The 72,089-nt window shown below is 37.9% G+C and overlaps 2 protein-coding genes and 1 long non-coding RNA gene across 3 annotated transcripts; 2 read left to right on the top strand and 1 right to left on the bottom strand.

Moving 5' to 3' along the window:
• Positions 1-40,456: 40,456 nt before the first annotated feature.
• LOC139125787 (uncharacterized) lies at positions 40,457-45,145 on the top strand. Its single transcript, XM_070691882.1, has 9 exons — positions 40,457-41,290; positions 41,491-41,800; positions 42,087-42,371; positions 42,542-42,785; positions 42,989-43,178; positions 43,499-43,720; positions 44,009-44,180; positions 44,445-44,593; positions 44,875-45,145. Exons 1-9 carry the CDS (start codon positions 40,990-40,992, stop codon positions 45,048-45,050), a joined length of 2,049 nt encoding a protein of 682 aa, XP_070547983.1. The 5' UTR covers positions 40,457-40,989; the 3' UTR covers positions 45,051-45,145.
• Positions 45,070-46,981, bottom strand: LOC139125788 (uncharacterized). Its single transcript, XM_070691883.1, has 2 exons — positions 46,523-46,981; positions 45,070-45,794 (listed from the first exon to the last, which is right to left on the bottom strand). Exons 1-2 carry the CDS (start codon positions 46,771-46,773, stop codon positions 45,362-45,364), a joined length of 684 nt encoding a protein of 227 aa, XP_070547984.1. The 5' UTR covers positions 46,774-46,981; the 3' UTR covers positions 45,070-45,361.
• A 3,205-nt stretch (positions 46,982-50,186) lies between these two features.
• On the top strand, positions 50,187-53,741 carry LOC139126083 (uncharacterized). The gene is made up of 4 exons (XR_011550459.1): positions 50,187-50,365; positions 51,741-51,797; positions 52,433-52,492; positions 53,479-53,741. It is a non-coding gene; the product is annotated as an uncharacterized lncRNA (long non-coding RNA).
• The last annotated feature ends 18,348 nt before the right edge of the window (positions 53,742-72,089 follow it).

The raw sequence follows: 72,089 nt of genomic DNA, 5'->3' as shown, positions 1-72,089 counted from the left end.
GTCAACTATACCAGTATGGCCACTTTCACATAAATTCAACAAGGGGAATGACCGAGGCAATCGACCATGCTTATCGATGGCAGGTTGCTCGAGTTTTGGCAACCAACATAAATGGTATAAACGGTCTAAAAGAGGAAATAGAGTTTACAGTTGAGCAGGGGAGAAAAATTTAATGAATATGGTTTATGGTGAGTGAATTATTGTAATATCAAACATCAAGAGTCTATGTACTGTACTGTACTGTGCTGTACTGAAAACAAGAGCAGTACTGACAGCTGAAGTCAAATCTACTGAGCATAATAGTTATCATTTCTGTTACACTAACTCAAATCTTTTCTCTGATTATATAAGCCTACAAAAGATCTCTGATTAAACGAAGAGGAGAGTATGTCTCTTATCTGAACGGGTCAATACAGCTACTGTGACACACCAGCAAACTTGTATCTTTCGTAAATGATGTAAAAAATCCAGTGAGAGACACTGCAGACACAAGGCTAAAAGACTCACACTATTTTTTGACTTACCTTCAAGTTGGTGCATGGCATAAATCAGAACAGCTAAACACTTCATTTCAAGCAAGCTTTATTTGATTTACAATCACACATTGTTAGCTTTGAACAACTGTGTAAGTATAAACTTGGTCTGCTCCCAGGTTCAACAATAATGCTTGGCATTGTAAACCAAGACATTGTAGAAAATATATTTTTGTCAAGCTAGATCACACCATGGTCAAAACAACAACCCTATCTATGACAAGTACTGTAAATCTCAAAACACTATTATCTTTGGACAAAACTCTATCAGTAGAAAGGGTAATGCCAGCGTAACCTTTTAATTTATGAATTGCTGACACAGATTCCCTTCAATTTTCACAAGGACTGTATTACACATTCATGTTGGACATTATGTAAACTTGACGACTTGAAATTTTTTCATCTGCATACCGGTACTTTTCATGAGTTACTTGAGGGATTGATTTGCAAGTCAATTAATTCATTACACTCGAAGCTTTACAATCATTGTCAATTATGGTGAATTATATTGTATCAGGCTGAGCAATTTTAACCCTTTCACCACCATGGTTTGTCCTAAATCCATTGTTTTCTATGGTAAAGTTGGACCTGTATACAGGGAACTGAGGGTGAAAGGGTTAAAGCAAAATAACTCTTTTAAGTCTGTTAGATGTTTTAGTCATAGTTTCATTTTATGGATAGGTCTAAGTCATTTTTTCCTTGTATTACGTTTCATATGAAGAGTGTGGTAAACTCGAGTTTTACTTTACATTATACATGTACCACAGACACACGCTATACTGTCAATCTGTGACTTAAATTTGGTGATATATTCATAAGGAGAATTTGAAATTTGAAATAAAATGACTTTTTTTGATTAATTGATTAGGGGTCTGGTTTATTTTTTGCTTTCTAAGTTCAAATTCAAACAAGGTATGTATGATTTTTGGTGCGCCACTTACATTGTATTCACACAGAGAACGTACACAAAAGATATAAATGGAAATGCTACAGCCAAAGCGTCTGATATCTTAAATATTGTGATTGCAATACTTTCTATTTGTAGTCTAATGGTAGATTTAGATTATGGAAAATGCAACAAGCCGTCGTCAAGAACTGTTGCAAAAACAACTTAATCCTGTAGCTATCCCCTGCCATGATGTCATTTAGCAGTAATTTTCAAAGCCATCGCAGCAATCCCTGTACCTTACAATTTAGTTTGGTGTAAAATGAAGGACAGACATTTACTATGTCTTGATCTTCTACTTTCAAAAGGGATGCTGAAATTATTTCAAAGTACAAATTTAAAGTTTTTCACTTGTATACTGAGATCTTATGTTTGGAAAAAGTACATGAATAGATGACTCAATGCAACAGAGAAAATTAAAAAGATGTTTTGTTATAAGTACTTACCATACTAGGATCTCTGTAGTCTCATAACTATCCGGCCAGAGGTCTCGCTGTCCTTGTCCATTGGCTGCACATTGAATCTATCAAACCCCACGCATTAGGGATAAAGTGAACTTCATCAATCTTCTCTTTCAAGAGCCATGATAACTCTTGCTTGACGATCTTGCTAGGCACAATAAGTACGCCTCAGCTTACTGCATCAGTTCTTTTTTTGTATTAGGGTGTTGCGAAGATATCAGCATGATGCAAAATCATAATATGGAGCTGGTGGTGTGATTTGATCCTGCCTGGTGTTCTGTTCTGTATGATTTCATCAAGGGGAATCTTGGCTTCAGCTTTTCTTTTTTTTCCTGTCCTTATTGCGATTTTTTTCCTGGGTGCCTCTGTCTTCTTTATTTGCCACTCTCTTCTGAAGTCCTTCAAAAACGCCCAGCACCCATACACACGTATCGTGTGATAAGTCTTGCAAACACTTGCTGGATGGTTTCTTCACTGAAGGTGTTATCCTGACTTGCAATATATGTAGTTTCAAACTGATATACAGGTCACTGTTCTGGAGTAATTGTTCTTGCACATTTTGCACCAGAAACTCTGCCTCAGTTGCTGGAAGTTGTGAATCTTCATGATTTTAATTTGCTGTTGCTCCAGGTTAAGAAAAATAAATATTTATTGTCAGTAACGTGTATTAAACCGTGTTTGGCGTATTGACGGCAATCAATAACCTTCAGGGTTTCTGGGTATAGTTACTGTCTCTATGAATTACACTTTCGGGTATGGTGAGGTAATCCAGTGCTTGCTTACACTGGTATTCACCTCTAGTGTTGTTGCACACTTTTCTGTCTGCAGATGATATACAGTCCGTATATACTTCCTACTTTTCTCTAACTTCTTCTTCACTGTCCATCCTGCAACATATCTTATCTTCCCTTTTCCATCACTTCCCATACTAACAACGTTGAGGATCTCTGGTGCTTCCTTTGGTGTTGTGCTTGCGATTCTTGTAGCAAGATTATGCATTTGTATATCGTGTATTTTTATCATCATGTTTGTGAGAAGTGTGCAGTGACCATTTCTGATTCAGAAATTTTGAACAGCAAGGCAGCTTCCTTCCTCAGACTCTCTTCATTCAGCAATGTGTGCAGATTGCCTGCCATATTTGTAAATTCAGTCCTCTTCATTCTGAGCTTGTCACAATTGTTTCAATGTTTTTCTTGGTTTCAACATACATTTTTAACCACTGAATTCTTATGAACAATGAGAGTGATTCCTGATTTCTTCCAGATGTACCGGTAGTTCATCAATAAGTGAATTGATTTCCCAGGAGAGTGTGTTCATTTCTTCTGCATATGGTGAGTTATCTTTACTGTTTAAAAGTCTGATGTACTGAAATCACATGGTAAGTCTTCTAATTCTTTTCCTCTTCTTTCCATGTTTGCAAAGAAGTCTCGAAGATCTACCACTGTAGTTTGCTCATCTTCATCCTCCCCTCCATACAGGTCTCATACTAATGTATCCTCGTCACGATCATCAACTTCATTTGTTTCTCCCATTATTACTCTGACAATGTCAGACTGATCTTCTTTGCAACATGAAAACTGTATGGGAATATTTTCATCTGTGGTGAGATAGCTGTAAAACAAAGTCACAGTTTCATTTACTGGCAGCATTCTCTCTGGTGAGAAACTAGTTAGCTGTACATTATCTGGTGATTTTGCTCTTTACAGAGCAACATATAACTGGCCGCTCACAAACTCACTGCCAGCATGAATTATCACAGCAGGTAGAGTCGCCCTGGGATTTGTGTGCAGTCACCGCCCAGCAGAGCTTAAGGGGATATTGCTTGCGTCTTCCTATTTCAAGTCCATCCTCATTTTTAATGGTCCAAATTCTGTGTTGTACACTGCATTCCATTCCCCTGCTTTGAAATGATACAAGTGGATTCCCATTTTCATCAGTCCCTTAGGTAGGTGCTATTATTTGGAAGTGTTGACTGCAAAAGGGTAGTAAACCAGTGTTTCCGTAAATGCAAAATCATGAGTATTTTATGCAAAATTGTTCTGAAATATGCAACAAAATCACGTCGGCGTAAACTAATATGCAATAATAATTGCCACCCCATGACATGGATGTACTTGGCCCACACTACACGGTCTGAATGTGGTTCAATAGAGGAAAAAAATAGAATTTATGCCAGTGCTTGCGAGTAAAGTTGTACGTAAGCAGACCTAAACGCTTCATGCAACATTGTATTATCTCATCACAAAACGTCATTTCAATCAGTTCTGTACAGACAATAACTCTACAGAGGCGAAAAATTCACAAATTGATCCTGTTTCCATTGTTGTTAACACCGTTATTTGGATAGTTTGTACGGGTGATGATTAGACTCTGTCGGGTGGCATTCTTGAGGGCCACTGGACTGCATTTTGTTGAAACTTTGAATACACTAAGTAGTCAGAAAGCATTTTCTTTGAACATGAAGTCATTAGGCTGCTAAATGAATATGTATGAGTCTTTTCATCATGGCATGGAAAGTGTCTACATTGTATGTTATGGCAGGTACTGTTGAAGCCCCCAAGGCTATTATTTTTAGTCAATAGAGCATGTGCATTAGAGGAAATACAACCCCCGCCCTGAAAAAAAAAAGTTTTACAGAAAAGTCCACCCATCTCACTTCCGAGGTACTTCATAGCAACGTATGAATGTTTGTTACATTTTACGTGAATAAAAACCCACTTGCATACAATCTTACGTAAGTTTTCAAATTGTAACAGAAATGCTGGTAAAGCCCTAAAATCCATGTGGTGTAGACTATGAAATGGTACATGGTACTTAAGACCTCTTTCTCAAAACTTTCAACAAGATTTCGTAAACCATCTTTTATTTTCAAAACCCAGAGGAACCCAGTTTGCCTGTGTGAAATTATGAGTAGTCTACCTTTGTTTTCATGTCCTGTGCACTACAAAGACAGGTCCTACACTTCATCTCTGCAAATGATACTGATTCTTTGAAACCAGCAATGAAGTTGCTACTCAAAGTATCTCCCATGAGTGTCAAGAATGCTCCATTAATCATCTTTTCTTCTCTACGTAGATTCATCATGTGACCCTGAATGAAGAATAGATACACAAAAAGAGTAATAAATATTGAAAAATAGCGTCAATGACACTGTCGCTCCCATATAATTATGGAAACAATTTGACAAATGCAAGAAACATAGTGGAATGACATTTCGCCCTCATTTATTGTCTGGTTTTTTACTAACTTGTGTATTGTAATTGTAAACCTCTGTGCAATAGGATATACCCCAGGGTGAATTTTCCTTATATAGAGATTTCAGTTTGAAGTAGAGATCTATAAAAATAAAAATACCGTCAAGGACACTATGTGCTCACATTCGGTTTGAATTGGTCCATTCAAGAAATATTTAAACCAGGAAACAAGAATGACAAAAGCAAATAAGGTCTCCAACTTAGGTACTGGAGGTCATCTTTAGGAACATGCATATCAACTTCTATAGCAATGGGAGAAGCAGATCCTAAATAAGCAAATGTCAACAACAAAAAACAGAGAAGGCTTGATAAAAAGAAAAGGTGGGAGTGGGCAAAATATGCACAAGGGATCTGGTAAAAAAGTAATGCTGCATCATGATCTTCTAGACCCCACCCCCTCCTGAATACCAATGTTCCATCCCTTGGTATTACATAAGACCAAATGACAGGAAGTACATTTACAACCTTCGGGATTTTTAATTAATGACATGAGTGTTATCATTCTAATGTAAACAGCACTTAGTTAAGTTAGTTAGTTACGGATAGTGAAATGCCTTCCACTGTGGGCGGTGATTACAAGATCTGGAATTATCCTGGATCCAAATTTCTCATCAGTTCTTGTATGTCTTACATAGAAAAGTTGCAAAATTCGTCCAAAATGAAAAAAAAATCACCTCAGCTTTGTTTTCTGGATCAAATTTTCCTACCAATTGGTACCAAATATGACAAAGTTATGTTCACAGCCTTCAAAATTGTCTCACAACATATCCTGGGTTAGTATAGGTCATTTAAGGTCACAAACTGAGAAAAGTACCTAAAATATACAAATTTTGGGGTTTCCCAACACTTTGAGCAGAAAATTTATCTAATAACATCTTCCGGACTTTATACCAAATTACAAAGCTATCAAACAAGTGACTTTATACCAAATTACAAAGCTATCAAACAAGTAATGTTGAGATAAAGTTTTCTTGACCAAAAATGACAATATTGTCTTAAAAATACAATTTTTACCTTCTCGTGTCTATTTATAGACAGAGAAGGTATTAGAGTTGAAAACCAATATGCTGCTGTCAAGAACTTCCGTCTGTCAAGACTTCCGTCTGTCAAGATCCGTTGACGTCATGCCATTGTGATGGGTCATATCATAAACTGGTGGGGGTGTTCGTCGCTCAGGTTGAGGTGTGGGAGAACGATTTTGAGCTGTGACAAAAATCAAAAGGGACTTAGCGGCATAGCCACAGTGTTAAGCCTTTCTCCAAGGTTTCTTAGTTGACTACAATCTATTACAGACTACTGAGCTGACGTTAGGGGTACTCACTTTGTGTTTGCTCACTCTGTGAGCGCTAGTGTTTGGTACTGAGTTGCGTGGATATCCCCTCATGGCCTCACGTGATCTGGGCCTGTTGCATAATCTGCAGAGGTGATCATATGCCAGCTCCGAGTCTGAAAACTGTCATTGTGTAAGCCTGTCGGCATTTTCCTTGCATTTTTTCTCATTTAATTTTGCAAAATATCGGCGAGTACCTCAATATTTCAAGATACCCTTTCTTCCCAATCGTTTCCTGGAGTTTCAGAGTCATATGAACGAAAATGAGTGAAAGTTTTATACAGGAAAATCGGACGTCGGCCATGTTCAATGTTTACAGTACAATCAGAAGTTTACGTGGAGGAATTAACCAACAAACACAGGAGTGTTCATGATGCCCGCCCTCTAGAGGCAGACCCTCCTATATGAAGTACCACATTTGATGCTTGTAGAAAGCTTGACCACACAATGGAGCATTTAAACTTTTAGAAAATGACAAACTGAATAAGAAGGTATTCAGAAAATGTCAAATACTGAGGAAAATGCGCAAATATTCAAAATAAACAGGTTAACTGATTGGATAGCTATAAAAAACAATGAAAATGTTTATGATCAAAAGTTTTTGAGATGCGCACATTTTAACAAATACAGAAATTATTAACATTATAAATATAAGACCAAACTATTTTTTCAGGGATGGGACAGGTTGGAAATGAGGGTGAGAGACAAAGGCACTCCTATTGCTGCATGTGGATGCAGCCACACCATTTCATTTACAGCATACTTATTCACTGTGTTGTGTTCAAGTTCCATATTGTACTGACTGTCATACAGGGATAACATAAGCAAATCAAATCAAATTAGAAAAGGATCAATGCTGTTGTGTGGATTTTGCTGAACATGGCTGATATTTCGCCCTATATATTTGGTATCCAGCAAAGGCATATTTTGATGTAAAGTCAAAATTAACACTACATTGCTGACAATATATTTTACCGTTTCTGCATGAATTTTTTTTTTAAATTATAGTATATTAGTACTTCAAACACATTAACAGTTATCGTGATGTCAACCCATAATTTTACATCACAAAGACTGTAATTCTGCCAATTTTTTTTGTTTTTCAGTCATTTTATAAATTTTGCACTGCACAAGATGATTGAACAAATTGCAATATTTGAATTTGTAAACTCAAAGAATAAAAATCCTTTGGTCACAAATTAAATTATTTTTTGAAAAGAAATTTACTCTTAAACACTTTTAGCATATGTTCTTTACACGGTCATGTATTTCTAGGAACATATGCCTATTAAAAACAGTAATTTCTTAACTTTCAATTTTTTCAATACTATGACAATTATCAGCCATGAGGTTATACAAACACAAGACCAGATAAGCGTTTTTCATCATTTCCACAGGACTCTTTGGAAAATCCATTAAAAACAGTTAAAAGTGACTGGAAATGATCACTTGGTATACATTTAATTTACAGATGCCAGGTTGTGTATTTCACTGCACTCAGGTCAGTAAGGAAGTGCGTCATTACTATTTTGGACTGTTAATTCTTATTTCTGAATTGTTTAACTTTTTTCCACATTGAACTATCTTTAGGCAGTTTATACTGTAGCTTAGAATTTTTTTGATTGATGTATTTAATCATCTTTTGGGTTCTTTGGTCCATATCCCACCTCATGCCCCTACATAATCAACTATTTACCAACAACTCCATGCCAACAACCAATTACCTGACCTGGCCACACATTAGAGAAGTACAGTGTCATTGACGGTATTTTTTATATTTCAGGACAATTTCCACATATCTAACTATTGTCATCTCTGTACGTCTGTGTACCAAATATGAAAGCTGTTTGTCCAGGGGTTTTAAAAGGAAATACTGTCTAAGATTTTTTGACCAAAAATGACAAAATTGCACAAAAATAGTAATTTTCCCAATTTTATCATAATTTCAACAAATTAGCAAATTAGAAGAGTAACACCCTTGCAAAGAGACAACCCAAATTTGAGAGCGATTGGGCCAGCGGTTTCAAAAAAGAAGAATTTTTACTGAAAATGAGAAAAAATCACAAAAAAATTCAGCAAAAATACAAAATAGAGGATATCTTCACAATATTCATAAAACTGTATAAGGTTCACCTAAGGTACTTGCACACAAATTTTCAAAGCAATCAAAAAAGCGGTTCTTGAGTTATTAATTCTTAACCATTTTCACATTTTGTAAGCTCATTTGCATAATTTTGGCAATGCAGACTTCATTTGAACAAAATAATATCTATAGCCCAGGATGCATCCACACACCAAATACCAAGCTGAAACGTGCAGCGGTTTGCGTGTTTTTGATGTTGACGGACATACATACATACATACATACATACATACATACATACATACACACATACATACAGACGCCATCGACTTCAGCCTATACGATAAACTCACATTGGTAAAACCAAATGTGAGCTAATAAAAAAATAGTGACAACATCACTGTTCGCTCCCATATAGTTATCAAAACAAGTCAACAATTGTATGAAACATGGACATACATACAGACAGACTGACATACACAGACTGGCACAGAGTGATGTTATTGACCCCAAGTGTGCCTTGGCCCATGGAGACTGATAAAGATATAACAAACAGCTGAATGTAATGATAAAATAGTTAAGTATAGGCCTATACAGGCACTGAGAGTGAATACGTTACAGCAATTTGATTAGTTTCTTTTCCTTATCTACTTCTGTGATAATCTTTAAGACAATCAATCTGCAAGGCAGTTTATGTATTGACAAATACGTTATCTTTTACAAGCACACAGCAAACTGTTCTTGATTTTTCATTTACAATATTTGACATAGACTGAAATACATAACATGCAACCAATGTTTACACTTTGCCCATACACCAATACATGGAGAAATTTCAACATGCAATCATCAACTCAGAAACCCTACAGGAAAAGTAAACATTGTTTTCTTCCAGAACAGCTGGTGCATCCACATCTGGAACAACTTACAAACTTAACCAATTACACAAGGATGATGACACAAGAGATAAAGTTAAACTGTGGTGAACTTGACTATTCCTTTCAAATCCTTACTGAACTTGACATCTTAAACTAAAATACACTGCATGGTTAATTGCGTGCAAAAATACATCGGGGTGGACCATTTGATAAGGGATGGTGTCTGGAAGATCGATGAGGTACATTATATTTATTCAATCCATTGTACATTCTTTTTTCCCCACTTTCCCACCTTTTCTTTTTTGTCAAACCTTCTCTGGCTGAATTTTTTATTGGCATTTGTTTGGAATTTTTTCAAAATCTGCCAGGATTTTTTTACCGCATTTCAACACCAAATACAGTTTAACACCTCAAATGCTTACTTAATCACCACATTATATTCTCTTAGTTCCAGGAGGTATAAAATTACCAAAAAAAATCTTAAAAATACAGAATGAAATATATCCCAGTAAAACTGACAGTTTCACAAAGTTGCCCCCAAAATTCAAAATTCCGGATTTCAACTTAATTTCATATATCTTATTAACAAAAACCCTAAGAACCAGTTTACTAAATACCAAAGCAATCAGACTGGTAATTTTGAGAACAAATTTTTTGACCAAAAATGAGAAAAATTGCCCCTAAATTACAAAATTGCAGAGTTCATCCTAATTTTAAATATATCTAATTAACATAAACCTAGGAACCTGTACACTAGATATCAAAGCTACAAGATCAGAAATTTTAGGAGAAAAAAAATCTTGACCAAAAAAGGCAAAAATTGCCCTCAAAATAAAAAAGAAATTGCCAGTTTCAACATACCTTCAATAAATTATATTGAGATTAATCTTAAATACCTGTATACCAAATATCAAAGCTATCAAATCGGTAGTTTTTGGATAAAAATTTTTTTATCAAAAATTGGGAAAATTGCCCTAAAATTACAAATAATATGACAATATAAATACAATTTGTACAACCATAACTGAGTTCAACCTGAGGGACATGAATATCAAGTTTCATAGCAATCAGACAAGTGATTTCAGAGAACAGAGATTTTTGACTAAAAAACGGAAAAAATACCCTAAAAATACAAACATGCAAATTTCATCCCAATTTTTGCACACATAATTAAGCGTACCTAAAGAAATCTGCATACCAAGTTTCAACCAAATCTGATCAATGCTTACTGAGTTTTAGCCATTTGCAGGATTATTCCTTTTTTCCCCTCATTTGCATATTTTTGGCACTGACATGTTCATTTGAACAAATTCACATCTCCACCCCTAGGTTCACCTGTACACCAAATACTAAGACAGCAGGTGCTACGGTTTAAGAGTTTTTGACGTGGACGGACACATACATACATACATACAGACGACATTTTTCCACCTTATAAGAATATATACCTCCCATTTGCATATATACATATGCATATATGGGAGCTAATAAAAAAACAAATAGCGTCAACGACACTGCAAGTTGTGTTTGCAGGAAATTGAAGGACTTGGGAAGATGGCCGCCACTCTAAGAACTTGTAGTATAAGCTACTGATGTGAAGATTGTGATAGTAGGGTTATGAATTGCGTTTAATAAATCAGGGAAACACTCACACAGTCATGACTATATAGACATACATAAAAACACATGGCCATGGATAATATGTTGAAATTAACATATTTTATTTAAAATAATGTTTAACAAAATACAAGAATATATCTTAAACTTTAAGATCCAAGACAGGAAAAGATCAAATCAAACTAAGAATTCTTAAATTAGTACTAAGATGGGTACCCCTATCAACTAAATACTGTTGGGACTCTAAGTAGTAATAAAGCGTCCTGAGAGTGCTTACAAAGGAATGCTTACTTAAGAGAAAAAAGAAATTACAACTTTGTACCGTACAGTTAACAAGGAATACTTTTGCCTTTTTGCATTGTTTAAGAAACCATCGCAAACTACAAGCTTACAATAGTCACAATAACAAAAACGTCGTTCAATTCATGATTTTATATTTTTTATGTCAGAAAATAATGATGATTTTTCAGTCTTTTCAAAGAAGAATATCATACATGTGGTGTCGAGGAAACAAAAAAGACAGTTTTCTTTAACTGAATGATGAGGGTCTTTTTGAAAAAAAATGAAAGAGGAGAAAAGAAAGATCTTTGTAACATAATAATTGTTTGTCATTGTAGAAAAATTTGAATGTACTGGGTTTGTTTTCAGGTTTACAAGTCAGGTTACACCTTGCACGTTGACTGCTGATGTTAAGCTGAATGGAAGTGACGCAATGATTACAAGTTAAATTGCACATATTATCAGCAACACAGCTTGTTATACAGGTACAACGTCGTCAGGAAATTGTCCGCTATCTCTACAAATAACTTAAAAGAAAACATGAAGAATATAGTCTTTGTTAGCTCTTTTCAAATCAACTAAAATCTTATTAATGAACAGGAAAAAAAAACACAATTTTTGAAAGATATGCATGAAAAAGAACAATAAAAAGTATTGGAATATTTACTATCACAAATGTTTGTCTACTTTCATTGTGTAAAATCATGTCTGTCAGATAAGTTTTTTGCGGTTGAATTATTTTTGTTATTAGGCACTTGAGAAATCTGAATGTACCGGGTTTTCAGTTTTACAAGTCAAGTTTCATCTTGAATGTTGGCTGGTGATGTTAAGCTTAATGAAAGTGACTCAATGATTACAAGTTAAATTGCACATATTATCAGCAACACAACTTGTTACACATGTACAAAGTCGTCAGGAAATTGTCCGCTATCTCTACAAATAATTTAAAATAACACATGAAGAATATAGTCTTTGTTAGCTTTTTTCAAATCAACTAAAATCTTATTAATGAACATGGGAAAAATTTTTTTGAAATATATGCATGAAAAAGAACAATAAAAAGTATTGGAAGATTTAATACCTCAAATGTTTGTCTACTTTCATTGTGTAAAGTCATGTCTGTCAGACAACTTTTTTGTGGTCGAATTATTTTTGGGTTATTAGGCACGCAAGGGATTTCTTTGGCGTATGTATTTACAGAACACTTTTTATGGCTGTAATTGTGTTGCCTGGCTTAGTTTTAAAGGTAATGCGTCTTTTGTCACACACGTTGGCCATTTCCGCTTGGAGTTGTGCCTCTATATTAGTTAGGACATCTATGTTGCATTTGTTCAGGAGTGTTTTTGCTTCTTTAGGGAACAGCTTGTAAGCTGTGGTTGTTTTATCTTGCTCAATCTTAATGGTCATGATGACTCCAACTCGTGTTGCTGGCCCTTGTGCCTTTTTGCAGAAGTGGCATCTGAAAGAAGTGAAGAAATGTCAAAAATACCATCAAGGATATTGTGTTTACATTTGGTTTGAATGGATCCATTCAAGAGATATTCAACAAGATAAGATTGACAAATGCAAATATCTTAAAGGCACAGTATCTGTAACTGTTGGTAACATTTTCAGTATTTTTGTTCTGTGTGTGATTTACAATTTGTTACACTTTACATCTTGTTGACAGCCAAATATTTAGCTTGTCACCAGTACATTGAAATTTGCTTAGTAAGAAGGCCCTATGGACCAGAAAAATTGTTCCTTACAGAGGGGCGTCCTTACTGACCCTAATTCTAAACAGTACTAAGTTAAGTTATAGATAGTGAACTGCTTGCACTGTGGGGGTAATTATGACCTGTGGAATTATTCTGCATCCAACTGTTTACTAGTTCCCATGTACATAATATCATGCAGCGGTCAAGCTTGATCGCTGGTGGAGAGCTTAAAGTATACTGCCAGTATAGCTAAAACAGCACTTTCTCTTGATGTTTCTGTGTATATTTCTATTGACACCACTTATCACTTGTAAATATGATTCAGCCTGTTTAATTATGGGACAGTAAATCACATAAAGGAGACAATACAACTTGTTGAATTGTTTTATCATGAAGACAGTGGATACATATGAGGTGAATATTCACCATGCTGTGTAATAACATACTAAAAGTGGAACTTCTAGAGTAACTTGGCATTTGAATTGTTCCTATTAATGTCATTGTTGTATGTAAAGCCGTTCATAATAAAACATTACTATTTGTTATTTACATCCATGATATACTTTACCATCATTTTGTTACAATGGAAACCAAATTATCAGGCATCCATTTAAAGCTATTGAACCATTCATTAAGACAGGCTGTGATTGCTACTACCTACAAAATTTACATGGTGACCCCTTAATTTTTGAAATTGAACTACGTAATTTTGCACTGAAAAGGACACAGAATGATGATGTAATGCAAACAAATATCAATTTCGTTATTGGAACGTTTATGACAGGTCTTTTTGATAATTATAGGAAAACATGATTAGACAGCCAAAATAATTATTTTAAAAGCCGTTTCCAAAAGGTATTTGGAAATATGTCCCCACTGCAAATAATGGTCAATAGAGGGCACTATATCTCAAAAAATTTGATGGATGACCCCATATTTTTATTATATAAACAATATCTGTGGGTTATATTCTATCAGTATCATCAATTTAAAGTGATCCGAAAACCTTTAATTTCAAGGTCTGACTACCTTAATAAGGAATTCTTACGTTTTTTGGTCATTAAAGTACCCATCACAACCTTCGGCTGGACAAAGGTGCACACGTTTCAATTTCGAGACGGCCATCAGAGATCCAGTGGACCAACTTAATTCCGAGTCAGAATCTTCAGATAGGTAGTCCACAGTGTGTACTGGGTCTTCATCAGTCAGAAATAGGACATAAAATAGAGATAGTGTACATCTGATTTGTTCATCAAATGTAAATATTTTTAGTCTTTGAACATCTGTGCTTTGGTAGGCAGTTGATGTGTATTCAATGTACACATTGAAAACATCTTTCTGGCTTTAACGTTGCATGACATTGATGTACATTTGATGTACACATCAAACATACATAATATTACTATGCTTGTCCGTCACATTTTAATTGGCCACGCCGCATGATGTGACTGACTGCAAATACACAGTAATGGTTGGTTTACATGCCTGTGAATATGAATAAAAATATTAACAACTCACTGCAGTATTGTAAACACCATAACTTTACATCTAAAGTGTAAATTTTGATTTATACAAAGATAACAATCAATCACAAAAACTGGAGCACTTGTGGGCGGATGTTAGATACTCTTTTCAATAAATCCCAGATTTTGCAGCTTTACTCCATGCCTGACAGTGCGACGCATATTGCACTACTCACAGACATACAACGCAGCACGTCCTTGTTCAGTGAATACAACATTTGTGTAATACAAGTGTTGGGGCCCCAATGTATTTCCTGTTTCAATTTTTAAAACTTTTGATGGTTTCCTTAGATTTGTTGATAATGTAATGAATATAACAGACTGCCCTGACCATTAACGTTTATGTATGGGTGCAGGTGAGAGAAAATGCTTTTCTCTTATCCTTGCCAATACATACACATTAAAGGTCAGGCCGTAGCCCTTTATTTTTATGTTGTTTTGACTGAAACTTTATATGAGTTTTGCAGATTTGATGCTGTATATAAACATCATATATACAAACTTGGATTTCAAGTTTATGTTATCAAACAACTGATGTAGATATATTAAATACATGTATCCAGTATGTATTTTCAATAATTTACAAAGATGCAGAAAGAAACTCTCCTCAGAGTGTAACTTTTGTGGTGATACCCAAACCTTTGATCATCTTTTGAATGGCTGCAAGACTATATAATGCTTAATACACTGAGAAAAAATATTTCTTTGAAATATATCTTTGAAACTTGACAATATGCTTTTTACATCGTCTATTTATGTCGATTTGCTAAGTGTGTTATATGTTTTTGAAGCAGCCTGATTGAGCCAAGATTTCACTCTGTAGCTATATTACTCTATGTACTGGTTATCATCATGGTTGTCCGTTAGGCAAACGTTTGATAGAATCACCTTCTGTGGCTCTGTACATGAACAAATCTTAACAAAATGGCCGCCTAGCGGCCATATTGAATCGTATCGCAAAAAATGTATGATATTGGTCAATGTCCTTGTACCAAGTTTGAATAACATCGGTTGAGATATGCCTGAGTTATGGCTCTGTACATGAAAAAATCGTAATAAAAATCGTAATAATCCATATTGGATTGTATCAGAAAACAAATCAACGTGCATCTGTATGACATATGAAGTAATCCTTGTACCAAGTTTGCATAAAATTGCTCCAGGCATCTCTGAGATATCTGCATGAACGGACGGATGCACGCACGCACGGACGGACAGACATGACCAAACCTAGAAGTCCCCCAGGACGGTGTCCGTTGGGACTAATTATCCACTCGAGGAAGCCATATTTCCTATCTAAAGCACCGTCGACTTGCATCAGTTAAAATACATACATAACAAACTAATTGTTGTGGTACCCTATTAGTTATTCAAGTTTGGAGTGAATATATTCAGTCCTCATCTATTACTCTGATATTTTGTGCGAGGAAGATTTAGTCAAATTTCATTTTTTTTTGCCCATGTCAAAATGAGTAGGAATAAATGTAAACGTGGTGCCAAAAATCAATTACATTTAACACCTGGTTATAGGTATTTTAGTAAACCCAATGCAGTTTTGCAAATTTGTGTAATACTTGGAAATTTATATTGCAATTTTGTAGGTGATTTTCTTTGTGTTTGGTAAAAATCATTTTCAAAACATGCCTGCAATAAAGCTCAGGGAATGGCCACCTCAGTTGAGCAGTTGCATTCTTCTACATGTATGTCATTTGTAGTACCAGCTAACAGCCATTTCTATATTACAGGTTGTCTGTATTAAAATTCATTGTCAACAATAATGCTGTCTCAGTATCTATAAACCCACATGCCGAGGTGACTATTCAGCATTTCAACATGCTTTAGGGAGTAAACAATCCTATTGACACTTTTGGGCAATTTTTTCGCTTTTTTTGAGTATCAAGTACAGATTCAGGTTTAAATCTCTGAATCACAATGATATACATAGTAAAGCTTATCAACAAAACCGATATGAGTATAATCAGCATTAAAAAATAGTGACATGTCACTGTCGCTCCCATATAGTTTTGAAAACAAATTGAGATATGTAAGAACCATAGCGTGAATGACACTTTACCCACATTTAATGACATGTGGTAAGCCAGATGGGTCATGGAATTTGTAAATTTAAAGTATGTAGTCCAACTGTCTGTTCAAAAGGATATATCCCTGGGAACAAATGAATTTTTGAGTGTGTCTTTTGAATTTTTCTTATATGGAGAATTCACTTTGAAATAAAGATCTATAATAATAGTAATAATAAACAATAATAATTGATAGACTGACATACACAGACTGGCACAGAGTGATAATATAGACATGGAGAGTGACAGCTGGATGTAATGATACAAGAGGTAATTATACTGGTACCCAGAGTAAATGTGTTACATCAATCTGATAAGTTGTTTTCTTTTCTTTTATAGGTATGCGATAATTTCAGACAACCAAATACACACAATAAACTTTTCCTAATTTCTCATGACACTGACTGAATACATAACATTCAACTAATGTTACATTTACACTAGATACACAGAGAGGTTTAAATATACATGTAGGACCATTATGCTGCCACGGAAGTACCTAGTGCACTAAACTATTATTTTTTAGGGGTGCCCAAAAGGTGTCAGGGCCTGAATTTTGCCGTTAGACAGCACTTTTGCCAATTTTAACAATGTGCAAGTTCAATAAGTCATAAAATTTGTTTTCTCAACACTTTGAACTAAGTTCAACAATGTATTAATTCAAGAAATCCTGCATGGGAACATTGCATGGAGTGAATATGTCTTTGACATCTTCAGAAATGGCACAATTTCTCAAAAGATGTCACTGATCTCTTGGCGTCCACCCGGTGGTGGCAGTCCCTGGTTGGTGGGTACCCATGCGCGTTACCAAATTCACGGAAAAGGGGGTGTTTTTCTTCAGTCATCTCGGAGATTCTAGGTCCGTGAAATCGAGAAAAAGGGGTACTTTTTCAGAGTAACCTCCGAGATTAGAGGTTGTCCTTTCATAATCTCCCTAGGACACTAAATCTGGTCTAGTCTCACTCACAAAGAAAATGAAAAACAGTACCGTACGTTTGTTTGTATGATCTGGAGTTCTCTATATGAACTCCAGATCCAAACGGATAAGGAAGATGATTGTGTATGAATGTGACTAAAATCAGGTGAGGACAAATGTATGTACATGTATACAAAGTCAACCTCCAGGGTCAACCCTGGAAGTCAACATACTAACCTCCTAGATTTCGAAAATAAGGGTATGTTTTTTACAGCTAATTTCTCCCAGATTTGCCACAAATAGGGGTGTTTTTCTCAGAAATATTCTAGGAAAGGGGGTACTTTTCAAACTTGGGTAACAAGCATGGGTACCCACCAACCCGGGGACTGCCACCGCCGGGGGCGTCCAGTGCTAGTGGTATTCTTGCAGTAATTTGAAAGAAACAAACTGTCCTATGAATTACTGGTAGTTTTCAATCCTCCAAAAAGTGATATGCCATTAAAACAGCTACTGTCACAAGCGCACTTTGTCTACTGCTAGTCCTCTTCCATAAATATGCATATCCAGTCTCTCACAACTATCGACCACCCCTAAGAAATAATGGTACACTCTGCCAGTTACTTAGCTGGCAGCATACTTGAAAAGGTCCTACATGTACATCCATTAATTAGAATCATTGTTTTTTTCCAGTATATCTGATGCGTTCACTTTTGTAACAACTTACAAAACTTACTTGCACAAGGATGATGGTTTTGAGATCAACCTAACAATTGTAACTGTTGTGAACTTCCTTTAAGATGAACTTCTTGACATCTTCAATTGAGATACACTGCACTGTTTGTAGTTGTATGCACAACTATTTCAGGGTGGACCATTTGATTTTAGGGTGTCTTGGAAGATTGATGAGCTAGCGTATTATGTTTGTACTCAATTCATCGTTTTTTTTAGTCTGCCACTTTTTTTTTGTCAAACTTTTTCTGGCTGTTTTTTTCGTGAAATTTGATGAAGTCTTTTTTTCCCCCCGAACATCTTTCCCCATTCTTGTATACCGAAGGTGGAGCTGTATGTTACCAATATAGTTATTTTCAATGCTCACTATTTCATCATAGTGTAAAAATCAACAAAAAAGACCTTTCTTTATTTGTGTAGTTTAGTATTTTAATGAAGTATAGAAAGGTGGGTAGGACTGTTGGCATGTTGGTTGATTTGTTGTGGTTTGAGCCTGTTGGTGTTATATTTATAAAATGTATATAATGCATTCTAATTTGAATGTACACACACAAAACAACCACACACAAGTTATGAAGCAGTAATGTAATTTAATATATTTATTACAGCGCTTGTCTTTTTAGTGTGGAGTTTCAGGGTTTGGCACACACGGTTTCTTGACTGTAACGTACAAGTTGTTGTACTCCGACACATAACATCAAAGGATGCGTCGATTGCCGCACGTTCTCTTATCATGCAGAATGTTACGGAGCTATAACACTGTAGCAGAACTTTTACCTAAGAGTGACAGTAATCTTTCCCGATACAGGCGTATGATTGGTTCAAACCTTCGCAGTCTCGGTCAAACACACCAGAAGACTATTCCATTTACATCAAGGGATGTGATTTGCACTAAAGGGCGTGATTTTTACCGGGAATATTAAAATAAATGCAAAAATTGAAACTATTTGTTATGAAATTGACTAAACATTTATTTGTATTGTACCCTGAGGGTAACACTCACTCGGTGTAGCCAGGTTTGACTTCCATAACGGAAACCACCTGTGTATTCAGTGTTCATCAAAACTTGCACATGAAACTTGTTCCCGCCAACTTTGCTCTCTGAGAGCAGCGGCGCAGATAGGCAGGCACAGATTGAACTCATTGCAATAAACAGCATGAGTCTAGTACCAAGTCAAGTCCAATACAGGGGAAAACGCAGACAATTTTACACAACCCTTTGGACTCGTACCACGAGTCCTAATTAACAGACGTTTGCATGGATGTGGCTAAGAAGTTTGTGCACTGGCATCTCTGCTACACGAATAAAGTGCGCCGCGTACCGGAGTTCAAATCCAAACCGTGCGGGTAAATTTGACATATGTGTTTTGGTTATTTCAGGGGGGGGGGGGGGTCATCAAATTTTTTCGTCTGACAAAGGGGGGGGGGGGTCATCTTTTTTCACGAAAAATGCAGGGGGTCTATATTTTTTTGGACACCGGCGACAAGATTTTGCCGGCCCCCAAGGCCGTAAAAACTGAACGGTCCCTAACGGAGGGCTTCTCAGATTTGATGGCTTCTATGAACTCAACTTCAACGTCCAGTAACACTCTTTGTCGACTACGGCGATAGTTTCTAGGGGATTTACTGAACCGGTCTTGCAAAAATGAACCCAAATCTTCTTTTAATACGGTCGTTGCTGCCAATCGCAATTTCTTCGCTGTTTGTACATATGATCCACGAGGTACAAAACCAGTCGCCTGATCACCACCTATCTCCTCTATTTCGTGAACTACTTATTGCCGGAGACCACTGCTGGTTGCCTTTCCACGGGTGTAGGTTCTTCCCCGTGTATTTTGCATTATTTCGATAGATTACTCCAAGGCGATAGCTATACGAAGATACGACGATCAAACGTGGGTCCTTTTCTGTTCAGACCGACAGTTGTGACCGTTAAAACAACTCGCTTAAATTTGCATGCAACAACACTGCACTGTGCAGCATTCTCAGACGAAGACAGAAATGAAAACGTGTCGTCTGTCTTGGATAAAATGTTGCATTTCCGTCTGGTATTTCTTTGTGTCGAACTGTAAACCTTGGCTGTGCCAAACAAAAATCCGTGTGTGCCAAACCCTGAAACTCCACACTAAAAAGACAAGCGCTGTAAACGATGCAAAATTGAATAACAGTGAATTGTAAAAGAACATTGGCCGGAAGTTGTATGGCTTCACAAAAAACACTGGTATAAAGATAAATATATAATGGCAAAAATAACAATAAATGTAATGTAAAAATAATTTGGAAATACTAAGTACACAAAACTATATAGTCATAAACTGATAATATTAAATAGAGCATCAATGAAACTTGGCTAACATTTAGTGTGATGTGGTAGAACAGAATGAGTATACTGAAGTTATACTCCTTGCAACATGTAGACGACATTCGCCTATACATACACACACACATACATACACTATATGCGTGCATGCATACATGCATGCATGCATACATACATACATACATACACACATACATACATTATACACACACATGCATACATGCATGTATGTATACATACATGCATTGAGTTGCATTGTCGTTGAATGTTTTTGACCTTGATAGGCTTATTGTTAGCCGATGAAGATGACGTAGAGTTGCGGTCATGATTATAACAGGTTTCGAATAATGCTATAGAGACCTTTCTGTCACAGGACTCAATTGGTTTACCGATGATAATTTGCCAGCACAATATCAATAAATTGACAGGCTAACGCTGGGAAAGTGGGATACGGTGAGCAACTATCATTCGATCAAAGGCTCATAGGAGCGCCGCGTCCTGTATCCTGCCCGTTTTTATATCTACAATAAAAGTTTAGGTAAGAACAAAAACAACTTAGGCCAGGAAGAAAAATAAATTGTACCGCATTATAAATATTTTTAGTACTGCCGCTAGTGGCGCCCTACACTTTGTCGGGTTTTCGCGGGCACAGGATTTTGAATGAGACTTCCGACGTGTTTGGACTTAGTTGACTGTCAACACGTTGTTGTGATGTCTGAATTTGGCGAATCACGACACAAAGTGGGTCGATTTGGCCAGAAATTTTCTCGTTTTGTAAAGGTTAGTACATGTCACATCATGAGTACCGGTATTAATTTGATTGCCAACATTCGACATGATGGCCAACAGTTAGTTTCCAAAGACGTTATTCAGTGTTTGTCCTGATATTACGTTCGGTGATTTGTTCAACAAGATCGTGACAGCAGATGGACGTTGTGTCCGATTGAATGACATTGCATTGAACGTGTAACAGCAATGACAAAACACATGATTGCGTCGATGTTAATGTACGATCTGAGGTGTCAGTCTGCAGCGAGTTCAACATGAAATTTGTAGTGTTCAATGCAATGTGTCTAACTCAGACAGTCAACGTGCACACGAGTACAAGACAGCCTTCTGAATGATGACTATATAACTTCACTCCGATCACAGTACAGTGTTGTTAGAGGTCCATATATCTTTCTTTCATGAATTTGACTTTGTTTGTACCGTCTATTTACTGTCTGTTCTGTGCTGTTTTGTGTCTATGTTTACAACTATTGTCTTACAAATTTGACCTAGTGTTATTGGATTATGGATTGGTATGATTGCGATTATTTTTTTAGACCATTGTGTAAAATGTGTAGTGACAGTGGTAAAGAGGCCAAAACATGGGGCCAAAGTAAAATGAAAAAACTCAGATGCTAGGTCCCACCAGGACAATATAAAGGACAATACTGAATTGTTGGATTTCAGTGATTTGCTATACATTTCAGTTTTATTCTGAGAGAATGTTGAAATACTCAGAATATGATGTGCAAACACTATCTGTGAATGTAATGGCCTATGTTATTGTTGGGAAATATACTGTATTGAATTCAGTTACCAGTATCAATGTTTCTTGTCTGAGATATTTCTGGTAAAAAGGGAAACAATTATCTTGCCTTGTCTGCATCTGTGCAAAAATGCCAGAGAACCGCACTAACCTTCGGCCTTAAAAAAAAATAAAAACAATTTTCGCTCGTTGCTCCTGGAACTTGGTCCAAAAAATCTGATGAACAAGATTTTTTTTGTCTGGCCTTACCCATAATATCGTTTCTTTGACGTTGTGAAATATCGTGTTTTCCACCAACGCGTTGGCCAAAGTTGTAGTTGTAGCAGAAGATGCCACTTCACCAAGCGCTGATTGCAACTGTGGGGCACTGTTTAACTGCTGTTATGGAACATCGATCAGAATGGAGCTGATGTTGAAACCACTGTCCTCGACCCATTATCACCGTCTTTCTTTCGTTCGATCGGAGTAGGCTCAATGTATGGGGTGTTGATATCCTTAAATAAACAATTGTAGCGGCCGTGGCATCAGCAACCACGGCGCGCCTATTGTTGTTATCTTCATCGAAGTGCACTAGTCGTGCATGGACAACAACTGTGTGATATTTCCCAATGTCGAGTTGAAGAACGTCTCGTACTGTAATTGCTTTGGCCATGTTCTAAAAATGAAAGTAAAATCGCGTTATTTCGGGCTGACTATACAAACAGCGCTGGAAAATTGCCAAAAGACAGAATAAGCAAAATTGCATGTAACTGCTAAAGATCTGAATGAAGGGTTTCAAGAGTTACAAGCTGTGCATGGAATACGTTGTCGTTAATTGCAGTAGGGAGCAGATAATCATAATCAAGTACCGGTATATGGTTTGCAGCGTATCAATAAAGGGGCTTATGTTGCCTGTGATTTTGAAATGTGCACAATGAATGGTGTAAACTGGATTAATATAATACATGCGAAATACAGAAAAGCAAGTTAGTGACTATTGAACCTTCCGGTAAATACCAGTGATAGCAATATCTTGTTTATAAAGAGTACAAGAGTCATTTTATTAGGTAAAAACAGAAAGATGTAGAAAAGTATGCAATCGTTGGTCAACTGGCAAAATAAGTACTCCATTCTGTTTTTGTCATTTATTTCGCAGTTATGTGACCGGATTGCCGCAACAAAGCTTTCCACCTTGGCCAGCTGTCGACCAAAGGGGTGGTGGAGCCGTAATACCATCAGAATATGTTTTATCTGTCAGTGAAGAACATCTTAGCGCAGCAAAGAGTTTAATTTGTGCAGCCATCGACAAAATGGAAGAAAAAGTTGTTCTGAAAATTGAAGTTTGCCAGAAAAAAAAGTTATTTATTGTTGAAAAAATATATTTTCTTTGATACAAACCTTTTGCCAAGTATCATTCCCAAGTATGTTCATCCCATGTTTTCAATTGACTATTTTGAGCAATTTCTTTTAGATAACATACAGGGCACAATAGATGACGGTTCAGAATATGTCAAAGTTGGGATTCAGGAAAGTTGCCTTTACATGTTTTAATCCTCCAAGATGTAAGCATTTCACTATGAACTGTCAAAAAAGGTGAACTTTCTGATAATTCTACACTAAAATTATTTTGGCTTTGATGATTTCCTAATTCAATTATTTAAAATCATATTAATTATTTTTTCTGGGTGAATTGATAGGGTTTATACAGTACAAGAATTACATATAATGTAAGTCAAGTTTTGACCAAAATGACAAAAAAATAGCGTCAATGACACTGTAGCTCCCATCCTGGACTATTAAGTGTTTGTTCTCTGGTCAGATATTTGAACATGTGTGAAAGGGATAAAGTGCATGAAGTGAAAATACTTAAATGAAATGTACTGGAGACAGTGAAATATGTTTAACGTAATTATTCAGAATATAAAATGGAAAAAATACAGAATGAGATATATCGAATACTGTGATACAACCATTAACTCAACAAGTCATTTACAATGACATAGTCCCCACTTGTAATAGGAGTATTAGTCTTGATGGGGCAGGAAAATATGGTCATTAAGAATATCACTGGAGTGTATATGTTGAGATCTATGGGCACATAGGTCTATGTCGTTGTTCCCAATTTGAAACACATGAGGCATGTCTAAGTTATGGTTCTAAATCGGGAAAAAAGATCAGACCTCTAGCAGTATTGGCCAGCCAAGAAATACATATGCGCATTATAAATGAGGTACAAGATGTGACATCTTAAGGTCTAATATCCTATCAAAATTGGAGGGTATAGAACTTGTGGTTACTGAAATATGCATATATATGTATAATCAAGGTCAAAGGTCATCGAGGTCACATGACATTTTGAAAAAAAAATTATATTGCTAATTAATCCCTATATGCCAAAAATCAGATCTCTAGCTCTATTAGCTTGCCCAGAATTAGATGTGTACATATTAATGAGGTAAAGCGTGTGTTGTCATAAGGTCTCCCATCCTACTAAATACAAAGGACATAGCACTTGTGGTTACTTATTTATTGACATAAACATATATTTTAGGTAAAAGGTCATCGAGGTCACATGACATTTGGTCAAATAATTTCTCTCCTATAGTTATCCCTATATACCAAAAATCAGACATCCAGCTCTATTGGCTCGCTCAGAATGAGATATGCGCATAATTATTAAGGTACAGTATGTGGCGTCATAAGGTGTCCAATCATACCAACATGAAGGGTGTAGCACTTGTGGTTACCGAGTTATGGAAAAATATGTATATTTGAGGTCAAAGGTCACCGAGGTCACGTGACATTTTGTCAAAAAAATTGTTTTGCTAAGTTATCCCTACATACCAAAATCAGACCTCTAGCTCTATTGGCTCGCTCAAAATTAGATATGTGCATAATTAATGAGGTACGATATGTGGCGTCATAAGGTGTCCCATCATACCATATATGAAGGCTGTAGCACTTGTGGTTACTGAGTTATGGACAAATATGTATATTTGAGGTCAAAGGTCACCGAGGTCACGTGACATTTTGTCAAAAAAATTGTTTTGCTAAGTTATCCCTATATACCAAAAATCAGACCTCTAGCTCTATTGGCTCGCTCAAAATTAGATATGTGAATAATTAATGAGGTACAATATGTGGCGTCATAAGGTGTCCCATCATACCATACATGAAGGCTGTAGCACTTGTGGTTACTGAGTTATGGACAAATATGTATATTTGAGGTCAAAGGTCACCGAGGTCACGTGACATTTTGTCAAAAAAATTGTTTTGCTAAGTTATCCTTATATACCAAAAATCAGACCTCCAGCTCTATTGGCTCGCTCAAAATAAGATATGTGCATAATTAATGAGGTACAATATGTGGCGTCATAAGGTGTCCCATCATACCATACATGAAGGCTGCAGTATTTGTGGTAACTGAGTTATGGACAAATATGTATATTTGAGGTCAAAGGTCACCGAGGTCACGTGACATTTTGTCAAAAAAATTGTTTTGCTAAGTTATCCCTATATACCAAAATCAGACCTCTAGCTCTATTGGCTCGCTCAAAATTAGATATGCGCATAATTAATGAGGTACAATATGTTGCGTCATAAGGTGTCCCATCATACCATACATGAAGGGTGTAGCACTTGTGGTTACTGAGTTATGGACAAATATGTATATTTGAGGTCAAAGGACATCGAGGTCACATGACATTTTGTCAAAATAGCTTAGATATCTGCGTGAACGGATGGACTTATGGATGGACGAACAGATGGACATGACCCAATCTATAAAGCCCACTGGACTTCATCTGTGGGGACTAAAAATGTGTCACTGCGTCCTTTTTGCAATATGAATACGATGAGAAACTAAATTTTTATTTTTCGTAGCCTTATACATGGGAGTCTATGGAGATCTGCCTTATACATGGGAGTCTATGGACGTGTAAACTAAAAATATGCAAATTTCACCACGATTTGCCCAAATTTGGGAAAAGTCACTCCTATGCACTTCCATACCAAGTTTCAAATCAATCGGACTTGTGGTTTCAGAGCAGGAGATTTTTTGACCAAAAATGGGAGAAAATTACAAAAAAATTCATGAAAAATAGCAAGTCCAAGATACTGACCCAAGATGTGCACAATCATTTCATGTCAGCCCAAAGTACTTACATGCTAATTTTCATGTAATCTGCTCAGTGGTTATTGAGTTTTTCAATTTTGACTGTTTTTACATTTTTTCACTTAATTTGCATATTTTTGGCAATGACAACTTCATTTGAACAAAATCTCATCTACAGCCCATCATCCATGTACACACCAAATATCAAGATGAAATGTACAGCGGTTTTGGAGTTTTTGATGTTGACGGACAGACATACAGACATACAGACATACAGACGTACAGACGTACAGACATACAGACATACAGACATACATACATACAGACATTTCCCTAGCCTATAAGAATAGCTTCCATTGCCATATATACATATGGCTATGGGAGCTAAAAATTCCTTAAAAATACACGTTTGCATATTTCATCACAATTTTAACAAATCTAAGTTGGGTTGTCCCTAGAGACCTGTATACCAAATAACAAAGCTGTCTGACCAGCGGTTATGAAGGAGAAGATTTTTTACCAAAAACACCTTTTTTGGCATTAATTTGCCTATTTTCAACAACATCAAAAAATTAAAAAAAATAGTTTCTCAAAATCATACTTTTCATCTACACAACAAATATCAAATCAGTAAGTACTGCGGTTCTCAAGATATTTGAGTGGACGGACGCCTCACAAACGGACATACATACATACATACATACATACATACATACATACAGACTGACGCCGGACGGATACCCATCCCAATAGCTTCTATAGACTATAGTCGATAGTAGCTAAAAAAGTATCCAAGACAAAACTGCCTGTCGTGCTCCCACAAGGTGACAATCAGGGTGATGATATAAATGACCTGGGAATTCCTTAGGCAGATGAAGGCCAGATGCCTTGTTGGAACCCATAACGTGATGGTGACTACTTTACTTCTCCCATTGGATAAACACAGAATTCGAACAATAAATCAACAGTATGTTGGTTTACTGATGCAGGAAATGGAAAAACGGTCAGTTGATGTCCTTTCCCAGCCACTACTGGGGCCATGGGCCCTGATGTGACAGTGATTAACCTTCAGAGCAGACAGAGTGAATAGTTACCAGATACATGTGATTGGTAGTAACCACAGACGGGAGGCCTTGCAACGTCTGGCGGCAACATCTCCTAACAAGGACTTGTTTAAAGAAGCACAGATAAGTCTCTAAGGTAAAATACCCAGAATAATTTTTATATCCGATCTTACACTTACGGAGTTGATACTAATAATATATTGCTAAGTGCTTGTCAGTCTGCTACTGAATTGTTAAAGTATTGAATTATTGATGTAGTGAGGTAATTCACAACCCAAGGAAGCAAAAACCGGTGAAAGGTGTCGCACAAATGTAAGTGATCCCTTGGTAGTTTATGCAAAAACAAAAAACTTGATGTTTACTGTGTACACAATTTTCCAAGATTTCCAAGTTTTCTTAGAATTTTAGCGATGTCACATCACTTGTGGTTAGTGGAAATGACTTGTACTGGCCAACAGCCTTCCCTATAGAATATCTGGCTAAAATTACTCTTGCTTACCCCTCTTTTTGAGTATTTTTTGTTCACTCATACTAATACTTACCTTAAACTGTATAATATGTGCAACATGGAAAGTGAGGAATCTTTCTTTCAATATTTGTCCCCCCCCCACCATACGAATACTTACCTTAAACCTTAACCTGGCTTGAAATTGGCAAGTGCTCATAAAAAGAGAAATGAAAGCATGAAAGAAAACACATGAATGAAAAATGATAATGGATAAAAGTACATGCAAAGTGCACTCAGCGTGGTTAAGCCCTAAACCTAAGCATTCAAGAGGAAAGTACTTGCTTTCTCTACTGAAAATGAGGTCATGTGAGCAAAGCGTGAATATGAAAGTGCGTTTTTATAGATCCCACGTTTGATGTCGTCTTTATGAGTTGAGTTGCAAAGTTTACAACAAACGAACCCACCCTAATGCAGTGGTTAATTATCATCTGGTGTTTGGAATTCCTCATTTTTGAGTTATGAATTGTCACTGGTATACTGCTAGGGGGCGTATTAAATTACCCAGATGTGGTTGGGTTAAATGATACCATCGCACCATTAGTATAGGTTACCCAGACTCCTCTGGGGTGCTTCAATGTGGAGTGCAGCAGAAATACCCCAGAGGAGTCTGGGTAACCGAGACTAATGGTTCGATGGTAGCATTTAACTCCACCACATCCAGGTAACTTTGGCATTAAGATTGAAAAACTACATTCAGGAACAGGATGAGTGAGAAGACTGTCAGACAGCTGCTGTTTGTTGCTGTATAGAAGGACCAAAAGAGTCAAAGTTTGACCAAGTGAGAGCTGCTGACAAGTGGTTTGCAATGAAGAATCGACGTATTTGACAGAAAAAATTGAATGATTGCTGTTCTCTGTGTATGAATTTCATGTAACTTTATCCTGCATTTTATTAATTGATGTAGCTATTTTGATTACTGAACAGATGTAATATTGAATTAATGCTTCAAAATGAAATAAATACTTGAAAATGACTAAGTATTCTTTGAGAACTGTGTGGGAGTGTAGTGTGTGGTTAATTTACATATGTGCAATTTAAAATCGTTTTTGTTATGCAAATTAGCCAACCCTGTTTCAGAAATTACTGGGGAGAACACTGTCACAGTAAGTGAGACTACCCACAATCCTCCATGATCTGTACACACGGAGATCACTCACTGAACTGAAGCAAATTTCTTCTGTACACAGAACAACTCGGTCCATATTTCAAAATTCTGGCAACATAGTTCTGATCATCATAATTTTCTGATTTCTCACTGTGAATAATGAGAAGATCAACCCCTTTTCCGCGGAGGAGATAGCAATTTCGTAATTTTGTCGACATAGATTTTTGACAGCCATACACAATATTTTCAAGGAAACTAAGGGAATAAGTTTCATCTGTGTTGGCAAAAGAAAGGGTATTGATTTTTTTTAATGTTCGTAACAAAGGAAATTTGCATGTCTGACAGATGGTATGATGAGACCATCTTAGTTGCTGATAACTTTATCTTCACAAGTGTACAATTTTTAGCACCTCCAAACATCAACTTCCCATTCAATTTTCTCTTGAATTTTAAACATAATCAATAATTTCGGAACATAGTCTTAACAAATAATCCTGAACTTGAATTGTAAGTTAAAATTGTTAAGAAACTGATAAAATTGAAAAAGCTATTAGCAAAATATGTCTGAGTGAACAAATCAAGGGGAATTGTGGGTAGCCTCACTTACTGTGACTGTGTTGGGTCCATACACCTCACTAATGACACATCTACCTCAACCATATCCAGACCAAACACAACAAAATCTATCTTCTCCAAAACAAAAAACAGATTAAAAACCCAATTTAGTTTTCACACAAAATCAACTTACCTTTGTTCCTACACAGTTGATATTAACTTCACCACGTTTTAGCTTGCCACTCTCAAATAACTTGCTTGCCTTTGTACCTGTAAACTTGGTAGAAAATGTATTAGCTTTACATCATCAAGCAGATAACTTCACATCTTTTGTACCTTCCCAGGTGGCATAAACTTTATCTGTATTTGTTAGTCCTATCGACACTGTCCAGGGGATTTAGGTTTGGTCATGTCTGTCCGTCTGTTCACGCAGATATCTCAGAGATGCCCGAAGCGATTTCATTTAAACTTGGTACAAGGATTACTCCTTATGTCATACATATGCACATCAAATTTTTTTTGCTCCAATCCAAAATACCTGTTTGATGGCCATTTTATTTTAAAAAGTAGGGACTTTGTCATTGACAATGACTGTTTGAAAAAGAGCTCTTTTTGTAGAGCAACTGCACTAAATTTCTTTAAACTTTGTGTTTTTCTTTGTTCTGGAGAAGATGTTTGTTGCACAGATCTCTGATAGCACACAATGGGATATGTCAGTGTTGCATCAGTTAATTTCTAATTTGCATATTTGATGATTTTTTTTAATTAGGGTGATATGTCCAGAAATACAGCAAATTTGACGAAATTTGCTACAGATCTTTAGCTCACTGTCTCATAATAGTGTTCACAGACACTTAGCACTGTCACGCAACATAATTGCTAATTTGCATATTTAACTTTCCTTATTAGTGGGCTATCTCCAGAACCACTTCATCAAATTTGATGAATATGGTACAGATGTACTGTACTGTAATACTGTGTGAAGACATTAAGCAGTATCATGTAAATTGATTTCTAATTTGCATATTTGATGAATTTTCATAATAAGCATGATACGTCTAGAAATACTGTATCAAATTTGTCAAGAAATGGTTCATCGAATTTCATGAAACTTGGTACAGATGTTGAGCTCACATTGCTGTAACATTTGAATGAAATTTATCAATACCATTCAAACCAATTACTAATTTGCATATTGAATGAAGTTTCATTATTAGTAGGCTATGTCCAGAAATACTGCATCAAATTTGGTGACACTTGCTCTTTCAGAAGTGTAATACTATGTGAAGACATTGAGCAATGTCATTTCAATTGACTGCTAATTTGTATACCGGTATATGATCAACTCTCATAATTAATATGTCTAAAAGTGCTGTATGAAAAGTGATGAAACTTGGCACAGATGTTGATCTTCCAGTAGTGATATGGCATGCAAAGATATGAAGTAGTATCATGTAAATTAAGTGCTGATTTGCATATTTAATGAATTTTTGAAATTAGGGTGAAATTTTATGAAACTTAGTACAGATGTTGAGCTCACATTCCTTTAACATTGAACAAATACACTGTGCAGTGTCCTGTTAATTGTTAATTAAAATATCTATTGAACTTTCCTAATTACAGTAATATGTCAAGAAAAACCATCAAATTTGATGAAACTTTGTACAGATATTCATCTCACAGTCTCATTGACACTTTGCGGTATCGTGTATGAAATGTGGCGCTGTCGATTTATTACTAGTTGACTTTTGTAATTAGGATGGAAGCACACATTGTTTTAACATTTTCACAACCATGGAACTCATCCGTAATCACAGGGACTTGTAATCAAAGTACCCATTAAACAAATGGGGACTGTGTCATCAATGATGACTTGTTCCTTTGAGACAATATTTACCAATGTTCATAACTTCCCAGTTGGGTAAATACTTTCGTAACTTTTAGATGGCAAATATGTATTGCTTTTACCTTTTCAGTTTTGTATCTTGTCAGTTTCAACATAACTAATATTTCTTGTGTTTATACCTTCCAAGTTTTGACATCAATTACTCAATTGTCAGCTTCCCAGTTGCTAGACAAATTTACAACTTTTGTACCTTCAGTGGTACCACAAACTTTAATTTACTTGTATTTGTTCCCATGAAGTTGATATAAAGTTCTCTTTTACCTTTCCACTGATGTTCATAGCCTCTGACTTGAATAAACTTTCATACTTTTGTACCTTTCCAGTTGGTACAAATGTATTGCTTTGTGCTCTTTAAAGAAAACTTTGCTTATAACTTGACATAGACTTCACTTATTTTGTATCTTGTCAAATTCAACAAAACTTACTCATGTTTTACTTTCCCAGTTGTGACAAAATTACTCATATTTAACTTCCCGTCGGCAGATAAGTTTACTACGTATATACCGTAACAACTATAAGCTCAGTTATGAACCAATCTCTATTTGTAATTTGGCCAAACACTTTTGTCTGTTGCTTGTCAACTATGTGACTGGCTGATTTATGTTTGTGTGTTTATATGAGTTTTAAACTACGGTCCGTATTTTGAGAACACTATCCTACACTAACATATGTCACAAACTATGCATCCTGTAAGTTTCCACATCAATAGACTATTTCAGAACCATCACTTCATCCCTGATTTTTGCTTTTGCTATATCTATGAAATTACTAAGCCGCTTGGGCCCCGCCAATACTGCTTGCAGCTTTAATTAAAATTGTAATTTACACATTTACTGGTACGCTTGATGCTGAAATACTTACCCCAGCTTTAGTTTTAAAGAGTACTGGTTTTCCTTTCCTGCCACCATCTGTCATGGCTAGTTTGCTCTTCACACACTTTGTGGCCAAGTCTTCAAACCAGGTGTATTTTTAAGGTTGCTTGGGGCAGGAAGTATTTCCACTGATTTCTGTGGAGACAGTGGTTTGTTGTGGCTTGGAGTACATTATGCTGTTATGATGATGGCGTGGCACTGGACTGGACTAGGGTTTCTTTTCTTTGTCTTACTTGTGGGAGGTCATTGTCATGTTCCACATTCATAGGCACTGGAAGGTACTAAACAGCACACTTTTCAACATGGTGCCGTAGTTGACTGAGTGGAAGACCACTTGTACAACCTTTCCAAGAATTAGTCACATGACACTTCCAGTTCACTCAGCAAGCTCATGAAATGTTTAGGCACGCACAGGCATTATACGGTACTTGTTTCAGTGATATTTTTTCTACAGGTAGGGCAGGTTGGTGAGTTTTGCACCCACTGGATTAAACACTGAGCACAAAAAATATCATGACCCCCACACATTAGCTGAACAGGCTCATCCCTAACCTCTTTGCAAATCAACAATCAAAATTTGTTGTGGTATTTGAAAATCTATCTATAGATAAAGGGGGCGTTGTTTTGAATGACTTTGCAGCCTTGAGTTCCATGAGACGTGTTGGTAACTTATAGTCCATGTCAATTAATCATTCAAATTCTTGTGTCTGGGATCATACTCGCCTTTTACACCACTGCATGTTGTTGAAGGTTTCCTTTCTCTTTTTGTTAACCTTAGGCATACCATGCATTCTGTCGTTCGTTGATGTTTGCACCAATGCGCGAGTTTCAGTTTGCTTGTACAAGGCTTTCCAGTCAGATTCGCTGCTTTCAAACGCCAAAGAACCATTTTACATTTGTGGCACAATTTCAAGGGGTAAACATCACAATCAAGCTCGTTAATTCCAGAATAAGCTGATAAATCGTCTGAGTAATCAGTACACTGAAACAGTGGAGACCGCTAATTCTTTTCTCCACAAACACGGCAACTATTGCTCAAAACGTGCTAATGGAAGTCAAAATTGTGTGCCATACTTGAAAATAATTCTTTGCGGAGCAAATTTTGACACTGACAATATTTGGATGTAAACAAGAGCCAGCTACCGATCTGTCCTCAAAATTAAGAAGGGCACCAGAAAATTACGTCACAGGTATTAATCAATTAAACCTTGTTACCATGGAGTGAGTACATGGCCGTAGCCTGACCAAACCGCCAAGGGGGGCAGAGTTTCAATTTTGTCATGGTGCAATCATGCATTTAAAATTTCGAAAGATAGCTATAAATTAGCATGTAACTTACATGATAATATCCATTTAAGCGAATGCAATTACATAATAATATGATCACGTTTTGAATGAAGCTGTAGAAAAATGTCACACTCAAAGTAATGAGAAAGCAAATAGAAAAATGGATGATGCTTTGTGAAATATTAATAAGTCATAAGTATGATTTTAACTCCGTACAGTACCTAGTTTAACAGCTTTCTCCAGTTTGTTTTCCTCGAATACACTTCCTCTGGAGTTGGGATATAACGCAAATTTCTGTGCACTAACAGCATCCCAAGTGCACTGAGGCGATCTTCTGCCATACTTGCCCTTGTCCATAGCTTAAGGCGACGCAATGCGGAAAAGGAACGTTCGCAAAGAACACTGCCAACTGGGGTGGTCAGGAATATCACCAGTATTTTGCTAATTACAGGAAAGTATTCTGGATCACAGGCCACCAATGCTTCACTAACATTCTGTTGTCTGGACTCTATTTGGGTTTTCCAAATTTGTGATCTTCATCAGCGAGATGTTGCTTATAGTTTGCTGGGTCGGTATATGGGTTACTTGAGTCAACAACGTCATCGGGCCATTCATTTTTACAGGTTTCTACTGGATCATCCGCATCCGTAGAGCTGAAGTCTTTGCTCTGGACAGTTTGCGTACTGGTGGATGGGGTCATCGAGTCAGGCTGATGATCAGTTTGGCTGAAATTGGAAATATTGTTTAAAAAAGTGAAACATTTTATTTGCAATTCTGCCACCGACTCCCACATGTAACGTAATCTTGTAGCTCTTGGATAATTTCGCCTAATTAAATGAACACCCACCCATCATTTCAAGAAGCAACAAAAACTTCATGTTAAAAAAATACATTTCCGCAATATTTGTATCAAATTTAGTCTAACTTGAAGAAAATCTGGCAATTCATTGCATTTGTGAAAACCTGAAATACGAGTGTGAGAATGATTTTACGGATTGCGTAGAAGTGGATCAGTGAGTGTAATTTTCAAAGCTGACAACAATTTTCATCGTTACTAGTGTGATTAGCATTCATGTGATGTCATACTTGTTGCCGTTATTTTTGTGCAGTTGCAAGGGCTTTACTTTTGGGGCCAATGAATAAAAGTTCACGAGAGTGATTTTTCACTTGCCTATAGTATAGTCGAAACCCAGAATCGGAAAGTAGGGGTAATATATTCCATATGAAATATCGAAAATGTCATTATAAATGTTGTTTGGTACCGAACTGATAACGTGTGTTTGGCATTCAGTCTACAAACCAGTACATTTCACTAAGGCCAAAGTAATTAAATTATCTGCCCCCCCCCCCCCCCGGTGCGCGTGTTTTTGAAGTTTGACATGGAAACATACTGTGTTTTGAATAGGACTTTACCAGTCCACTAATCTCTCCTGTTTGCAAGTCTTTTGTTACGAATGTTGTATAATGTACTATAAAATTAATGTTTCTGTTATTTTATGACTGCATACCATTCAAAAGTTTGAGGACGCAATACTTATGAATTAATCCCTGTGGCGGCATTCATGACTGTTACAAAGTATTACAATTCGATGATGCGCCCAATGACGTATTTACTATTTCAGCTATAGTGGCGCGAATTGTCACAGTTACTGTTCAGTCACTAAACCGTCGACTTCAACATGAGTTTATGGGATAACGTTAATGTGATATTTTGCGTTCCATTTCCCATCGACCGGCATTTGCTAGGTGCGCTTTCTTAGAACGTGTTCTGAATGACTGTACACTCAGGAACACCAGAATTCTGCAAGAGCTTCATGATCAGCTATTTCACCTCCAGTTAAACCACATGTTCGGGAGATATTTGAAGATGTTTGGGGCACTATTGCTGCATTAATAGAAGCCTACTTCAAAAATGCAGAAACGTTTCAGTTTGCCCGTACCGAACTTGAACACTTAGAAGAGGCTTCAAGCTCTGATTCAGAGTGATCATGTTGATCGCTCACAAAACGAACGGCCCTTTTCATGCGTGCGACCTGACGTCACGTTGAACGCCTCGAACTTTCTCCCTTTGGCCCACTACAAATGGTATGCTTACCCTGCCTGCTTCCTGACAAATGTCAAAATAGATTGCTGAACACGACGTCGTTTCTTCGGAATTTCACTATCTGTCATTTTTGGCAAATTGCGAGAGCTGACAGTGTGTGAAGGCGACTAGTCGAACTGCCGTGTTACTTGACTAAATACAGTGCATGTGCGTTCGTGGTTCTTTTTGTATTTTCCCGCACAAAGATGTTTTATTATTTGTTTAAACTGCAAAAGAGTTACATTTTATTAAGAGCGCTGGAAAAAGTAACACTTGATTCAATTAATCCAGCAGACAATAAACTACAGCAAATAGCGAAGAGTCAGTAGTGAATAACGGAGACACTTGACGTTTGTAAATCATCAATTCAAGGCATGTGTGCTTGATCATCATTTCTGTGTATTCGAAAAATTTCACTTTTCACCAAAATTCCAGGAGGGCAGCTGCCCCCCCCCCCCCCCCCCCCCGCAGGCTACGGCTATGGAGTATGGCAAATACATGATCGCAGCGGCAAGAAAATGATCGCCGCGGCTGGGCACAAGCATGGTTCTAACTTGCTCACAATAAAAACATAGATCAGACGAAATTGGAATGACAATGAAATTCATTTAATGATAAATTAAATATATATATCAAAATACATACCAAGCATTGGTGATACAGGGTCGTTTCTGAAGGAAGTCAACGTGACAATGGCAAAACAGCCGAATTTCATCCAGCATACATGCGATGACAACTGCTCGGCCTTTGAATTTTGACCGATGACGAGAGAACTCATATGTTCGGGGTTCATGTCGCAACCACCCCATAAAAAAACAGAGACAGCATACCCCACTTTTTTATCAGCATGCACTCAAGCCCTTCCGTGTATAATCTAAGCATTACAGCTCAGGGGACAGCACACACTGACTTCCTGATAAGACTGAGAATTTAATGTCCTCATCAACAATGTCTACATTGAAGGGCCATTATTTGTAACTTTTGACCATTTTTTACTCGGAAAAATTCCATGTTGGAGGCTCATATTTGTTGCAAATGTTGTTTCACGAAGAAATAAACATGATTAGTGATGTTTATAGCCACAAAAACTGCTAATTTTGTTTCAAACGTGTTGCCCTTCTGAGCTCGTTTGTTGACGTCTGGCATGCTCAGCGTGCTGGGGAGAACGCAGATATGGTGACCCCGCGATCACGCGAGATGTACAAGTTCACGTTTATTGCGGGATCAAAACAACATTGCGCCGTGGATTGCCAGACATCTGGCTACGCAACATGCTCAGACAATGGACTACGACGTAAGTACCGGGCATAAGTAATGAATATTTATTTTGAAATTGCTGTAAATGGCTCGCGCAGGTGCAGAAGAATGCCTACGTTGCAATCCTCGTGTCAACAGAGTTTGTATTTCTGTCCGGACAACAATTGAAATTTTCGTTGTAAAATCACATGTTATTTAGTTGTAGGGCACGTAATGTTTCCGAATAATATGCAATTCTCTGTTATTTGACAGGCTATTCAACATGAGCCAGTGATTATTTCGATCAAAACTAACGGAAAAATCGCCAGAAGATACAGCTAATGGAACTAAGTAAGTGAATCAAGTATGCAAATCTGTTTAAGGCCTGGGAAGAATTCTTTCATATTTTGAAGGAAACTTTAATATTTTAGGGGGAAATTATTTGAATTTATCAGTCTATTCTGGAGAAAATAATAAAATATCTAATCCACAAACAAATTGATTTCCAAGTTAAGTAGTAAAAACAAAATCCATACATTGGCCAGTTTGATTACATGTTTTAAGTGGTGTGTTGTATCAGTGTGCCCTCTAACTACCATGATTGCAAAAACTTTAGAGTCAATTTGAAAATTGCCCCTTTTCTTGACAATTTTCTTGTGTGTCTCAGAGAATATTTATGAGTTATAACTAAAAATAGGCATTCACAATATTTAGTTTTGGAGACGATTTAATTTGCAACCTTTTTGTGAGAGACATTCTCTGAGAAGAAGACAATCTGAGACTTTGATGTACGTACTTCATTTACTTCCAAATAAAACACAAAAATATTCCTGCCCATATATATTTTGCAGTCGTACTCAGTCTCAACAGCTGCAAAATCAGTGTTGATCCATGGCTGAATGTGTACATGGATTATGTAACCTTTGATTGTATTGTTTGTGTATTGCATTAACTTCCCAACCAAGTAAAACTGATTCTAGCCTAACACGGGTGTAAGTTTTAATGGGGTGATCGCGTCATGTCCTCATATGGCTTTACTAAATTACAAATATGATATATTCGGAGATAGACCAAGAAAGTAGTGTTGAAGTAGTAGTGTAGAAGTCATGTACAAGTTACATAGAGTCTCTACACTGAACAGGCATGTAGACAAAGGATCATTGTGAACCTGCCTGTATATGTAACTTTTCAGTCTCCAAGCAAAACATTGACATATGATAATCTATACTACCTAACCTTGCCATAATGCAGAGAACAAAAGCTGTCAAACACCTGGTTATGCTGCTACACAGTCATTTTGTAGGGCTGGAACTGCCTTGTGTCTTTTTACTGCCGCCATATTGTTTTGATGATGCCTACCTATAACGCATTGGAGCCCCACAATGCATTTGGAGCCCAAAATGCACTCTTGGCTTAAGGAGCATCTTATAGAAGACTTCAAAGTGTAGAATACAACTCCATCATGGCAAAGATGGGTGGAGAAACAGAAGAAGCATGAATGTTAAAACTTAGTCTAGTTTTGTGCGTGCACGTGTAGAATTTAAAAGAGTGTATGATATGTTATTGACTGCTTTCTATACTTTTTTGTGAATAGTATGTATAATTATGTTACTTGTATGTGCCCTGCAGGGCATAATATTGCTCTATAAGTCAAGTAATTGCGCTACACAGGGACAGTGTAGGGGGCCCATTGTGTAAAATACTGCTGCATGCATGCAACATGTTCCAGTGGCCAACACAGCAAAACATTGTCTTCCATAAGGTATGTTTAGGGGCCCTATAGGGCATGGCTAAATGCCCTGTAGGGAATAAAAGTGCCCTATAGGGCATAGGTAAAGTGCCCTACAGTGTATAATATTGCCCTATAGGGCATGGGTAAGTGCCCTACCAGGGAATAAAAGTGCCCTATAGGGCATGGTTAAGTACCCTACAGAGTATAATATTGCCCTATAGGGCATGGATAGGGTTGCCCTATAGGGCAAGCCTTGCCCTGCTGGTACCCTACTGACGCCCTACAGGATTCAGTTCTGCCCTATAGGGTTTTTTTGTAAGTGTAATAGGTATGGCATTTTCAATTGGTTTCACAATCTGATGCAATATTGCTGCCTGGTGGCCATTGAGTTACATTTTTTTTCATCTACAGAGCCATAACTCAGACAATATTTCCACTAATATCATTCAAAGTTGGTATAAAGGAAATTGACCTACGTCATACATATGCACATCATTTGTTTCACGACATGTAGTATCATGTCAATTATTGAATTTTCGCATTAGGCTGATATGTCAAGAAATACTGCATTAAATTTGATGAAGCTTGGTACAGATGTTGATCTCATAGTGTTGTAAGTACAATTCATGACACTTAGCAGTATCATTTAAATAAATTGTCACTTTGCATTTACATGATGAACTTTTGTTTTTAGGATGAATGTCCAGAAGTACTGCATCAAATTTTATAAAATATGGTACCAACGATAATCTATCAGTGTTATGATAGGATGCAAAAAAATGTTTGGCAACTTCCTGTCGATTATTACTAATTGACTCATTTAATAACCTTTTGTAATTAGGAGGGTGGCCTACATTGGTTTTATATTTTCACCACCATGGAACTCATTTTCACTCATTAAAGGGCTGGTGAAGAGTAAAACTGAATTTTTTATTGCTTGTTTATTTTAACGAATAAAATGATCAAAAAAAGATCTGCATTGGAATTTTTCAAAACTGCGCTCCCAGTTTCGAATAAAGGCCCTAGCGACGCCCTTGGCAACGACGATGCAAATCTTCGGCAATCTTCGGTAAATGTCGGGTGTGACGTCACTTACAGGGTATTGACCGCCGGCGCTATTCACTGCAGTGCTTTGTGTACATTCTAAATCTATTGTAAAAAGTTATAACAATGCCTAGGCGTTGTGTCGCGATGCATTGTTCCCATTGCGAATCAAAATTGTTTCAATGGCCGAAGGATGAAGATCTGGCCAAAAAATGGACAAAGTTTGTAAAAGCAAAGCGGGTTAATTTTACTCCCATAGCCACGAGCGTACTTTGCTACAAACATTTTACCGACGATTGTTTTGCCAACCTCATGGAATACGATCACGGATTTGCCAGAAGGTAAGCCCTAATTTGTAAGATTATTGATAAAAGTAGTGATCGGCTTGATTATTTTGGTGCTGTTGTCCTAGCCCACGAGTTCGAAACCGATGTGAGCGAAGGACTGCTGTGATTGCTTTCCAGGCATTTCTACGTGGCAAAACCATGTGTTGCGCAACGTCGTATAATGATGTACTTCGCGTCAAACGATATCGATATCAGAGGTTCACACTTGGCGACGTATATAATTCAGTACAAGTTACATCTACAACAGACCTAAGCCTTAGTTGCCGAAAAAAAATCACCCTTTCAAATCATCCAAAAATCATGAATGTTCCATTGATATGAATGTTCCACATGAATGTTCAACTGTGCCTTAGCTCGTCCTGCGTGGCGGTGACTAGTCGTTTCGGCCCAAGTCGTTTCGGCCTCTCTATTTCCGGCCCCGAGTTGTTTTAACACTGCAACTCAAGACGCTTCGGCATCCTGTTTCGATATTTTTTGCAAACTAATTAGTAATTTACTGAAGCGTCATATTCGTAAGTGTGACTTTTGCGTTGCGGCCAGTACTTTTATGTGCATTTTGTGTGACTTTTGCCGTGCCTTTTCGGCACCGCCGTCAAACTTTTGTAGAATCAGTAGAATCAGTCCGTACTGACAGTGATAAAGCTTTTACACAAATTGGAAAATGATATTACGATTTTTTTTGGTACGGTTTTTGACCACGTTCTCGCAAGAAAGCGTGTACGTGAATGTTGAAATACGACTTACGTCCAGAAATTGGGAGTCCGAAATGACTTGGTGCCGAAACGTGTGCATTAACCTGCGTAGCAGGCCTGCATGTCTTACAGCTAAGCGTACGTCTCCTCGTGGACGTGTAGCCGGGCCGAAAGACTTTTTTATGATTTCCGTGCAGGTTTTATTTCCCTATCTTTTTTGTAGTTAACAATATTCATTAATACTCTTGTTCACTGGCTGTAACTTTCTTTTCTATACCAGACTGATGCTCGTTGCAGATGCCGTTCCTACTATTCAACTCCGTCCACCTACTCCCCGACCTACTCCCACCACTCACCAAGATCAGGGTGCTCACCTCAGCCCACACACTCCTAGAGCTGCAGCTGCTAAACGTGAACGTAAGAGATTGGTGGCTCTTGCCGTCAGTTCATTACAAGAAGCAGCGAGTGCAGAGCCAACAGTTGAGCCAGAACCAACTATCCCAACAGATGAATCACCAAGTGTCATCAGTCAGCCAGAACAATTGCGATCATGTGAAATGACACATCCTTTGTCAACTGACAAAAGTAAGTTACGCTCACACAACAGCAAGACACCATCATATCAAATACAGGCACGTTACGTTTCATCGGACCTTAGTTCATTCATGATTGTTCTGTGCAGTTTTCCAATTTTCTGCTACAATTTCATAGAATTGTTTGAAACGTTTTTTATAAAATTCCTTTAAAAATGTAAGGATTTATTTCCATTTTTTCCCTTTGTACAGAAATACAGACACTGAAGTACACTCCGCCATGTGAAAAATGCAGTATGAGACCCCGTCATAAATCCATTGGTGTGCAGTGTGACTTACCGGTACCTCTGCAATCTCAATACCCAACAAAAAGAAAGAGAAAAGCCGGATCCGCTACATATGATCAGCCTCTGTCTGACATTGATGAAGAAATGGAAATATCAGAGGGAGAGGATGCAGAAGAGGAAGATCCAAACTATGGCATTGAAGAAACTCATGAAGATGGAGACATATCAGACTCTGAGAATGACACATCCGGAGGAATCAGGTTTGATGAAGTCAGGTAAGCTCATCATGTGATCACTGTGAAATTTACCTTGACCTAGTGAAATAAGAATCACTGTCATTTTACTGAAATGCCACACTTCATAGTGAAGGATTTATTTGCAATTCCTGGTTTCCCTCTTTCCAATATGAAATTTAATGCAAATATGCATATTTCTGTGACATGCGAAATTGGCATTTTCAATCAAATGGATTACATCTATTGAATTAACCCTTGAGAATGACTACAATAAAGGCGCATTACCGGTATATGTAATTTATGATCTATGTTTGATTTTTTTCAGGAACGATGGAAATGAAGACTTACACAAACAGAGGAAATATATTGTCTTTGAGTCTTCACTGATGGCCCTCTTTGCTCTTTGTACAGTGTGCAGAGCCACAAATACATGTCATCGCTATGTGTGTGGAACCCTGCTAAAGGTCAGGGCTGTATGCAACTCCTGTGGTAATAAGCAGGAGTGGTGTAACCAGCCATTCATAAGAAACATACCAACCCTGAATCTGCTGCTCAACTGTGCAATTCTCTTTTCTGGGAGCTTACCAAGAAAAGCTTTAAGGATGTTCAGGTATGACACATTCACCTCAACCATGGAATATATTATATAAGGACTAAACTTTTGTTTTAAGTGTGAAAATTGTGCAATAACCAAGGTGTGTGATGGTTTTTACTCTTTTGCATGATAGAGTTTTAATTTGCAACTTTCAATTTACTAACAAACAGGTATGTTTTTTTCAGCTTTCTAAATATCCAGTGCCACACCACGAGGACATACTTTCACCACCAGGCATCCTACATGTATGATGCTATAGCCACTGTCTGGAAAAAGAAACAGGATGCTCTGTTCACTTCCCTCAGGCATAAGGAGTTGATACTTGGTGGTGATGCAAGGTGTGATTCCATGGGTCACTCTGCCAAATATGGAAGTTACAATTTAATGGAACTCAATGTTAACAAAGTGTTAATCGTCCAGTTGGTCCAGGTAAACATGAAATTGATGACAGAACAAATATACACGTGTGTATGTGTATGTGTGTGTGTTGGGGGAGTGACAAAATTTTTACCATTGCAAACTTTCATCACAAATGAAATTTTATGTTTCATTAAAGTCACATATAGTAGTACTTGTTGTTCTTGCATCCATAATATACTACAGTTGTTATTGTCATTTTTATCATCCTGCAGAGTAATGAGGTTGGAAGTAGCTATGGAATGGAGCTGGAGGGCTTGAAAAGGTGCCGCCAAGAGTTGGAAGCGTACAAAGATGTTGAAGTTAAAGCTATTATTACTGACAGGCATCGTCAGGTAGCAAAATGGATCAGGGAAAACTGGACCAATGTCACCCATTACTTTGATTGTTGGCATATTGTGAAAGGTCAGAGCATTTGTAAATATGAACAGTTTTTGTCAAATATATTTCTTTCATGCCTGTACTGTATCAGAGTCAAGTAAAGGGAATTGATATAATTCAGTATCTAGTACAGTATGTAAATAGAAATGAAAGTATCTGTGACTTCCATTGTTATCCAAGATGCACTGTATGTCAACATGCAATGGAAGCTTCACCATCGCCGAACAGTAGGGTCTCTTGCCCTCGATAATGGAACAGAGTAGTACATGAATGATTAGATTAAATGTCACTAATTACAACAGAAGTGCATATTGTATGTATTGACAACACAGTATAATTTTCAGGTTTATGCAAAAAGCTGATGGCACTGGCCAAAAATAAGAACATGTCTGTCTTGAAGGAGTGGATCATGAGCATCAAGTGCCACTTGTACTGGTGTGCGCTGTCATCAACAACAGCAGAGGAGAAGAAGAAGAAATGGCTTGCTTGCGTTGACCACATACAGAATGTTCATGAAAACTGTTCACATCCTCCAATTACCAGGGACAAGCTGTGGCTATTACCTGGTAAGCTTTTTCACACCAGTGTCAATACACATGGTTTTGAGACATGCCTGTAACTCTGAGAAGTAATCATACATTTTACTTATTAGGAAATGGTTTTGCAGTGTGCGCATTCCTCTTCTTTCAGCTATATGACAGTTTGCTATAAGTTTCATTCAATGTAGCATTATATGCATGTGATCGTGACAACTGTAAATAGATGGACATTTAGTCATGGACCAGCAAAAAAAAACATTTTTCTCGAGGGTCATGATTTAGTTAACTCATTAAGCTTGCATATTTTATTTATAGGTACTGAAGTGAATGTCAAAGTGGTAGAACTCCTTACCAAGACCATGTTTGTAAATGATGTACAGAAGATGTCACATCATGGGCAGACCAGTGGTGTGGAGGCTTATCATAGTATTGTTAATCATTTTGTACCCAAAATGTACACGTTTTCCTACAAAGGAATGTGCAGCAGGTGGGTGGGTTGTCTCTTGATGTGTGGAAGTGAAATCCCTACCGGCAGTACCAGTACATTCTGCCTTTTTCTTGTTTATGGGAGCAATGCAATGGAATAATTCAAATACCAGGTAGTAATTGTGAACTCTAAAAATGGACATGTATTCCCAAGGAAAACATTCAAATAGTCTCGTCATTTCAGATTCTAACCCAGAACTACCAGCAGATAATTTTCTCGACCATGTTCTTATTTGCTTTTGTTTTTTTGTGCTACTTAATACAGAGTAAGACTTGCTGCAATGCATTACAATGAAAATGCTGGGAGGGGACAGAAAGTAACCAGGGAAGGAGCTAACTGTTACAGCATTGCATATCCTAAGTACAAGAATGGTGGCTATTCCCTCAAAAAGGTCCTGGTTGAGGCAACATATGGTAAGTATTTCAGTGTACAACCATGCGCCAGTCAACGAAGAAAATATTAATAGTTAAAAGCACATTGCCTGTATTGTTTTGAATTATTATTCGTACCATGATTTCAAATAAAGAAACTCATTTCATGATTCTTTCCACCGTGTGGTTCACGGTGTGGGCACTGAGTTTTCAAATACTGGTGATGAAAATACAAGTTTTTTTTAATTATCAATTTACAACCATGTGAAATTTAGTGATCATATTCTTTTGTATTGTAAGCAAACCTTTTATAATTTGTATAGGTTACGTGCACGACTGCTTCTCTGAGGTATTGAAATTGGCTAAACACCCAAAGAAACGTAGGACTGATGTTCCGAGAGTTGAAGACCCACCGTTCCTTACTGCAGCTCTTTCCAAGCCGGACAAGGAAACTGTCATTGCCGAACACTGTACACGCTTTCGTGAAAATTACATCTAATTAAACTTGCAAGACAGAGTTTGATACACAACTGTGCTATATAACACTTTTATTCAAGCATTAAATTGCACTATTTTTACAATAATGACAATAAACAGCTGGCTCATAGTCTTTTTTCACCTCCTTGTTTGGTTGACGTTACATGACCATTCAGTGGGTACAGTCTGTGGTTTCCCCATTACTTTGTCAACTGAAACTCAGTGTGCAATTCACAGGAAAGGTCAATAAAGTTTAAAAATACCCAGTTACTCAGAATAACAAAACAGATTCATCTTGAGTATGATTTGACACTACTAATTATGCAGAATGTATCAATGCAGTTCTGGAAGATTGTCCTCAGCAACAAGAAACCCTTTAAAAACAAAATTTTCTTCTTCACCTGGAGGTGGGAAGTGTGCCCTGATACAAGACACAGCACAAGCTGGTAGTACAGTCCGGTTGTCTTTACCAAGGAACTCCCAGCACCAGCGGACAAACTGTCTATACGCAATGTGTCTGTACTTGGCATCCTGGGGTCCATTGAATGCCTTCCCTTTGTACTGCTGCTTGTATGTTAGCCACGCCACCTGTAATCCATCAGGACAAAGGCACACTGCTTGCATTCCAGGATGGTCTGTAATACAGGTTAATTTTCGATGAAACCGCTCCTGCCCTGTCATCCTTTTATCCATCACTTGTGGAATTTCAGCACAGCAAACACACTCAACAGCTGTGGGCATTGTTTGGCAGTGGCTGCACATGCACCTGTGAAAATAGCATGGAATTGGGCTTCAGAACTGAAGTTACATCATTTTGAGTATAGAGGGGATGAGCTTCACTTCACTTCACTTTGACAATACTATAAGTTTTTAAAAATGGCAGGAATTTAAAAATGAACACAAACAGAACTTCTTGAAACACAGATAAAGGCTACATCATTTATTAGGTGGATTGCAATAAACATCAGAGAAAATCGGATCATATCTTGGGGTGACAAATTCTACAGAGTTACAACTCTTGGGGCTTTTAAAGGAACGATTTTGTGTTTGTTCGGCCCTGACAGCCTAGCCATTTCGACCTTTATCGGCGTAGCCTATATAGTCTATATCGTTTTGTCAGGAATGACATGAGACGACAGTACGATAATACGAACAGTGCGCGAGAGCGGTTTTGTCAGTATGACTCACACAAATTGCTAGAGACTTACAGCTACCACCTTAATTTTCTACCAACGGACAATGTTTTGTAACGGCCTCAAGTGTACATGTACTCGGGGCCAAAACGCATAGGGCGTCGGGGCAGACACAACCGGGATCGTGAAAATTACCGGCCGACACCAACAAGTGCCGAAACTACTTGTTGCCCTTAAAAATGTAGAGACGAACAACAAATGACAGTGACTTTCTACATCGCCCATTTTCTCCCTCATGTGTTCCTGACTATGAAGAATTTGCATTCATGTTTGTTTGAGACGGCGTTACATAGCATCTTACCATTCTGGTAGCCTTGCTGGGTCAAGCCGCCACAGTCGATCGGGTCGTTCTGGTGCAATGTATTGGGGATTTTCGTCGGCATCTGGTTCATACATGTACGGACCGACGTACATGACTTCTTGTACTTCTTCTTCTTCTTCATCTCCTGCCATTTGTTCGTCCTCAGAGCTCGAGCAAACACTGTCTTGGTCGTGACACTCGACAGATGCAGAAGCCGCCATTTTGTTCCAGGCAAGCAGGCAAGCACGCATACAGGCTGCGCTGTAAATGACGTCACACTTCCGGGTTTGATTTTTTTCGCGGGAAAATGTGACTTACCTTCGGAAAATGCACTTTTTTCCCCATAAATACGCACTTAAACCGATTTTCTGCTGTAAATTTTTTGTTAGTACCTTTCCATGCATTATTTAATGAGTGAAAATCACCTTTTCAGCATTTTTTTTTTTACTCTTCACCAGCCCTTTAATAGCTCCATCTTTATTGCAGTATTTGTAATCACAGACCTAATTAATGAACGAGACTCTATATTCTCTCTGAGGACTTGTAATTAAAGTACCCATTAACAAGTGGGGACAGTGTCATCAATGGTGACTTGTCATTAATGTTAAAGGTGGCCATTAAGATGAATAATAATTTGAAGTTCAAAGTGTTTTTTTCTTTGTTTGCCATAGCACATTCATAATAGTGGCGGTGGCTTGGGATCACACGGGCAATTTGCAATACCCGGTACTAGTGTGCCCAACAATGTTGATAGTCATGTAAGCATTTCATTCAGTAATCGGCAAGACAGTTTGATCGCTTTTTGACAGCTGTGGTATTGCCACTTCTATTGTTCCTCCTGCAATCATTTATGATATCGCAGAATGACTATCATTATGGCTTGATAAATTGCTAATTGCCTGTCTGTTCTCCAGCCATTGCCACTGTAATCTTCTAGGTCCCAAATGGAGCAAAGGTCTGCAGGCAAGTTCTTGGATGTGAACAGCAAGTTCCATTAGTGTCTTCAACCAGGGAGAAGGTTATCAAAAACCATATAGACCTTGCATTTATTGTGGAAAACTCCAATCTAAACTTTCTCGTCACATCAAAACTGTTCATAAACATGAGAAGGCTGTGTGAAAAAGGTGTTGTCATTGCCAAAGGTAGAACAGAATTGTGAACTGGATGGAATGAAGAAAAGTGGAATCTTTCATCATAACCAAAGTGTAATCCAAAAATCAACCAATTTGACTAATGTGCAACTTATGAAAAAACGTAGTCAAGGTAAAGTGCTGGAACTCTCTGTCTGTGGATATTGTAAAAGGTTTTCTAGAGTCGCATCATTAGCATGGAAAACACAGGGCATGTTGTGCAGCAGCTGAACCCTCAACACTCGAGTGCCCTTCGTATCCTGCCAGTCTCTTAACATGTGCTCCTGAGTATAAAGCTGAAATACTAGATCGTTCCCTACATGATGATGTTGGTGGAATACTGTGTAAAACTGATGAAATGATTGTATACACAGGAAGTAAGATATGGCAAAAAAGTCCTGAGCGGCAATCGGCTGTGATGAATTCAATGAGATGTCTTGCTAATCTGTTATCCCAGTTTAAAAAAAGCATCATCTAATGCAGCTATGACCGGAGAAGACATGTTGAAAAGACAAAACTTCCACTTCTTTGAAGAAGCACTCAAGAACTGTACCACACATAAAGATGGCTCTACAAAGGCATCACTAAAATTGAGGCTCGGTTATTGCCTTAAAAGTGCAGCTACATGCATGAAAGCCAAATACATCATAGAGGATGAAAAAAATGGAGTTGAAAAAGCTCATGAGGTTGATCTTTTTGAGACATGCAGTGTTATCTTCACAATGGGCATTCTTATTCAGAGAATCCAAAAAAACACTGATTGAAAACAGAGACCGTAAACTACGGAGACCAGAACAGCTTCCACTAGAGAGCGATCTAGAGAAGTTGCGTAGCTACACAAGCACGTCTACTTGTAAGAGAATGGGTGGACTCCCAAAACCAAGTTTGGGTACATAAACAAATGGTGGAACAAGGAAAAGACCCAGCTATAAAAACACCTGATCAGTAAATTTGATCTCGCATACAAGTCTGGTAGAGGGAAAGGTATAGTACCACTACTGATCCCAAAAGATCTAAAACCAGCTATTGAAAAGTTAATTCAGGCGAGAAAGTTGGTTGGTATCGCTGAACTTAATCCCTACTTATTCCCATACACGAGAGGATCATGCGACCAGTGCAGAGGATGGGACTGTGTTACTGAAGTAGCAAGGAATGCTGGTTTACGTCAGCCAGGCTTGGTTACAGCAACAAAAATGCGCCACCGAGCGGCTACATACTACTCACTTCTGGATGCCAGCAGTAATCTGCTAGAAATGCCATGCTGAAACATATGGGCCATACACAGGCAATCAATGAAACCATTTACCAGTGTCCACCTAGTTCAATGGAGCTATGCCATGTGGGGAGTTTCTTCGATAACCTTGATTCTGGAAAACATCCAAAGAATATCGGTTCTGTACTGAGCTCTCCAGGCATACAAGGTACAGTCATAATATGTCTGGTATTCTCCACTCCCCTAAAAGGCACATGAGCTGCAACTCTGCGAAATTTGTCCAGCCTCAAGATAGGTTCTAGTTTTCTCACATATATTCATTGCTATCTGCAAATTGTATGATTGATACATTAACTATGCCTCAACAATATTTGCTTGTGGTAGAATAGGCAAGAAATTGAACAGATTTTGTTTGTTTTAAATTTCCCACCATTTTCAAAATTTTGCAATATCATGTGAAAAACAGATGAAATTTTTGTCAAAGTTGAGTGAATCCCTTTCTCATCCCTTCAGTGGTTTGCACCATGTTGTATGTTTAAAAATTCAAATGTGTACATGCACCATTTATGCTGTTTATTAAGTAGTGGTGTGGAGGCAGCCATATTTAGGTGTGGCACCTGTTTTATTATTTGTTGTACTGAATCCTCCCCATGTAGTCTAACTCAGTGGATAGTTATACTTGAGTAAACGTCTCTGAGTAAGAAAATTTCTATGAAAAATTTTAATCTTCTTGTAAACTCATTACAATAATACCAAATTTGCAACTCACTTGCCTTTATCTGAAACCAGCGACATAACTATATTAATTTACCTGTGTCTCATGATTCACATAGAGCACCATTTGTTTCATTTGGCACTTTCAAGTGGTAAAAGGCATATATTTTATGAAATGTTGAAAGGCCACTATAGGGAAAAAGTGCGTGACTAGAGCGAGAAACTGACCCTTTCTCACAATTGGTGAGAATCTGTTCTTATTCTCACAGCTGTCGGTGAGAAAATTTTATTCTCCACTGGACATTGGTGAGAAATGCATTCCTTGGCGAGAATCAAGTGTGAGAACAAATTCTCACCGGTGAGAATGGAAATTCTCACTAATAAGTACAGCGAGAATTGAAATTCACTGGCGAGAATCATCAAGACTCGCCTTTCGGAGTCTTTATGATTCTCGCCAATAGTAAGACCAACCAGACTCTCTTCGTTAGATCCTAGGTCAAGAGAGCTGACCTGTGCCTTTGCTTTGTTATGTAAATATTTTCCTGCCTTTACAATGGGCTGATTTCATAATAGTATAGCCACGCATTATTCATTTGAACTTTAGGCAGTCAGCAGTGAACACCATGGCTCTTGTTAATGTAAAGTACGACTCCAAATTCCATGGAAAATTAGGATCAGAGGTCCATTGGCAAGATTCTAACAGTGTTATGGATAAGGGAGCTCACTAATATGTTACAACTGTAAGGATTGACATTGCAGCATCAACTGAACTGATCTCTAAATTATGTGAGTTAAGATACACAACAGTTTAATTATGCACTTTGCTGAAGGGACAAGTCAAAATTGCTAGACTGGAGAGGTAGGCCTTGCATTCATATGTGTAGGTGGCTTTATGTTTTGTAGTCCCTGTATGTTTCATCAAGTTTTGATCGATTGTTAATCATGATGCCTTTCGAAATATACTACATGTATAATACTTGCTGACTGATTTTTTTTGAGTTTTGCAGTAATTCATTGCATTGGTATAATCTATGGCAGTATCATAAGGTGGTATTCCCTACTTAACAAAAGTTTAAAACATATTGTTGTCATACTTTCTAAGAGATTGAACTCACACAAGACAAACAAACTTCTGTAAAAGAGTGACGAAATTAAATATAGTTCTACAAAAATTCTACATAAAAATTCTGTAGAACATGGTAGAAATTCAATAAATTTGTACAAATTTGTAGAATGTGTATTGAATTTACATAGAAATTATGTAAATTCTATAGAAATGATACAGAAATTCTGAGAAAAAGGAGGCAAAAACTCCATTAAACTCTATTAATTTCAATAAAGGTTCAGTAGAATTTCTGTTGAAATTCTACACCACTTTAATTGAATTTTGTCATCAATTTCAATAGAATTTCTACAGAATGTTTTCATAAGGGACCCATCAACTATGATGCTTGCGTACAGAACAGAACTTATACTGACACAGTAAGTAAATCTAGCAACATGTGAAAACAGATGATTTTTAAACTGTCAACCGAGGGCCCAGTTTTAAATCTTACAGTTATGTATTAATCATTAAAATATTGCTTGAGACATAGTTATAATTGTGTGCGTTTCACAGCTCCAGAAGCATGCGCGTTGAACATGGTAAATTTTTATATGAAGATGCATGTAATCAAAATGTTGCATTTTTAGTTTGATTTATGACTAAATATGTAATTGTTCCTTTTTTTCAGACACCAACAGTAGCACACACTGTGTATTTGAATAGGAAATTTTAGGACATTACCGCTTAGCTTTTCTGAACTAAAATTTTGTTACAATTTTTTATTTGCTGCGATCAAATTACATTGTGTTAATTTCCTTGTGTGTGTTTTTCAGCCGCTTAGCCTCGTACCTTTTCTCATTTAGAGTGAACGCAAAACAAAGAATTTAATTACTTTGGCCTTATTCTATGATTTGAATTGATGTCGAGACTTCATCCTGAAATGCATTTTTATGCATTTCCATTTATCCTGATAGTATACTAGGCAAGTGCAACACAAGACAAAATAATTGTTTAGGCATTTGGTATTCTGTAGATGCCGTGTTGCTAAATCCTAGATGTATGTGTATAATACTACCAACTATGATTAATATTGTGCCGCCTTTCTTCATTTCACAGGCTAAAATCAAAGAAGCCATGGGTTCTTACACAAAAAGAAAAAGGGACCTAAGCAAGGTAATGGTCCTAATTAAATGCCTACATGAATGTCAAGGAATTGCATTGGGAAATTCTGTTTCAACTCTCCTGTATGCAGATTGTCCCAATACAATTTGGAAGTGCAACTATATCAGTCACTTGCCAGCTGTTCTGAAAATTGTTGCTGTCCTCAACAATGTCATGATGATTTGACATTCTGATTTGTTTTTGTTGTTAACACTTCCATTGAATGTAGTATTAGTCAGTTTGTGACTATTCAAAAGTAAACTGGTTTTGGTTCTCAAACTTAAAATAGGCTTATTTCTTTTACATGAATATTTTGACCACTTGTGTTTTGATTTGAAAATGCACTGCAAAATGTCTCTTTATTATGCAAACCATGGCTCACACCGGGATCATAAGCCATATTAACCCTTTGAGCGCCAGTCTATTTTTGTCACCTATATAAAATCAACTACAGTCAATTTTCTCCTAAAAGTGTAGCCAAGGAAATGTGATGTCCAAAAATTACAGAAAAACTCATAAAAATTTGTAAAATTTTGCACTAAAATTTTGGCAGGTAAAAATTACAGCGCTCAAAGGGTTAAGTTTATTGGGTGAACATTAATCACTGTAATATTTAATCAAGTATGTAAATTTCACTTTGTTAACAGAAACCTGCCGGGAAAAGAAGACTTCTTAGAATGATTACTCAGGAAGAAAAGTCCTCAGCGGTGAGTCATTTAATCAATGGACTACTCTTTGTACTTTGTTATTTTGAAGCATACATTTGTATCTTTCAAAATCGTTTTTTAGTTAGTCCAGCTGTCAGCAATATAATGCTTTTTCACTCGGTGGTTGACAGTTCATATATGTCTGTCAGTTTTCTCATATTAAAGGTGATTCCTAAAAACGGCTTATCCATTAGCAACAATACTGGGTATACAGGTCCCAAGGTATACTTATTCAGCCAACATAATCAAACTATATAGACATTATTTAACTAATTCCAGCAATTTTCATTCAAAACCTGCTCGACGAGTTCATTTTTAAAAATGTTCTACAGATCATTTATTTGACTCTCTTTTTTTTTTGGGGGGGGGTGATAATTTTCGTTCGTAAATCAGTCATCTTCAAAACTATGTCAGACAGGTGTGATATTGGAAACAAAACCCTGGGTAGCAACATTCATATTTTCAATCTTACACAGCCATCAGGAGTCAAATATTATAGCCGAGCTGTAACATCTGCTAGGTAGCTTGATTATGAATACTTTAAACATACGCTAGGCTAATTAAATTCCATTGTGTGTATACATTCTGCGAGCTGGAATGTTTTTCACAGAAATGTAAAAAGAAACAAATTTCATGTAATTACAAAAATACAACATACAACATGAATTAGTACTGAAATGAGCTCATATTAATATATTTTTGGCTTTCTGATTAATTGGCCTGTTAGTAGGGTAGACAACAGATAAGTTTGCATATGACATATAAACAATGATATTCATTTAGCTGCCAAACAAGAATTTTTTTATATTCCCATAATTTGTATTGATATTTACTGTCATTCACTCATACAAACATTCAGAGTTATTCTTATGACTGAAAACTTTGCGTACAACTTTGGCTCATGTGAAAGTGTTGGAATAGTGATTACATGTGTACCTTAGTACTTTATTTCACCATTTAACATAGGGTCTTTTTCCATTTTTTAGATGAAAACAGTTATGACGGAGGAGATGGTAGAAGTAGGAGAATGGATCGTTACCGTATATGAAGATCTCTGTGTCGGAAAAATACTGAAAATATGTTGGAAAACTGCCATGGTTCACTTTTTAGAGGAATCAGGGATTTGCCAAACCAAATTGAGTAGAAATGACAAACAGAAAGTAAAGCAGCAATATATTATTTGTAAAGTGATTGTTAATTTAATTGGGGAGGGAATACAGATTGATCATTTATCGTGAGAAAGGGCACAGAAATTTGGGAAACTTTTTGTTGATATTACATGAAGTAATCGGTTGAATAAATGAAATGAAAGATACTTAATGCAATATGTTTTTTTTACCTCTCAGGGTTCATATACTACTGGAGTCTTCCAAATTCAAACCACTCTACGGAATTGATCTTATGGGTGTTGCATTAGGGTGACCGAAAAATACTTGTGAAAAAAATTGTTTCCCAGCGTGCAAATACTAGAAAATCAGAATTTTCCTTGAAAATTACTGACAAAACTATTACAAAAAACAATTTGGATACACTTTGAGTGTGTAAACCCTGGAATTTCAGTTGTAGGGAGAGGGCAGTGGGGTGGGGGTGCTTGAGACATTGATGGAATTAAGTGGTAGAACGCACCTCGGGACAGACATTCAGACTCTGTAACTTTTACGATTCTCTTCTGATATACCTCATGTCGGGGCTCATTTACAGCTCTGACATATATCTAATTGTGGAGTTAATTAAGGGTTCATTTGCATATTTAATAATTAATGAATAGTGATATTACTCCAAAATTACAGCATAACATTTCATAAAACTTGCTACAGATTTTGATCTGATAAATATTTAATTGTACTGAGAAGTTAGCATTGGGCATGTCAAGTTCATAATTAGCTCATTTACATATTAAATGAAGTTTAGCAATTAGTGATTTAACTCTGAGAGTACTGCGCTAAAGTTGATGAAACCTGCTACACGGATGTTGATTATATTAATTTGCGAATTAGGTTTATTGTCAGGATATTGAAAAACATAATACAATTAATCTTCGTCAGAGATGTTACTCTGGCGGTAGACCGTATACACGTCTAGTCTTAATTATCCGTAGTCTGTCTGCCATTCTGCGTCAGAGCTCAATTGAACTGCAGTACGAATATACGATGACTGTCTATGTTCTTGTGTTTTGTTTAGGTCAATACATGTCGAGTCATCAGCAGTCAATTTCAATGCTTGATGACTAAGTTTGTAATTTTGGCAAACTCAAAATCTGTACACGTCCTTCCTTCCATTCAGAGGTCATATTAGCAGGTCAAGTTGTGTTGAGTAAATGCTAAAATTTTCTAGTCTATTTACTGGATATCCAACATTCTGTGAAGCGTAATACTATAATTAATGAACCTGTTGTAAAACATGTGAGCATATTCAGTTCATATCTGGTACTGTATTTGTTTTAACTATTGAAGTTTTTATCTCCTGCCTCTTAACAAGTATTGTATTTCCTGCTAGTCGGCCAATTTTTTAATGTATTAATTTTCACTTGCTGCAGTTTTGCCCTCTTTTGAGGTTGTTTTTATCAAGTAGTTTATCAGGTAGTTGAGGTAGTTTTTATAGCCTGGTATATATATGGCAGAAACAAGAAGATCAGTCTTCAAAGAACAGGATGAGCATTTTGGCACTATAGTGACCTAAAAACAACCAGTAGTCCTTTTGACAAGCGCACTGAACCAGAAACCCTCAATGGGGTGCAGATTGCGGGCAAGGCATTATCCAGGGGTGGAATGATATAACAACAGAAAATCTCTAAAATCATATCACAAACAAAGTTCCTAACTGGAACATCATCGAGCCAACGAACTGACAAACGACACACTAGTGTTCACACAAAAAAGATAGCCCATAAGCACTGTGTGAAACTTTGCACACATAGAAAAGGCCAATCATTGCATACAAACGAAATCCATACATCAGCCATCCTGAGGCCTAAGTCCACGGCATGAGGAATGAGGTTACAAGGGTTAATGAACAGAGTCAGCCACCCTGCAGAGCCACCCAGGAGAAGAAAAGAATAACAACTGTAAAAGGTACAGGGTGGAAGAACCTTGTCCCAGCTCATCCAAGCAAGCAGGAAGTTTCCACGCCGGACGGCCGTCCCCCTGCCCTTTCCCGAGATGCGGTTTCGAATCGAAGGGGATGAAGGAGCACATCTTCCCCGATGCCTCCGTGAAGATCCAGGACGCGTACACTACAACACCATCACTGATCTCCTGGAGTTCCTGATGAGAAGCTGGTGGGGCCTAACAGCCAATTTTGGCACTTTACGATCACCTGAAGGCCGCCCAAGCCCATGCCAGAATACCTGAAGGGGCCAAAGTCACCTAGAGACCAAAAACATGGCTAGTTCACGATCTCTACACATGCAATGAAAGTTTGAACCCCGTCAACTCTGAGGCAGCAGACAATTCACCAGCCCAAGTAGTGGCAAAAGACAACAATGACTTCCCCATCGACTCTGAGCAGGCAGACAATCAAGTGGCAGAACCAGGCGAAAGCAAAACTCCTGTCAACTCCCCCGTCGACTCTGAGCAGGCAGACAATTCACCAGCCCAAGTAATGGCGAAACCAGTTCGACAGACATATAGCCGGAAGAAATCAAAATTGGCGAAACCAGTTAGAAAGACATATAGCTGAAAGAAATCCAAAAAAGACAACGACTCCACCATCGACTCTGCCGAAGACTAAAAATGGCAACGAACACATCCTTATGATGGGTGACCAGTTCACCAAGTGGGTGGAATGTATACCACTCCCATCTCAGGAGGCAGAGGTCACAGCCCAGACGGCAGTTAATGAGTTCTTTGCCCGTTTCGGATGTCCGCTTGAACTGTTCACTGACCAAGGGAGGAACTTCGAGACCCAGCTTTTCACGGCAGCCTGCGATCTCTTACACATTCACGAGCATAGAACCACGCCATACCAGCCGTCAGCGAAAGGACAAGTTGAACGTTATAACTGTACGCTGATGAACGCGGTTAGATGCTACATTTGAAATTCGCAGAATGATTGGCATATCAACCTACCCCAAATCGCAGTAGCCATGCGAGGATCTGTGAACCGCAGTACCGGGTATACGGCCAATCGACTGATGCTCCGGAGGGAAGTTAACCTGCCCTCAGAGCCAGGTATGTAAGCGGTCTGAAATCACCAAAGTGCGCCGGCAGTCTGCGCCGGCGCATTTCAAACTGCGCCCCCATTTTGCGCCGGTATATTGCGCCGCCCAAACTGCGCCCTTACTCTGCGCCAAAACACTTTCTCCAAGTGTCACAACATCGAGTAGTCGCACTTGCGTAGCAAGACGCTTTCGCAGTGTAGACTGTAGATATTAATATTCGTGCCCTAAAAAATGCAGCTCGAAAAATGACGTGAATTTGTTTTGGGACTACGCACATACGTACGTGGACCAATGGAGGTAGTTAGCGGACGGTACCATAAGTTACTTCTCAAACAGGAGCTTGCAGTAAAGAAATTTTCTTTCAATAAGGTGTGAAAATATATCTTTCGCCAGTAAGATTTTCGACATGTTTTCAGAATGGAGTCTCGGAGGTACGAGACCATGTTATGTTTGTATGGGACGGATTACACTCACTTGGCGGTATCGTGAAAGGACATGGCTTCCGCAGCAGTCAAATTTGTGAATTTTGCATCGCCATTAAAGGCCAGGGACTTGATACCCGGGATCAAGTTAATCCCTTTCACCTTTGACATTCACGGACGGGATCGAATGTTTATGTCTGTGTAAATTACGGTCACGATTAGTGTGCACTGGAGGTTGTACACAGGCCAATGTGTTGACATGCAAACAACAAATTATACGACACTGAATATAACGGCAAGACCAGTATACATGTACAGAGAAACAACGTTTCATGAAGCCCACAATACTTGTAGCAATAACAGGTGTACTTCAACAGAAATGACAAAGGTACAGTCAATCCACGACGCCGCTGCAACTGGCGTTATTACGTTCCGAATTCGGCTTACCCGGGGCTCTGGCTGCAACTGTACAATTATTGCAGCTAAACGATAGCATAGATGTCGTGCCATTGCCAAGATACTCTGCTATTTCCGATCGTTTCGTCTACAGAACTACTAAAAACTCTCTCAATTCGAAAAGAAAAAATAATTATAGTTTGAAATCGGTGCATTAATTTATATTTATAAAATAATAAAATGTGACATCACCGATCATCAGAAACGTGGTGTTGAAGAACATATATTTTTTGAACAGAAGACTACGGCGACCATTTTCTGTAAGTATACATGTAATCTAACTTTAGCAAACTTGCGAGTCAAACATCCGAAGAGTAACGTCAATATTTTTGGTTTTGTTCTACTCATGTTATAAAATAAGTCAAATTTCGGGAAAAAAAATATATGTACATTTTCGATATCTGTGCAGTGCAAATGTGTAAACCGACCCTGCATTTATCCATCCTAAAGACCATGATCAGTTCGCGACTGCATAAACCCCTCCCCTCCCCCTCTCTCTCTTTCCCCCCCCCCCCAAAAGTTTAACCATTTGATGTTTTATTTTGCCGACATTTATTTAACGGTTCACGATCACCGCTCAATGTTGATGTCGATTTTGATTTACGAAGTTTCTTCGTAACTAGAGACATGTCACGGCCTGGAGCTAGTTTTCACTATAAAACATTCTGTAAACGTTTTTTGCTTCCGAATGGAGGTGACAGGTGACTTCGTGCGTAAAATATGAATGGCAATATGAATTTCCCCGTTAAGAAAGTCTATGACTTTCAAACTAGTCGTACAAACAACAATAAACATAGCGGAGCAACGATACCGACGTATTTTTTTTCCTCGACCTCTGATGAGAGCGACTAGCTCGCTGAAATTTTCCAACTGGTATTGGTAAGTATTTGGCTTTTCCTCGTGTGCTGGGTTATGTACACGTAAACTAATTATACAAAAGTTGTATTCACTGTAAATCAATAAGCCTTTCGAACACGAAAGATATTCGGATATCTGAACCTCAACATCGGTTACGCAGCTCGAAGTTATCATCCGAAACAGGACAGGAACATGGTCAAAGCGGATTTCGTATGGTATGATAGTTATGGAAACAGGCGGCTCATTGTTAGAAAGCATGCAATGCATGATGCTCCCTAGCTTGGTCCTTGGATTGTTGTTGCCTTCCGTCTCGCCCCTATACACCGTCAATTGTCTAACAATCAGAGGGTTCAGTCACATGTGTCTTCAAATTTTGATACATTAATTCTACCAATCATCAAGCACAGAACACATCAAAAAACAATGGTCGCGGCTACGGGTTCAAGGACGTTCACAAGAAGAAATTGTCGCAGAATTGTTATGACTAGCTTTATGGAGAATATTGGCGATCAGCGTATGGTCGCACATCGAACCGACAAGTGTACGCGAAGACAAAAATATGATGTCCGAAGTTTAGTTTTGTTTTATTTAACTTAGTCATCGCCTTTGTTATCGCCTAAACATCCTCGGGTTTTGTTGTTTTTTTTTTTCGGGCAGACTGCAACATGAATATCTTCCCAATGCATAGAGTGCGGCCGTTCATGCAATCATAGACTCATGTGCTTTGGCAAACGGGCCAAGTTTTTGTACGTTGGTTAGAAACTAATGACAATATAGGTGAAGATGTTACATTAGTCAAATTAGGACAGAGTATTGAAGATTAAATTACTTTCATCGATCGACAAAGAAGAGAAAGAATGAGTCGGTGAATATCGAATCATAGACGGGAGAATCGAGGGTTTATGATCAATTGGGAACGAACATATTGCGATTAATTGACTAACACAACCAGAAAGGAAATTTTATTCAACTTTGAAAAAAAGTCACCGCCTTTCGTTGGCATAGGATTCCATGGCAATGGACCAACACATGATGTCGTTTGGGTCCTCAAAATCTTCTAAAAACGGCACGACGATAATAACTAAAATGAATGAACAATTAAAAGCCCGTATTTAAATGACACGATATCAGTTGTCGTTTCAGTTTTTTTCCTTTCTGTTAGATGTTTTAGAAATCAAACGGGAAATGCCATATTCTCGGTGCTCCGATTGATCCATCCATTGAGGTAAATTTCACTTCAATGATCCGCCCATGGATGTAAAAAATAGATGATCCGCCTCAGTAAATATCTGAAGTTTCTACAGGAAATCTCTCGTCCGTTCACGGATCTTTTTTCGTCTTTCATTTTAGTTTCAAGTTGTTTATAGGGTAAGGAAGCTAGAAATCCATCAAAACATCGCTCCAGGGTCTATGATCAAAAGTATGAGCGTGTTTTGTCATCAGCTGTCAGCAGGTCGTTTTCCAAACCGCGACAGGGACTTGAAACCCGCCATAGTGTCACAGGACACTAGACGTAGATTGCATGTAATTGTATGCTATCGTTTGGTCCGTTTCAAGGTTAATTGACTCTGAATAGCCTAATCATGGTCGTGACTCCCGTTTTTGACATAACTATGTAAATACCCATCGGGATTGAGTGTTCATGGCGTCCCCTTTCACTTTGACCAGCACTTTGAATCAGTCTGTGAATCGTACGTCCCAGCCCGATCAGTCTCTTGCTGATTTTTAAAACCTGGTGAATAAAGTTCTTCGTAGTCAGATATAATATTCTATTCTCCATTATGTAAAGATGAATGTCTCATTCATATTTTATTTAGACGAATATATCAACTTCTTGGTGTTTAGAAATAAGTGTGTTGCAATAATTTCCATCGGGGACTTCAATGATGAATTCACTCAGCGGTTCGCTAATGATACACAGCACTGTACTTCCATGGAGATCGTATCGCTGTTTTAGCAATCACTTTGATCGTAAGTTTTCATTCGACCAAAGTGATGAAATAAATGCTGACAAGCACTAACTATGTACAGACCGAGTTCACTTCACATTCTCACTATCGCTCGCACTTTCAAAGTGAGCACGTACACTTCAAGCCCTCACATTCGCTCTCCTAACTTTAGCCTCGCACTTGTCGATTTCCGGTACCCTTACATACCTTACGTCAGGAAGTCAGTCGTAAGGACGGTCGCATTTGCTGTTTGCACGTTAAATAAGAGTCTCAGACCCGGTGTCAAATTCACTCGCAATGTACATCACAAAGCGAAATTGGAGTCTCAAGTTCAGTCGCAAACGTGATCGTACTTTGACTCTTTTACGAACTGAGAGTCTCAGAATCAGTCGCATTCCTTTCTAATATCATTTGGGTCGTCAGGAGTTGGAAGTAGCAATTATTGGGCGATTCAAAGGTCGCAGAATTAGAGCAAGAATTACGGTCCACGAGGTTCCGATCAAACAAGGAAAGTATGGAGTGTCCGGTTTACGGCTGCACCGCCTATTCAGACACTGAGACAGCTAGGACACTCTCGCCATATACTGAGTATAGAGTTACCCTACGAAACGTATAATGGCAGAGATATTTGGCCATCGAAATAGTTTGAGAGTAAAATTTAGCGTCTTTTTTAACTGTGAAAGTATTTACCGACAAGGTTCGGGTGGAAACTACAACAGATTCAAAGGTCGATTTACGATGCAAATGACACTCGACTGGCCGAGTTACCTTCCCTCTCGGGTGATGTTATTTCATACTTCACATACGTGTCGGAAAAAATTACTCCCATCCTCCGCATTTTAGCGACACATTTCACCATATTCCCCACGAAAAAATGAATATTTCTTTGAAATCGCCTGACTAAACCAAAATAGAATATACCGTGCTTGACATTGAACTTCGCAATGGCGCGGCGCAGAGTAAGGGCGCAGTTTGGGCGGCGCAATATACCGGCGCAAAATGGGGGCGCAGTTTGAAATGCGCCGGCGCAGTTTGCAGGCGCACTTTGGTGATTTCAGACCACTTACATAGCTCGAATAGCTGATGTACAGCCAACAATCTGCCAGTTCAGCTGAAGACTTAGGGCAATACGTACAGAACTTGGAACAAACCCTGAAGACGGCATACGAGATTGCACACAAGACTCTCAAGACCAACCAGGAGAGGATGAAACGCGTTTACGACCTTAAAGGCCACACTAAAGCATATGACCTTGACCAATGCGTCTACATTTTGGACACAGCCCCAATCAAGGGAAAATGCAGGAAGCTTAGTCCTTCTTTGACAGGCCCTGGAATCATGGTGGAGAAACTGACGCCATGCCTGTATAAGGCCAAGATCAGAAGGCAGGAGAGCGTGGTCCACCACGATAGAATGAAGCTATGTAGGGACAATGTTTTACAAGACTGGATCCAAAAATATTGGGAGGCTGGTAGGAAGAGCTGCAGTAATCAGGTCTGTTCATGAGACAGAATGTATTGCGTGTGTGGTAAGCCGGATGACGGTAAATTGATGCTGCAATGCGATGCACGTTTTGATTGGTTTCATGCGCAGTGCGTAAGGATAGATCTGCCCACAATGCATCAATTTCAAATGTCACTAACATTGTTCATGTTCTGTTGTTCTTCCAGGGAGTTGACCCCACGCCATGGCACAGAGAGGTCAACTGACCCTTAAGGACGTTCAGGAGGCCATTCGCGCCCGACAACTACCAAATCCCGGAGGGATTATGGGCGCCCTCAGCATCCTGGAGATTCATGAAGTCCAGCACACAATCATCACCCTCTACTAAATCGCGAAAGCAAAAGGCAACTGGGAAAGGGTGCGACTCATGCAAGAGGCGGCCAACATCATCGTAAGTGTGCCCTGGATAATCAAAAAAATGCCTCACATTAACCCTAAGAAGAACGTTCGGCCACAAAAAAACCAGCACTGGTAGACAGCAGCACCAACCCTTACGGTATGTGTTGGGACATCCGTATCAAGACTTGTTCTGATCTTACCGTGATCAGGGAGGGCATGCCGGCGTCGGTGGGTCAGCCACCCTGCAGAGCCACCCAGGAGAAGAAAAGAATAACAACTGTAAAAGGTGCAGGGAGGAAGAGCCTTGTCCAAGCTCATCCAAGCAAGCAGGAAGTTTCTACGCCGGACGGCCGTCCCCCTGCCCTTTTCCGGGATGCAGTTTCGAATCGAAGGGGATGAATGAAGGAGCGCACCTTCCCCGATGCCTCCGTGAAGATCCACGACGCGTACACTACAACACCATCATTGATCTCCTGGAGTTCCTAATGAAGAAGCTGGTGGGGCCTAACAGGCCAATTTTGGCACTTTACGATCACCTGAAGGCCGCCCAAGCCCATGCCAGAATACCTGAAGGGGCCAAAGTCACCTAGAGACCAAAAACATGGCTAGTTCATGATCTTTACACATGCAAAGAAAGTTTGAACCCCGTCAACTCTGACGTAAAGTGTAACACCGATATGGTTACGTCATGGTAGTCATCGATTAATTGACTTTAGCATGAAACAAAAATACAAAGCAATGGCTGAAGAACAACTTTATGGCCATCCCGTAGTGCCAGTCGTTGAGGAGGACATACCAGAACTGCAATTGGAAGAAGTTCCCAACTATCACCTGGCATGGCCATCTCAGCAAAATCCAGACCAAGAATGGAAGAGGAAAGTGGATCTCCAGTTGGAGTCCACTTTGAGCGTTCTAGAGAAGTTGAGGTAACTCAACAAAGAAGTCAAGGACAAAAGTGCAACAAATGGTATCAGGCCGGGAAAATTTTCCAGCCATGAAAATGAGAACACTCATCGGTGGTGGTGGGGGTATAAAGACTTCACCGACTTCAAAAATGGAATCCTGAACATCAGGTAAGAGGCGTTAGCTTATATCTTACGCGGGAGGCAGAGAGGTGGTTCCAGAATCAACCAACAGAAGGGGACACCAACCAAGACATAAAAGTGTTTGAGAAAAAAATTATTGACAGGTTCTGAAAGACAAGGGCCCTTGTGGCTCCACGACCAAATCCTACACAACTGTTGGCAGCAAATGGGACAGACTTTGGAGCAGTATGCCATCCATTGAAAGAGCTCAGAGAGAAGGCTAGCAAGAGTGAAAAAGAACTGGCTTTCATTCTTCATTAATGGGCTCTTGCCGCCAATTAAATCCTTCATCGTAAGCAGGTCCCGCAGGATTATACGTCTGTATACCACCATGCGAAGACTGCAGAAGTAGTTTCAAGAATCTTTCCAAATGGCCTTGAGGGACAACATATAGCCACTTTGACGGAGCAAATGGTTATCATAAAGAAATATTTAGAACTTTAAAGAAAACAGGCAAACAAGGCAAGGACTCCATTCGAAGGCCCCCAACAGTCTACAGAGGAAGAACAGTTTTGGGCGCTAAGGTACAGTGCACTTGATGTTTCAGAATTGGCCATAGTGCTGCGAATTGTCAAACAATGCGAACTCAAAGAGTTGACAATCGGACTTGTTATTCATGTGGCCGCATAGGTCATATTGCTCGAAATTTTTGAAATCATGTGTAAATCAAAGGGCTAATTTAAACGCCCAAGGCCAAGTCATAATTTTGAAAGGCAGCCACGTTACGGCAAGGGCAAAAAGAATGATGATAAGGCTCAACAATCTGGAGTAATTACGGGAAACAAAACACTAGAAATTTTAGGATCTTCAAATGATGAATTAATTGATAGTAATGTTATTTCAGAGTCTATCCATGAAGGAAAAGTGCATGGGTTGATTGACACGGGTGGCTCATTTGACCTTCGGGTCAGAGAAATTATTCAATTTGGTTCCTGAATTACATAAAGTAAAATTTCAGAAATCGGAGGTGCCAAAAATTGTAACAGCGGGGAATGAAAACTTGATGTAATTGGGGTATTGGAGGTCCATGTACCAGTGTTTATTGCTGATAAATACGTCAAGTTGCATATTTATATTGTTGAGGGTTTACATCAAAATTTGATATTGGATATAGATTCCTTGAAACGATATGAAGTAGTAATTGATTTCAGTTCTGGGAGGATAAAATTGCGAGGTAAGGTAACAGAACTTTAAATGTAGCTAAAAATATAACAGTGCCATCAAAATACCGTCAATGACGCTGTACCTTCTCTAATGTGTGGCCAGGTCAGGGAATTGGTTGTTGGCATGGAGTTGTTGGTAAATAGTTGATGATGTAGGGGCATGAGGTGGGATATGGACCCAAAGAACCCAAAAGATGATTAAATACATCAATCAAAAAATTCTAAGCTACAGTATAAACTGCCTAAAGATAGTTCAATGTGGAAAAAAAGTTAAATAATTCAGAAATAAGAATTAACAGTCAAAATAGTAATGACGCACTTCCCTACTGACCTGAGTGCATGTGAAATACACAACCTGGCATCTGTAAATTAAATGTATACCAAGTGATCATTTTAAGTCACTTTTAACTGTTTTTAATGGATTTTCCAAAGAGTCCTGTGGAAATGATGAAAAACGCTTATCTGGTCTTGTGTTTGTAAAACCTCATGGCTGATAATTGTCATAGTATTCAAAAAAAATTGAAAGTGAAGAAATTACTGTTTTTAATAGGCATATTTTCCTTGAAATACATGACCGTGTAAAGAATATATGCTAAAAGTGTTTAAGAGTAAATTTCAATAATTTAATCTGTGACCAAAGGATTTTTATTCTTTGAGTTTACAAATTCAAACATTGCAATTTGTTCAATCATCTTGTTCAGTGCAAAATTTATAAAATGACTGAAAAATAAAAAAAATTGGCAGAATTACAGTCTTTGTGATGTAAAATTATGGGTTGACATCACGATAATTGTTAATCTGTTCAAAGTACTACTATACTATAATTTAAAAAAGAAAAGTTCATGCAGAAACGGTAACATATATTGTTCGCAATGTAGTGTTAATTTTGACTTTACATCAAAATATGCCTTTGCTGGATACCAAATATATGGCGAAATATTAAAATCAGCCATGTTCAGCAAAATCCACACACAGCATTGATCCTTTTCTAATTTGATATGCTTTGCTTATGTTATCCTTGTATGACAGTCAGTACAATATAGAACTGGAACACAACACAGTGAATAAGTATGCTGTAAATGAAATGGTGTGGCTGCATCCACATGCAGCAATAGGAGTGCCTTTGTCTCTCAGCCCTCATTTCCAACCTGTCCTATCCCTGAAAAACTAGTTTGGTCTTATATTTATAATATTAATAATTTCTGTATTTGTTAAAATGTGCGCATCTCAAAAACTTTTGATCATAAACATTTTCTTTGTTTTTTATAGCTGACCAGTCAGTTAACCTGTTTATTTTGAATATTTGCACATTTTTCCTCAGTATTTGATATTCAGAATACCTTCTTATTCAATTTGTCGTTTTCTAAAAGTTAAAATGTTCCTTTGTGTGGTCAAGCTTTCCACAAGCATCAAATGTGGTACTTCATATAGGAAGGTCTGCCTCTAGAGGGCGGGCATCATGAATAGTGTTTGTTAGTTATTTCCTCCACATAAACTTCTGATTGTACTGTAAACATTGAACACGGCTGACGTCCGATTTCCTGTCTAAAACTTTCACTCATTTTCGTTCATATGACTCTGAAACTCCAGGAAACGATTGGGAAGAAAGAGTTATCTTGAAATATTGAGGTACTCGCCGATACTTTGCAAAATTTAATGAGAAAAAATGCAAGGAAAATGCCGACAGGCTTACACAATGACCGTTTTCAGACTCAGAGGCATATGATCATCTGCAGATTATGCAACAGGCCCATATCACGTGAGGCCATGAGGGGATATCCACGCAACTCAGTACCAAACACTAGCGCACACAGAGTGAGCAAACACAAAGTGAGTACCCCTAACGTCAGCTCAGTAGTCTGTAATAGATCGTAGTCAACTAAGAACCTTAGAGAAAGGCTTAACACTGTGGCTATGCCGCTAAGTCCCTTTGATTTTTGTCACAGCTCAAAATCGTTCTCCTGCACCTCAACCTGAACCATGAACACCCCCACCAGTTTATGATATGACCAATCACAATTAACGGATCTTGACAGACGGAAGTATTGACAGACGGAAGTAGTTGACACCAGCATACTGGTTTTTCAACTCTAATACCTTCTCTGTCTATAAATAGACACGAGAAGGTAAAAATGAGAATTCATTGCTCCCGTTAGAGTGCCATATAATTATGGAGAGAGTATTGTGGCTGTACAAATCCAAGGAAATCACAGGTAACGCCTGGTATCTTAGGAGCAAGGGGTTGAGTACATTGTAACTGTAGAACAATTGAGAATAGCCAATACTTTAGATTCTGAAGTTAAAATCAGGCAAAGTACAACTATAGGTGCATTTTCTCCTCTATCAAATGACTGTCATATTTGAAATTTATTTGAATTATTGGGTGCTCAAATTTCAAATTACAGTCCAAAATTCGAACAACAAAACTATTGATTGAACAACAAAAGATCAATGAATCATGTGCACTCTTACTGTCAGCATTTGAACTTTGGTCTTGACACCAACTTCTTTTCAACTTGAACACATGTAACACAGGTACCAGTATAACTACTGGATATTTCAATGCTATTTGGAAAGTGGACAGACACTTAAGTTAATACACCAGACAAAAGTGGTCAAAACACTAAAAGTTTACAGTTACTGTCCTTATTTGAACAAAGTGTGGTACTAATTATACCTTAGAACACAGTCCCTCTATCCACCAGTCTTGAAACAGCTCCTGTTTCTTTGTTCAGAGCCATGTTGGTGTAAATATATCAATTAGAAAAATGTGATTATCCGGCCCTGACACCTGAAAGATTTTCATTCGCAACACGCTTCGTACGTACAGTAGAGCAATTAACACCTTTGAACAATAACGCATATGTTGCATTTCCAGACTGATGGATGGAGGGACAGCGCAGCTTTGAATGAACTCCATTTGTTCTTTATCTTGTACTAATTTATTTATAGTTGTTTCATACTATAGGCATGTAACCTTTCTGTCTTTGTCCCCTACAATGTAGTTCCAAGTGACGATGTACTGGTGTATCTATGCAACTATGATGCTTTAGAACCAGAAGCATCAGGTTATCAGGGAACAGCAGCCGTGTCAGTGAAATTTCAGGTGAAAATCACAGTCATTCCAATGCCTACTTTGATGAGACAAAACCATAGAAAAAACAAAATGCTGCTTAAAATTTTCAAATAATGGTACAAAAACCAATCATATAAGAAAGTATGGCTATATTGACATAAATATACACACTTAAAGAATGGAATGCTGCCATTTTGCCAGTTTTAAGCTATTGTATAAACTGTGACTTTGGTAGATATGCGGATGACCGAATTTGCATCTCATAAATATTTCGTTCAATTTACTATTTATTACCTATGATAGACCTATTTTTTAACTTGTGGTTCTGTAAAAGGTGTAGGTAGATTTCAAGTAGATATTCCATTGTTTTGGTTACAAATAAAGCTCTGTACACCAAACTTTTGCCTTTGCCACCTCTTTGCCACCTCTGTAAAATAGCGCTATTACCTTCTAGAAATAGTACTGTGTTTTTTGGTAATTATAGGGAAAGCTATTCTGTGTATGGAAGAAAAATATCTCTGTTAAAGATCTGAGCAGACAGGAAGAACTGAGGCGACATGAAGAAGCAGGTGTGTTGAGAAGTAACAAAGCTGATTGCTTTGGAAACCTACAAGATGAGGACCTTGCTGCTGTCCTGGAGATGTCTGACACACAGACACAAACAGAGTATGAATGTTTGTCTGGAAGTACAAAGTGGAAATTAAGCTATGAGAAAAAAGGTGAAACATTTGCCACAACCAGACAAAGTGAGGCATGACCACAGCAGTGTAGCAAACCACTCACATGTAGTTTTCATGGTGAGTTGGATGTATGATCCTGCAGTGTTTCTCACCGAACAAGAATATATGCAAAATTGTATGGCACCCAGTTGGACATTATAGTCTAGGTGAAAAGCCTTGTGTGTACATATTGGGCAGATCTAATTGTTCGGAAGCAGACCAGTTGTCCTATATTAATACAAGGGTTGCTGATCTGATAGCGGCAAAAAAACCTGTCACTCACTGGAAAATGTTCAGCATGAATTCGAAGACACCCACAGGTTCTTCCATGGTGATGGACCATCTCAAGAATTTGAAGAGGGTCAACAGGTCGGTGGGCTTTTCCAATACTTGTGTTGTGCAGATGCAAGACGACATGATGATGTGAGCTACTGCTACAAGATCAAAAGCCACTGTCGCATGATGACAAACGCTCTCTTGTAACTGAAAATAGTGCGATGTGGAAACGAAACAGATCAAAACATTTGCAAATCTACATGTCTGTGAAGGGGCTCAGAGAAGAACTGGAAGAGAGAGACGAAGATACTGAGGGGTTATGCAGGGCTCGAAATTAACTTTCTTCCCTGGTAGTCCCATTGGGCTACCATTTTCTGAAGTTGGTAGCCCAGTGACAAAGTCTGCAGGTAGCCCATGCAGGAATGAAGATTTTTTTTTGTAAAGGATTTTTATTTATATCTAGACAATGAAAGATTTATTTTGCATGATTCTGTCCAGGAAGTGAATTTTTAGTCATTTGACAAAAATATCTGCAGATCATAGCCTTAGGAGAACGGTATAGCATGTGTAGTGGGTAACGGTGACGCCTCAAAGTTTGACGACCAATTCACACATACACAGAGCCTATACGCAAATTTCGATGCTCGCCATGACAACGAATATTCACTCAGCACGTGTAAACATAACATTGCTAAAGATAGATTGGTTATGAATTTCAGGATGACATACAAATACATTCATGGCAACGTTGGCTATATTTCTCCTCATAGTACACTATCATAGGATGATCTCGTACACTTTGGAAAGCGTAATTTGTGGATGGCCTGACAGCTTTTTCTTTGGAGTTGAATAATTTTGTGATTAAATAACTATGAAAATGAATTCCATTTGCCATCATTTTCCGAGCCTGTCATCCAAGTACATCAGTTCATATCATATTTTATTGAAAGTTTGTCGCAATAAATTTGACTGCATTGTCGCCTTTCAATTTGTATAACAAAGTCATAGTTTGGCATTTCTGTGTCCAGCTGGGTTAACTGTATTAGCATCAGTCATCTCACTGCGCCCACTAAGTAATTTCATGTGTCAGGCTTTAGTAGTCCGTGTGGACTACCATTTCATTGGTTTGGGTAGCCCCAGAGAAAAGTTGGTAGTCTGTGGACGCGGGACTACCGCTATAGTCCATGAGCCAGATAGGTTATTGGTACCATTTGGGTGGGCAAATTCCACCATACATTTTCTGAAAGCCCAAAATCTGAACTTTCTGAAAATCTTTGGTGGACAGGTCGCAGAAGTAGCTTTCTGTCTCAAAAGTCGTTGTCATGGCAACAATACTTACAATCTTAAAAGCTAAGAATTTTAGATAAAACTGATATTTACGTGATTTCAAGACAGACACTGGTACCTCACATCATGGCCTTTCAATTGACCCCATGACCTTGAACATTCTGGGTCAAGGTCAATAGGTCATGCCCATAACATCTCAGAATTTCGATAAAATAGAGCATTTTTCATAAATACTTTTCTGCTACATTAACATAAAATATGATAGAAACTCAAAAACTTGTTCAGACATAGGCACAGATATGTGCTCTTTGAAAATTAGTATGTTATGTATCAGGGATGTTGTTGGTAGTGAGTAATTACCAAGGCAACCATCAGTGTGTTTTCAGTTATACATGTACTCTATGAGCCAGGCCCCAATTATGGTCAATTGGTACTATTTGGGGCAAGCAGAGGGCAATCTCACACTTTATATATTTTTGAAAGTTGAAACGCTCAATTTTCTGAAAAGTTTTGGTAGCTTAGTAATGGGTGAAAACCATTGCCATAGAAACAAACATCTGAATTATTTAGAAAGTACAATTGTATACAAAAGTGAATATCCTGCTTTATGAAAATGTTCATACCAAAATTGATAACATAAATAGGATATGTTACACATTCTAACTTTCACTCAAGATGTGACCTTAAAGTCAAGGTCAGGCGTACATGACCAAATGAGGTCAAAGTTCAAAACATGGAAAGTTTACATTTCAGGTGACTATGCACAGAAATAGTGTCTCTTTTGTTGTGCACTTTTTGACATTTTCAAGCAAGGTGCACTCTTGTCAGCAAAGATGCACTCTTGTCTTTGATAAACGATACATGTGGCTTCTACCGGTATTAAATTTGACCACATTGTCTGATGCTCTTTTCAAACCAAGGTCAAGGTCAATGAAAGAAGGTTAAACATAGAATAATGTGGTGATTTCTATGGTGTTACCTATATGTTTTTACACGGAAAGAATATTTATGGTACCAGTTTGTATTACACATCATAATTATCAATGATAAGCAATATCAACAAGCTTATATAAAACCTACAGCTATCAGCTATAGCTATACGTATTGACCAATAATGTATATCTTCAGAATTTTCATACTACTGTAAACAAACATGTGTCATTTTAATGTTTTTTCGAACGTTTACGTAAATGCAAAATCATTAGTGACATGACATCTGAACTTTAACGTGACAATTTGAACAACGTACTGAGCCCCAGTACTTATACCTTTATATGCGTGGCCCGCACCTGATCTAACAAAGAAATAGACCAGTCAGAAATAAGTTTTTAATGCTGCTGGACATCAGCCGTAAATATATCAACGATAGATAACAAAATGAAATGTGTCTGATAGAGCTAATAAAACTACTGTTGTGAACCGCTTGATCAAAAGTAAATAGCACTAAATAAAACAAACATATTAACGTTCATCGTTAACTTACTAATTACAAATGACCAACGACCAATGTTATGTTGACTTTCTATGATCCTCTACGTTTTCACCGGCAAAATGCAATGAGCAAAAAGTATGCAAGCCACACCCACCAAAAACTAATCAGTTCTTGCCATTTGCTAACTGAATCTATGTACCAGATTTGATTCTGATCTGATAAGCCGTTTTTGAGATATTGGACCAACAGACAGACAGACAGACACACAGACAGACAGACAGACAGACATCGCTGCGACATATGCTCACGTGTGTAAACACGTGAGCAAAAATGGACGCTCATCATGAAAATCGACGCCGAACAAGTAAGACAAGGGAATGCTTCTGAAAATGTATCAAGAGAAAATTATCAAATTTAAGCGATCTAGATCTGCGTGTGTATGCTACTCAGCTGTAGAAAGTCTTAATTTTGAAATTGGCGAAGGTTTAGACATTTAATATCTAATTTTACGGAACCAGTGGACAATGTAACCCTGTTGCTGACTGCATATCAACGCATTATATCATCGATATCAAGACATCAACTGTCAACCAAACGCTTGAACAAACTAACTGCGCATCGACGTAATGTTTATCAGATATTTATCAAATTTCCGGTAACGTTGTATTAGATTTGTCGCTTTTGGTCAATTTTGATGGGCAGCTAGCTGGAACGGTACGCGTACCCATTCCGGACAAGTGGTACCAAAAGTATTTCGTGGTTCAAGATTACCCCATTGCTTTTGTCATTTTTTGATATATCCCTTGGACATATAGTTACCTTGAATGATAATGATTATTGGACCTGTTTTGATGTCTCTTGTTTAGTAAATTA

This window comes from Ptychodera flava (genome assembly GCF_041260155.1).
Source record: "Ptychodera flava strain L36383 chromosome 3 unlocalized genomic scaffold, AS_Pfla_20210202 Scaffold_26__1_contigs__length_13983176_pilon, whole genome shotgun sequence".
Lineage (NCBI taxonomy): Eukaryota > Metazoa > Hemichordata > Enteropneusta > Ptychoderidae > Ptychodera > Ptychodera flava.
The sequence above is the reverse complement of the archived record's forward strand: the minus strand, read 5'-3'. Positions and strand labels throughout refer to the sequence as shown.

Excerpts from the sequence above, each read along its gene's own strand:
- LOC139125787 (XM_070691882.1), top strand. The coding sequence starts at position 40,990 with ATGCTCGTTGCAGATGCCGTTCCTACTATTCAACTCCGTCCACCTACT. Across the intron at positions 42,786-42,988 it reads TAATCGTCCAGTTGGTCCAG|AGTAATGAGGTTGGAAGTAG; the intron begins GTAAACATGAAA and ends ATCATCCTGCAG. Across the intron at positions 43,721-44,008 it reads CAAGCTGTGGCTATTACCTG|GTACTGAAGTGAATGTCAAA; the intron begins GTAAGCTTTTTC and ends TTTTATTTATAG.
- LOC139125788 (XM_070691883.1), bottom strand. The coding sequence starts at position 46,773 with ATGCGTGCTTGCCTGCTTGCCTGGAACAAAATGGCGGCTTCTGCATCT. Across the intron at positions 45,795-46,522 it reads CCAGCAAGGCTACCAGAATG|GTGCATGTGCAGCCACTGCC; the intron begins GTAAGATGCTAT and ends CTATTTTCACAG.